This window comes from Trematomus bernacchii, unplaced genomic scaffold (assembly GCF_902827165.1).
Source record: "Trematomus bernacchii unplaced genomic scaffold, fTreBer1.1, whole genome shotgun sequence".
In the NCBI taxonomy this organism is placed as follows: Eukaryota; Metazoa; Chordata; class Actinopteri; order Perciformes; family Nototheniidae; genus Trematomus; species Trematomus bernacchii.
In genome coordinates, this window is record NW_022988098.1 from 7,270,040 (window position 1) to 7,342,128 (window position 72,089).

The following is a 72,089-nucleotide window of genomic DNA, read 5'->3' on the forward strand; positions in this document are numbered from 1 at the left end:
AGCGCCCGGGGAGCAATGGGAGTGAGGGGGGAAGGGGGTTGTCCGGTGCCTTGCTCAAGGGCACCACGGCATGGCCCAGGAGGTGAACTGGGACCTTTCCAAGTAGCAGTCCACACTCCATATTTAGGTCTGTTCGGGGACTTGAACCAGCGACCCTACGGCTCACAGTCCAAGCCCCTACTGACTGAGCCACTTATGCAAAGTGTTTGAATTTTGACATGATGAAGACCAATGCTGATGACATGGTGAAGATCTCAGAGCAATCCTTGTCCGCCCACACTGACCTGAAGGCATCAATTGAAACAGTGTTAATGAAAACGTTGCCCGAACAATTGTTCTTATTAAGAGTGGGGTTTTCTCCCTATATTTCAATATAAAAAGGTATGTCACATATGATTCTATGAGCATTTTGACCGTTTGAGATTTCCTTTCACTACCTCTTTCTAGACAAATGGAGTGAATGTTGAACAAGGTTGTGTTGGAGGACTCTATTTTTAGATATTGGCTTTACAACAAATGTCAAAACACTTTTGAATAATTTGCTCATACAATACTCACAAGGTTCAGGTTCATTCCCACTCGATGGTCATCAATCCAATCTTTTAAATGTGACTTCTACAGTCAAATGATCAACTTGGATGTCGACTAAATGGTATTTATTGTAGCTCCCCAAAGGCTGAAAAGCACAGAAGGATCCACATTTTAATATTATTCCATGGTTTTCAAGAAAGGTGCTTTGTCTCCTAGGCTTGTTTTAAAAGTACATGTTTGAATAAAGCGTTAATATTCATCAGCACAAATAAAAGCTTTCCAGCTTGATCCCTACTGCACAACTAAAGAGAAAAAACAACGTGTGCACTTATTTCCATACCAATGCAGCAGTTGTTACTTTCTGTTCTTTTTCAGTTCTCAAGTCTTGGGAAGTTTGATTTTATAACCCGCCCCCTCACCTCACAGTCTCTGAAAACAGACACACACACATACACAAAGCCCAGAGGGAAACAATAGGATGCTGGAGAACACCGCATTTGCAGTTGAAGCAGACACAGTTCACCCGACAGGATTTTCTCCAAATCCTTCAATTGAATTTCTCCCTCCCGCGAGGCGGAGATGCTGCTCGGTTTCCAGCCCAATATCCCCGAGCAAACACTTGCGTCAGCTGTTTGTTTTTGCCAATACATTATGAGTGAATATTTTAAAGGCTAAAATGAAGTTTACTTTCTGTAACACTCGTCACTTTGAGGAGGAACTGGTATTCAGAATTAATTTCAACCTGCTTCGTTTATAATCACGTAATAACACGGATTCAATATTGCATGAGCAGGTAAATTATTGACTCAGAAATCTCTCTTTTGATTTCTTCTGGCTCAATAGGGGTTTCGAATAGAGGTGGAAGAAGGACTAAGACAACCCGGTATCACAGCAAGACGTGAACATGTGACGATCTACCATGCTGGGAGACGTGAATATGTCACGGTTTCGTCTCTTCAAACGTGACAGTTACACGGTATTGTTAACATGGCCGTGTCACATAACGTGACGTGGATCATAAATATATCAGCAATTAAACAACATCTTACATTTGTTTTTATACAATACGTCTCCTTGCAGTATCAATACTAATTCGGCTGACTTTTATATTTGATCCAATTGGTAGATAGGCTGTATTTACACCATAACGGTGCACAGCTGATAGAAAGGCACATCTAGTGGTTAAAGCACGTTATTTAATTTTATTATTTTATTATTTTTCACAAAAATGAAACCATCAATAGCAGAAACAGAATTAACTGAATTAACTGTAAACCACTCAAATAAAAAGATCATAAGTGGTTTTGTTTTATATATATTTTAAGGATAATAATAGCAATGTAACACTGTCTATGACACTTACTGTATAACACTGATTTGAAAAACATACAGATTAATGTACAGACTAATTCACTGCCCTTAATAAAGTATTTAAATATACATTTCAGGTGTGCTGTTTTGTTTAGATCATTAACATCTGGAGCTCTTTTAATGTCCTTTTTGATTATTGTTACACCAGGTCTTGTCAAAACCTTTATTCCATGTTCAATATCCATTACTAAACAAAACAGCAATTCTACTCCACTACAATTCAGAGGTTAACCTGGTATTTTTATTCCACTACATTTATTTTAGTTACTTTGCAGATTCTGATTAATGATGTGAAATATAAACAACCCTTAAATCAGGCTTTAGTTACACCTGAGTAAAATTCAGGGAAAGGTGATTGTCAAGTGCCAACAATCAGGAGAGATATTTGATAGTTGCTGCTTGAGAAGACATTTATCTGCAGATCCCTATAAAGTATATTCATTACTCGTTATTCTCTACTAATAGTTAATTAAAGACTGTATATAATGGCTATTTTGCATATCCCTTTCAAGATTTTCTAAGGTTCATTGACATATCATATACACAACTAATTCAATAGCGTGCTTTAACCACTAGGCGGTGCACACAAGGTACACACAGCCATAATAACTTTGTATTATTAGTGTAGGACACTTGTGTATGTATAACATCTGAAGATGTGTAGTTTTATTCATGTTTTCACATAATTGTACAGGATATTGCTATATTATTTCACATGTTTTACTTCTAATATCTGATTTGTAAAACATCACAGACAGAAAGGTATATCCGTCATTTAACAGTAAGCTATTGAAATTCTGAATCCATAGTGTCTCCCATCACCCAAAACCCCTGACTATTCTCTCAACTCAGTATGTACATTCTTATATTCAAAGAAAATCAGTAATATCTTTAAAAACGACAAGTCCTTTTATATCAGCTGTGCACCGTTATGGTGTAAATCAGTGGTTCTCAACTGGTTAGGCCTCGGGACCCACTTTTTACTTGGTCAATAAATCACGACCCAACATTTTGAAGCACTCAAATCTATTCAACAAAAAATCGTGCTGTAATATATACGCTTTTGAGAATACAATATTAATAAAAGTGAAGTACAGTGCATATATCCCTTATATCCCTTCACAGAACTAAAGTATGCTTTTAAACAAGGTTTAATGAGATGATGGAATCAAAGCTGAACTATATAAAAAGGCACACATGCTGAAAACCCAACCCCAGCAGGGGGGTCTGGGGGGATTCTCCCCCAGGAGATTTTTAGAAATACTAACATAAACTACGCATTCTGGTACACTCTGAGAAGAAAATAAATAAATCTATTACTACCCGACATATTAATAATATTTTATGCCATTGTTTGTTTTTCACTTAGTTCTGACATCTTGCTGCGAGAAGAGGAGATAGTCTGTGTGATTTACTTTAAATTGTGGGTAAGGGTAGATAGCTCCCATTGTTCTGTGACCTGTCAATCATCAAACCGGGGGTCATATTTCATTATGTGTTCATTTTTATCTGAAGTTGTACCCATGGATGTATAAAGAAGAGTTCTACCGCAGTTATTCTCCGTGGGGACTTCCGGCAACAATCTTGATTCTGATTGGCCAGAAGACTCGAAAAAACATCAGCAGAGATGTTTTATTGAGAAGATGATCACTACGTGACAGACGTTTTCAAAACCATTTATGGTCTCCAGTACTTCCAGTCCAACGCCTACTGCATGCACAGCGTTAGAAAATCGGTCCTTCAAAATAAAAGTTTGCATTTTTCCCCCCAAAAAAAAAAAAAAATTGCAATTTTTTTTTTCAACTTTTTTTTCTTCACTCACACATCCGCGACCCACTTGAAACGGGTCCGCGACCCACTTTTGGGTCGCGACCCACCAGTTGAGAACCACTGGTGTAAATAACCTATCTACCAATTGGATCAAATATAAAAGTCAGCCGAAATAGTATTGATACTGCAAGGAGACGTATTGTGTGAAAATAAATGTAAGATGTTGTTTAATTGCTGATATATTTATGATCCACGTCACGTTTTCAGTTTTGGCGGCAGTGCTTCCTGTTTGTCTAGAAGTCTTCTCATCAGGGCTCTATACATACAGAACTACGGCAGATATGTAATATTTAATGCAGCCGAACCGTGTATTACAATGCCGTTATGTGATGACCTCCAAAGAGAAAAGCAAGCAAACTCGGAATAAAGGATTATTTTATTTTTACATTTTCTTTCGGATTTCACATCAACAGTAAGTCCGGTTAACTAAAATGTCCGTGCGGAACAATACCCCCAACCCATAGATCCGTGGGTGAATAATGTCAATCACCACATACAGTACACACATCCCTTCACATTTACATTTTAATTTACATTAAAGTATTTCGTGAGGCCTTCTAAAATGTTTTTAAATATAATTAGGGTTGTAGTTGAAGAGTTTGTAAATTGCATTGCCTGGCAACGCAATCGCACAACGTCACGTCCGTTAATTCCACATCCACACCAGTCTATGATCCACACACATGGATTAACATCGATTTAATACATTAATGTAGCCTTTGTTTCTGCTAAAAGAGGTGTCGACCAGCTAGGGCAACAAGAAAATCGGCTAAATCGAGTGTGACAATTAAAAAATAAATTAAAAACATCTAATTTTGACAATAAAAACCGACCAATAGGCGCGGTAGACCATTTGCTTGGCACTTCCGGGTATTTCTCCACTGGTTGGGCCATGTTAACAATACCGTGTAACTGTCACGTTTGAAGAGACGAAACCGTGACATATTCACGTCTCCCAGCATGGTAGATCGTCACATGTTCACGTCTTGCCGTGATACCGGGTTGGACTAAGATCCTGTATGTTTACTTCTGCAACATAGTGACATCACTATGTTACACTCGCGCTTCTATTGGCTATCGCTGCAACACATTGTATGTGATATGCTAAGGGGCGGGACATCTCTAAGCGGTTGACCAATCACAACAGAGCCGGCCAGCTTTTTGAATATTAAAGCATCGAGACATGTCCCAGTAGAGACACTACATAATGATATGAATCTTAAAATAAGCATAAGTCTTATTTTTGTGTTGATTATATTTCATATCATTAATCCAAAACCTGCAAAGCAACTTGTACTAAAATAAATGTTGAAGAGAAAAAAGTACGATACTTACCTATGATTGTAGTGGGGTAGAAGAACAAGGTAGCAAGACATTAAAATGCTCAAGATAATTACAAGTTAGTTACCTTACAAAACTGGTCTTGAAAAACCAATATAAACCGGCCATAAATTGACCAAACTGTTTATGAGAAAATACCCTAATTCCCTTTTTTACAAAAGTGGCTTTTTAAAACTAATGCAAAATCATTTACTTTGATATCTCCCAGAAGCCTCATTAAAATAAAATCTAGCTTTTGTTTGATGTCAAGGCAATTATTCTCCACGTTCAAATACATTCACATTGAGTCTGAATTCTCCCTTGTAAGCTGTTTATTTTCTCTTTACAGTGTATCACATGGTTTGAATGATGCTGTCACTGCAGTTCACTTATAGGACAGCAGCTGCTACGAGAGAAAGTGATGGGACACATAATGGTCTGATTTGAATTGCCTCATTGCTGTTCGGGAAAATGGAGCATATTGTTATCTGTGATTCAACCGTAATGTTTATTTTCTGTGCCCTTACATTGTACTTGATGTCTATCAGTCGTGTTATTGATGAGCGTTGTGTTGTCGCTGTTTGGACTGGGGAGAGTCGTGCACGTCCCTCCATTTCATTCGGCCCTGTTGACTTGAGCTGATATAAATTGAGTGAATGCAATTGATTTTGGGCATGGAAGGAGGAAGAGACAGCAACACCTCTGTGCAGCGGAGAGAAGGAGATGGAAATGTGTGTGAGAGCGATAGAGGCAGACAGATGGTGTTTTACACAGGAGCCCTAATGGAGTTCAGTTCAGCCCTTATCACCGCTGGCAGCATTTTGGCACAATTTAAACAGATAGAGGGAATAGTTAACGCAGCTTGCTTTATAATGTGTGTTATAAATCTCACAACAAATAGTGCAACATTGCAATATTTTAGAGAGATTGTAACAGTTTTACCAAACAAGACAGACTTCGGGAGCAAAGGATTGCGTGTAACGAGATGACATAATTAGGATACAAAAATAAACTGTATTCACTCTGTTACATGAAAAATATGTAATCAGATTACTGTGGAGTTTCTGAAAGTGGGGATTACTAGCAGGATTACATGTTAGTAAAAACCAAAGAGCATATAGTGTTTGATGTAAAGCATCAGATGTTATCTCTTCTCTGGAAGCTGTACTGTTCTGTAGGATAATACTTTCAGTGTGAATCTCTACTTCTACTGCCTGAATCTGCTTTATGGTTTTCACTTTCTTTGCTTCATTTGTTCTGTTTTTAATTCAGCAGGTGAACCTATATGTTCATGAAATAGTGTGTGTGAGCTTAACTGTGTGTGTTAAACTAAAACTGAGTTTTTTCTGTCAGCTCAGATTTTATTTCTGCTTTTTTACACTGTAGTATGTGCTCATGAGTTTCATTATTGTTGTATAGGCTGCTGCCTGAATATGCTGAATGAAAGGCACATTTTCATATAAATAAAATAATTTTAGACCTTTAATATCTTGGTTTCTTATTTTTAAGGTTACATTGTTCTGTTTGGACACAAAAGTTGTCAGATTTATGGAAAGATTGTATTTTAACTTCATAATACTGAGAGCATACTACTAATGGTGTGAAGAGGTGAAAGATAGTGAGCAGTCAACATGACAACATGTCATTACCTTGTCCCTGTTTCACAGATAACCTTTCATGGCTGTGAACTTCTCCTCAGTTTGATACATAAACACTCAACATGTCATTTTTAGCCTGCAGTAAAATATAAAATGTCGACACATTGAGCACATTTTGATGGAGCCAGGTCATGTTTTATCACGCACATTGAATGAGATAATTTCCTGCAGTGAAAACAAATGCTGCTGTAACGTCTGCACAGATTGAGCCTGTAGGTTTTTTAGAGGCATGGTTTGCTATCAACAGCAAGAATTAAAACTGTCATACAAGCTCAATTTCCTTGCCTTCGATTACAGTGGGCGGTAAATCCTATAAAGCATATGCTATGTCCTCAGTTTTAAATATGTTCAATTTAATACAGAACAACTAGAAGGCGTCAGCAAAACACTCACATCCTCCCCTCTGTTGCTTAAGGAGAATCCATGAACTAAAGAAAGACTTTGATGAATGTGCCGTTGATCATTTCCTTATACTAAATACGCTTCAACAGTGACAACCCTGAAGTCAAGTCGAGTCCTCAGTGCAGTTCAATCAGGAGAGACTCGTTTTGATGTAATAATATACATTTATTGCAGAGACTACACAGATGAATGTAATGGTGTTTGGCGATTAGACCCCGTTGTGCGGGAGTATCATCAGGGAGGGAAATACCGAGCCGATAGACCCCCCCCCCCCCCCCCTGAGGTCTAGACACTGGTGGTGGTGGAGGCATGAAGGGATTGATGGAAGACGGTCTGAAGAGGAGCGGTTTAAGCTTGACTTGGACCCTGGTTTGGGAGGAACGGGAGGTGGAAGGGGTGGAGGAGGGCTGTGTTGAGTCACCTGAAATGAAAGCTGTCAGGAGGGGAGAGAGCCGATTTAAAGGTTTGACGATGTGCTGTGATTGGCTTGTGGGAATAGAGACGAAAGTGATAGGTTTAGCTGGGGAGTGAACGCCCCCGATCACTGATTGGAGGGGTGAGCGTATTAAGAAGGACATATGTGAATGACAGATTATAAAGACGGTCTTCCTATAGTTGAACTTGCGCTGAGCTTCATATATCTTAACTTAATAAGAGGGCTGCAGAACATGCTCCAGCTCTCTCTTTGTCACCATGCACAATGCAGGGGACAGTCCAGATTGACACTTTTTTGGTTCTTGATGTTTATGTTAAGTTTTCAGTTTGGGTGAACTTCCGCATTTGTGTTACAGGTCAATCTGTATAAATTGGGGGCTCGTCCGAGATTACAGGCCGGATCAACGGCTGCAAACAAAAATGGGAGACAAGTAACGAGTTGATGGTAACAAAAAGCATATTCATTTACAATATTGCTTTGACATATCACAGTAGAGACACAAAATATCACAGTAGAGACACAAAATATCACAGTAGAGACACAAAATATCACAGTAGAGACACAAAATACTAATATGAACCTGAACATCAGCATAATATGTCGTCTTTTAACATAGTAAACTTTTAACTCTGCTGTTAACTTCAAAATTACTAAATACTTTTTCCATGACATTATTAAAATGTGGGCAAACTAGGTCTACTGGACACTGCCAAAAGGAGCAAACCAAAGTAGGTTAATAAGTGGGTCACATCCAAGTCTTTCCAACTGAACTATTGGGTTGTCGCACTACTACAGTTATGATAATGGCAGGTTAGGGTTTTAAAAGTGCATGTAATAGTGACTGCAATATTGGCCAAAAGATAAGCTTTATTGATCCCCTTAGGGAAATGCAGGTGTCTGAGCCGCAACAACAATAAGGGTGAAACACAGGATAGGACGGATATGAATTCACACAATTATTAAAGTAGAAATAAAGAAATGTAAGAATAAGAAAGGATCAAAATATGTGAAATGAGTGACAGTTTCAGTTAAAATTATAAGTGTTTGCATATATACAGATATTAATACATGTGGGTGTGTTAAATATATATATACACATGTCAATTTGGAAGTGTTAATGATGAGTCGAAGACCTAAGATAAGATAAGATTTACATTATTGATCACAAATTGGGACATGTTTGCATTGCAGCATCAAAAACAAGGCATTACACATAAATAGACATTAAAACAGCAGAAATAAACAATTCTAAAAACATGAAATCAGGTGCTGGTAGACGTTTCTCCTGATACTGAAGAGTTAGAGTTTCAGCTTTTTTACCAAGGTAATACATAAATATGTCAGTTTAGGTGCTCGATTCCATCAACAGCTCACAACAACAAAAACAAGTTTGTTTTTTCCGCAGCTGATCTGACAGCTCGGCTGGATCCTCAAACCCCTGCTGTCTCTCAGAGGGGGGGCAGGGACAAAATGATTCTTCCTCATGGCACTGAGTAATTGGCTATATTCAGTTTATATTCATATGACACAAGTTTTGCATTTTATTTCTGAATATGGCACACTTTTTAATAATGTGTGTGACAGCAGACACTGCTATGTGATTGTTTATTAGATTTACATGTCATACAGTATGACAGGAGTTTATTGTGAGAACCCGCTTTTTGATTCCAGGTATTTTTACGGACAGTGAACATTGGTTTCTTGGAGTTTCTCTCTCACACACTCCCCCCCTGCCTGAAATACCTCCATTGGACTCCTTTGTTTACCTCCATAACATCGTGACATCACTACACTCGTGCTTCTATTGGTTAGAGCTCCAACACATTGTACGTGATAGGCTAAGGGGCGGGACATCTCTAAGCGGTTGACCAATCACAACAGAGCCGGCCAGCTGACCAATCAGAGCAGACTGGGCTCTGGTTTCAGACAGAGGGTGAAAAGAGGTGAAAACAGGCAGTATGAATAAAAAAAAATTGCTTTTTGAACATTAAAGCATGGAGACATGTCCCAGTAGAGACAAAAGAGACTAATATGTTCCTGAAATTTAGCATAATATGTCCTTTTTTTAACTTCATAGCTTATACAGAGCTTATTAAGAAAATTCAAGTTGGATACAATACAAGTTTTTGCCTTACCACATTGTAAGCATTCCCTCTGCATTGGATCTCCACAGATATTTAACTTGTTTATTCCCACACATGTCTTTACTTTGTATTTCCCTCCTGCAGTGTTCACCACTGAGCTTATCTCTGAAGTTTAAAAACTGAAATGAAGTGTCGAGGGGGAGATCCCGGCTTTGATAAACCACAGCGCAGTGTAAAATTGGATGCTCACCATGCACCATTAGCTATTATTCTCCTATCATTTCCATCCAGACTGATAAAAATCTCATCTACTGGGTACAATAGTTTGAGTGCCCTCGTAAGGCTGATGAGTTGGCCGATGCACTATCTCCAGCTGAATCCATTAGAGTAACTGTGCCATTTAACAACATCTCTCAAATGCTCACACTGCGGAGTGCTGAAGATACACTTTGTAATACCAGGTGGACAGATCAGACGCTAAATGGTTGGGAATTATTTTAAACGAACCACCAAACCAAATTTACATGTGTATCAGACTAGCTGGAGGCAATTAACACGTGGGTTTATTCATACAAATGGGGGCCATTCGGGCGTTATCATTTTAGACGGGAAGACAAGTTTATAATTCAATTTCAGATCTGATAAAGGAACTTGTTTGTTGGGCGGAGTAAACACACCTGAAACACACAACACATCTTCTCCCACCTGAAGCATAAAGTCGCAATCATTATCAGGCATGCTCCCTGACAAGGACACCGTTTGAGTTCAACCCTGTCACGGACAACATGGAGCCTGTCTGATTATGATTAGGAAAGTAATCAGAGGTAATTGCAGTTCTGTCAAACGATTCATGCTGCACATCTCTCTTGGTCATGACTTTCTGGGAGAAATTAATCTAAAACCATAAAACCATTTATCCTCCTTGGCTTGTCACGACACTGAGTGAGTTGTCTTGACATGAAAAGGAGGCACTAATGACAGCACAATGGAAGGTGCTTCTTTGTTATCCTTCAATATGAATAACCAAAATTAATAATTGGTTTCTTTTAAAGCAAAGGATTGACAACTTGGCAGGCACACAGATAGGTGGTCACCAAAGTGTGTAGTTGTATCAGATGTTAATTTAAATATAACCTATACATGTGGCCAGGGAAAGAGGAGTTTGGGGCCTTCTGGAGAGAATCAGCAGCTTCAGGTTCCTCGGTGTCCACATCACTGAGGACCTGACATGGACTCTTCACACCACCACCATCACCAAAAAAGCTCGACAGCGGCTCTTCTTCCTCCGCAGGCTGAGGAGGTTCAACATGGACTCCAGGATACTCTGCAACTTCTACAGGTGCACCATAGAGAGTATCCTGACTGGCTGCATCACGGCCTGGTACGGCAGCTGCACCGACCTCAATCGTAAAGCTTTACAGAGGGTGGTGAAAACTGCACAGCACATCACCAGGACGGAGCTGCCATCCATGGAGGACCTTTACTCCCAGCGGCTCAGGAAGAAATCCCTCCGGATTATAAAAGACCCCCATTACCCCAGCCACAAACTGGCAATCGTTACCGCAGCATCCGGACTAAAACCACCAGATTCAGAGACAGTTTCATCCCACAGGCAAAAGACTGTTAAACACCTGAACTGTTGAAACAACATCCATAACATTCATCTGCTACTTAGTAATTATTTATCTATTTATCTAATATATCATTCCAATAGCTTGCATATAGACTCTTATTTCACTATTTCACTTTTTTTTAAAACTATTTTTCTTTTTGTATTTACTTTTTAATATTTACTTGCACTATATTTGCACTATATTTTTCTGTTTATCTGTATTATTGTGTTGCACTGTTGGAGAAGTGACCTAAGATTTCGTATGACAAATAAAGAACATTGAACCTTGAACCTTCTGCTGAAACTGCTACCTCCTCTACGATGGATGGATAATCCACAACAAAATAGTAGAGTCTAAAGAAATCTCTTCACTATAAATCCCAATCGCTCCATGGTGTGATTGACACTTTGTCAATTCTGATTGGCCACATCCTTCATTCAAGCGTTCTACTTTAGGGGGTCACGTCTTTACCTTCGGTCTGACAAGAGGTCCCTCTAACAGCGGCACCCTCAGCACTCATATCTCATGGAAACAGAAACTGCAATGACTTAAGGAAAACTTATCTGAAGAAAACAACAAAGGGTAAGATAACCAAGGTGTTCACAGGAGGGTTGCCAACTTTGAAATCAAAGGACTGCATGTAATGTGAAAGGGGAAACTGGAAATGATGAACACACTGATAATTATTTCTCAAAACAGCCATTGGCCTCAAAGCCTCTTGTTGCTCATTATTTTGATTGCTAAGGTTCCTTGAAGCAATCAAATAAGTAAACAGTTATTAGCATTTCACTGTACTCAAGATTTAAAAGGGTCAGTTTTTAGTGGTCTGCAGGTCAGAAAACATGTGGTTCAAAAAGTTATTCAGAGGTACCCCATATTATTTTTCCCAACCCAATCAGAGCAGACTGGGATTTAATTTTGGGAAGTGGGCTTGAAGAGACAAGTGTGTAAACAGACAGGCAGAGGGTGAGAAAAATAATGAGTTGTTTGTACGTTAAAGGTCCCATGACATGCTTTTCCGGTTATTACCCGTCCCCTTGTGTGTTATGTAGCTTTTTCTGCATGTAAACGGTCTGCAGAGTCACAAACCCTCAAAGTATACCCTGTAGCGAGTAAAACTCTAACACAGAAAAGACCTGTCTATGCTGCCCCAGAACGCCTCGTTGGGGATTTCTCTTTTTCATTTTGTTCTTCCTGAGTATAGTGACGTAACGAGTATAGTGACGTAACGGCGCTCCTCACACACACACACTCAGCCTTATCTTTTCTCAGCCGCGGCTCTGCGGTGTCTCGCTGTCTCGCAGACCCCACTCAGCAACCAGGAAACGACACCAGTAATCCAGCTCACACTGTCCGCTCCTCGAGCCTCAAAGGGCGGAGCAGCGAGCCCCGCAACGTCCCGCCAACACGGCACCCAGACCCCACGCAGCATTCTCATCTGTTTGTCATTACTGGTGTCATTTTCTGGTTGCTAACAAACGCCATTGTAACACATAATCACTGATGTTCCGCTGTAACGGTGGTGGACTCATCAGAACAGAGTGGGCGAGCTGACCAATCAGAGCACATTGGGCTCACAGGGAGGGGGGGGCAGGAGCTCCAACAAGCCGTTTAGGACAGAGAGTGAATACACATACTATACAGAGATGCTGTATGAGAAACCAATGTGAGTTTGGAACATTGAACAATGGAAATCTATTCTAGTAGACCTCAACAATGGAATTATGATCAGTAGAAATGGCCATGTCATGGGACCTTTAAAGCATTATGAAATGTTGTAGAAGAACTATAGAAAGTAGCATGAATTTCACATAAACATGGAGAAAAAATATAATGTTTTTCTATGAGGAGACTACTGGTTTATGGGAGCCTAAATGTTGAATTGCTTCTCATTTGTTATAAGTGATCTCAGCACACTGATGGTCCTTGTATCATTTTCATCCCCTTTCTTCCTGTGAAATGTGATGTCTGTCGGGAGTGACTATTCCATATGTGATGGCAGATGGAGAGTTCAAGTCATATAACCTTCTTCTATATGTATGGATTAATCACCGTCTATTTAGAGGTGTTTTATTTCTGCTGGGGACACAGTGACAATGTCAAGTGTTCCCTGTAGGAGGATTAGACCATAAAGGACACATATTAACAGATTATTATTCTTACCTTTGTTACCTCAGCTTGAAGGAAACGTAACCACAGATTTAAAGGCCCAACAGAGAATCAATTGGCTCATCAAATGTCAACATGTCTTGACTCTCACTGACTTTTAGTTGAGCAGGGGTGTCAAACTCAATTTCATCTCGGGCCACATTAGCATCATGGTTGCACTCAAAGGGCCAGTTTTATATATAAGACTATATCAAAATACATATATAAATATTTAATATATATAAAATAATGTATTATATTACATTAATGCCTCTGCATTGGATTATTATCGGATAGGGTAATAACTTCATAATTAACTACGTCTGAAAGCAGAAGCCTAGGACAAATAATTGCGAGTCTCTTCAGTGAGAATGTCACAAAATGATTTAAAAAGTCAAAAAAGATAAGTGATATTTTGAAAAAAAAGTAACATTTTGAAAAAAAAGTCAGATTCTGAGAAACAAGTCAAATTTGAGATGCATTGTGGGACATGTAGTTTATGGGCAACGTGCTTCTGTAAATCGGCATGTAACCGTATAATAAACATATTATATTCTTTGCAAGCTCTTGCGGGGCCACATGAAATGAAGTCACGGGCAGAGATGGGGTCGTTACTAAAAAAAAGTAATATATTACACTACTTCGTTACTCTCTACATAAAGTAACTCGTTACTTTACTCGTTACTTTACTCGCAGGGCCGGCCCGCCCCGCCCCTCCCCGCCCCTCCCTACAGGCAGATCACGCAGACTGCTAAAGTTTCAAATGTTCTCTTTAGTTCAGTTTCCATTGTCGCATAAGACTGATCCAGATAGCTCTGACCATGGCTGTCCTCTGTCTCCTGCTATCTGTATTTTGCGCAGTATATCTCTGAACGATGCGATGGTGATTCCACTGTGCAAATGGGCAACATTACCTCTACTATGAAGGATGCTACAAGCCTGTCCATCTCTGCTTTGGTTACCGGTCCTCCAAATTCAAATTTTTGCTTTTTCGGAGTCGGCGGCGGCGCACTCACAACATCCTCACTCTGGGTTCGGGGGTCCTTAGCTATTAGCTTCACCTTAGCATGTCTATTCTTCGGACGAACTCAAAATAATGGGCATACCTCCACCCCTCGAAAGTTATCGCTGACTCAGTCATGTTTATGCAGCACTGCACGGGGAGATGTGGACGCGCAAGTCGCGCAGATTACGTACATATAAACCTGCGGCGGAAACCCCTCTTGTCTGTCAGTGTGATTATGACTGATTTTATAAAAGTAACAAAGTAACGCGTGTCGGGGCAATGTTAGTAACTGTAGTGTGATTACTGAATTATAAAAGTAACGCGTTACACTACTCCGTTACCGACAAAAGTAATATTATTACCCAACTCTGGTCACGGGCCGGATTTGGCCCCCGGGCCTTGAGTTTGACACCCCTGAACTACAGCATTGCTTTTGATTAAACATTGTAAAACAACTACCGTCAAATATCTATATTATATTATTATTACGATAACTATAGTTAGAGAAGCAAATAGTTTGAACGGCTGATTTGAATACAATTACTTTTGAATTGTAGAATTACTGAAAATGATGCAATCAGGAATCTCTATGTTTTCATAGTCCCACATGTTGCATAAAGATATGAAGACTGAATAAAATGGAGTTTCGTTTATATGTTAGTCTGTGTGGGCACGCTTGTATAAAGACTCGGTCGGTTGGTGACATATTGCCTCCTTTCCTCAGTGGCAAAAATCATCAGCAATGGAAACAAAAAACCCACAATGGATGACACACGTTGTGGTTAGAAAGCATTCAGCAATTCAACAAACAATCTTGGTGATCCTTCTTAATAAATTGCAATAAAATCTAGATAATTTGTAGAGTAACTTAACTCCATCTTAAAAAAACAATGTTTCACTGATCATGCCATCATCATGAATCCAAATGTTCGTGCTATCCGAAAATACAAAAAATAATATTCAAAAAGTATTCCATGGTGTTTTCTGATAGAGAAACACATTTTTGTTGTCCACAGCTGACGTTAAATGTACTTCTTTCTGCGGATTGATACGACTGCACATAGTCCCTTGATCCTGCTTAGCAACGGCCTGTTCTCCTTAGCAACGGTCTGTTAGCAAAAATGTGCAGAATTTGACCAATCAAAATCGAGTTTTCAACTAAGCCTTATAAAACTTATTTTGAAATGTGTATTATACATGTGGTCTTCAAAGAATAGTATTCCCGCTTTTGGTCAATTTATTTGGTAATAATTAACTGAACTCTGGAGTTCCGTTAAATGCAGTCGATTGTAAGCTCACAATAAAGCCAAACAACATGTGTGTTTACAGAAAGTGCAGAAATGACTTTATGTCAGCGTCCTTGTGTCTGTGGGAGGATGATTGATGATTAGCGTGATGATAAAAGTAGTAATCACCCTGCCAGGGAACTGACGGCAGAGTGTTTGCTGCTTTTAAAAATTCCTTTGTGTGTGGGTTTGTAAACAGATGACATTTGTGCGTTTCTCATCAACACCCCCTCGCCCAACTGCCTATCCATCAAGATGTTCTATGGCACAGTGTGGTTATATATGTGTGTGTGTGTGTGGCCTTTGGACCACCGTGTGTTGCCTGCTACTACAGCAAGAGTGAGTGTGTGTGAAAAGCGTGCATACATGAGCTAGCAAGCATGTGTGACATCTTAAATTAGACAACGTTCCTGGCCGCAAAACTGCTCAACCCTGCCAAACACAACGTAGACAGCACCATTCATGTGTGGCAGACTATGATGACAACACACACTCACACACACACACACACGCAGACATGGTGACTCATACATCTTAATTAGAAGCTAAGCAGCAGCGTGTTAGCATTAGCGAGGAGAAGCGAGCCTGTCACTGCAGGCGAAATGAGAAAGGGCACGGATATGCGCGCGGGCACACACATTTATGCATATGAAGCAAAGGCATGGCTTAAAGTCCAATTAGGCTGGTTCAATACCAGAGGAATGCAGGTGTGTGTGTGTGGGGGTGGGTTTTTGTGTGTGTGTGTGTGTGTGTGTGTGTGTGTGTGTGTGTGTGTGTGTGTGTGTGTGTGTGTGTGTGTGTGTGTGTGTGTGTGTGTGTGTGTGTGTGTGTGTGTGTGTGTGTGTGTGTGTGTGTGTGTGTGTGTGTACATACATGCATGTCTGTGTGCCCAAGTAAACTCTCAGGTAAACGTACCGGGATAAACTTTTGGTCGAAGTGAAAAAGGACTATGAAAGAACAGAGAACCTGGCTGTTGTGTGTGTGTGTGTGTGTGTGTGTGTGTGTGTGTGTGTGTGTGTGTGTGTGTGTGTGTGTGTGTGTGTGTGTGTGTGTGTGTGTGTGTGTATGTGTGTCCTCTTTGCTGCAAAGCGGGCACTCTAACACGAACTGAAAGCCATACCAAGACCCTGTTGTTTGGTTTGATGGTGTCTCTGGTCAGTGGCATTTAATCGAAACACACATGTACACGCAGGCACACACACGCACACACACACACACACACACACACACACACACACACACACACACACACACACACACACACACACACACACACACACACACACACACTGATGGTGGCATTTGGTCAGAGTCATGCGGGGGAAGAGGTGGTTGAGGGATGGGGTGTTCACTGACGTTCCTGTTGCTACGGGGACAAAGTGACCTTAAACAGCCCAGAGTGAAGAAGGTACGGGGGAGTTTCGGACGACTGATCAGCTCACCTTAATGTCAAACACACACACACACACACACACACACAAATATGTGCACCATTGTTTAGTGAGGTTATCTAACCATGAGATACCTTACTCTATCCATTACACGTCAAGTCAAGTTATCTTCCTTTCCTCCTTTGATCTCTCTTCAGTACTCCGATTCCCTCCATCTTTGTTCTCTACTTCACCCACACTCCTCCATCCCTCCTTCAATCCTATATCCATCCTAGCGTTCATCCTCTACCTCAGTCTTACTCTGTCTTTACTTTTTTTCCCTTTGTCTATTATACAACCTCCATCTATCCATCCATCCTCAGGCCGAATACCAAACCAACCCCTACATTACATTACATTGCTTTTATCCAAAGCGACTTACAATAAGTGCATTCGACCAGGAAGATACAAACTTGAAGAAAACAGAATCATATCAGTACATCAGGTTTCATAGAGCCAAAACATTTCAAGTGCTACTCAACTGGCTTTAGATAAGCCAGTCCTTAGTTAGTATATAAGTGCTTTGTTAGTACTTTGTTAGTACATCCCCACTCTCCCCATTTCAACCACATTTGCGTGGAATTGCATTTATTTATTTATAGTTTTTTAGATCGAGAGATGCTGATTTGATTCTCCTCCCTTACGAAAAGTTGTCACAGTTCCTGTTTCTGATGGAGAGATGGGCGTTTGTCCCAAGGCTTGCCCCCGCATTTACACCCTATACCTGAAAGAAGGAGCGTCATTCAGCTGAGAGTGAGACAACAGACAAAGTTATCTCGTCTGTGGTCTTGGGTGTACAGTAGGGGTTGGATTGGAGTTAGGCCTCAGTGTCCCTCCTCATCTCCCACCCTCCCTGATCTAAAGATCCCTTCCTAATTGTTCCTGTCTCTGTCCACCCCTTACCTCCTTTCCACTTAATCTCATGTCTTTAAAATGCTGCCACTGAGCTTTATTTAAAAAAAACAATGGCATTTATGTTCATGCTAAAGCAGACGTACACAAGCGTTCCCCTTAAACCTTGTGACTTTGCAAATGTACTCCAATTCCTTGGCTAAAAACATCTCTGCGCTGATGTTTCCGTTGTGTTTCTGTCGCTCAACTAGGCAGAACCTTGGCTTTACGTAGCGCTCAAAATTGTTGCAGAGCGCTACACTCAAAGGTCAAATTGTTACATCTCTGACCTTGTGTCTGCTGACCTTTTGACACACAACCAATCAGATCACAGCAGTGTGAATTGGTGCACTATAGCAGGGGGAGGTTACCATAGAAATTAAACTAAACTGGCTGTTTTCACCGCAAGGGTCTGCACCCTATGGCGTTGAGCAAAGAGCAAATTGCGAATCATGTGAATGCAGCTTTGAGTGTTACAGCAATTTTGTGCAACAGAACAACTCCTTCCATTACAGTTTCTCTGCAATCCAAATATAAAATGGTGTTCAACCGAGTGTTCAGGGTCAAAAATCTTTACTTGCTAAATGCATTTTGAAAAGTCCATTCTTTTAGTTCATTGGACCTTTTTTTTACTTTACTAGCGTAGGCCATTAAGTTATACCTCGAAAAGTCACTTGACTTTTAACAAAAATGAAGGAAATGGATCACGATGTTCCTATTCTTTATCTTTGTGCTTTGGTTCTCTGTGAATAACTTCTGTGGCTTTTTCACAGCCCGTCTCCTGGGATGAATTGAATTTGAAAATGACCAGAAAATGCAAAACTTGTTCTATTTCGTATGCCCTTTAACTACCCCTCCATTCTGTAGCCATCTTACTGTATATCTCTTTCCCCCCCGGTTCCTTCCTTTTCCCTGAACATTTGCTTCATTGGCTCTCCTCCCTCATCCCTCCTTCGTCCTACATCCCTCCATCCCATTTTTGTTCCCAGCAGATGAGATGAGCTGCGGCTCCACTCATCAGATTGCCTGTCTCTCCCTCCCTGTTTTCTTTAACACTTGTAGAAATGACCTGACACATCCAATCCCAGGTTATTACACAGATGTGCCAACTCTCTCTCTTTCTCCCACTCTCTCTCTTACTCACACACACACACCCACACACACACACACACACACACACACACACACACACACACACACACACACACACACACACACACACACACACACACATCCTATTACAGGAGCCCAAATGAAAATGAATTATGCATTTTACCCTGCCACTCGTAACAAGTATATGATACATCCTCTGTTTCCACACAATTGGGCACAGAGAAACACATGCAAAATGGGAAAAGTGGTTGGCGTGTGGAGACACAGACGCACATCCAGCCACATATATACACATAGAAAACACAAAAAGTAAAAAAAAAAAAACAGAAAGGCATGAATGTATTTGTGTTGCCTATCTTGAACTAGCAGGGGTCGGCCACGTTTACTATAAAGAGTACATTTGCCCTCTCTTCCGTCAAAAAAGATGTGTCTGGACACACAAAACATATTTCACAGCATAGCTTGTAAAGTTTATGTATATGTTTTTATACTATACGTGCAAAAAGTATACATTTTTTGTTATAGAACAACAATAAAAATAACTATAAATTCCCAAAGATGCCAACAGTTCAAATCACTAAACTCTTATGAAAAGAAGAACAAATACATTTGCTTGTGCAGGACTACTTTAAAATAAATATAACAGAACTATTTGAGTCCTCTGCACATTTGTGGATAACTATTAAGATAACATTTAGACCACTTTGAAATATATAAAACCTTTAGCTGCAGCCTTAAAAATGTAAAGAAAAGGCCAGTTCGTATTTAAAATCTGTTTCGGGCTGCTGTCAACCTCTGCTCTTTTGTTCTTCCATTGTCTTTCAACGTCTTTCACATTTCTTGCCACATAGGAAGCCGTTTTGTATGTATCTATTGTATGCTAACTGGGACTGAGATATGCAGGGAACGCAGCGCTGTACACGGATGTGTTGCATACTTTAGTTTTCGTAGCCCTGCCATTGAACTAGACTCACACCACAGACTCATTATTACCATGTTTCACATCACTGTGGGCTGCCAAAAGTGTTTGATGACGCCGACACACAAGGTTATCAATGTGTTCAGCTCTCATGTTTAACCACATTTTTGAATGACGTGCCGCTCACACTCCCTCCTCACCCCTCCCCTCTTCCTCTTCCTTCCCCTCCCCTTCGAGTCCATACCAAGGTCGTTGGCCTCCTTCCTGGGCGTTAGCATTCTCCTCGTATCCCCCATAATCCTCGCTGTTTAAGCCTGAGGTACAAATACATTCTATTCAACCCGTACCAAGGGGTCTGGTAATACCAAGCAGAGTGTGTGTTTGTGTGTGCGTGATTACGTGCCGCCGAGTAATGTGTGCTCATATACACCTCTGTGTGTGTGTTAGTGTGTGTTAGTGTGTGCGTACGCCAGCGTCTGTGCAGGGGCTTTGTGTTTAACACCCATCGGTGCTTAGTATTCTCTCCGCCACGCGTCCTTGCATCCCCATACTTATTCTTTCCCTCTCTGTTCTCCTCTTTCAGATGGGAATACCAACGGTTGATGGAGAGCGGGTTAGCAAAAGAAAAGGTGGAGACAGAAGGAGACAGGAGAGCGGAGCGACAAAATGCAGGTGGATAAAGTTTATACAGCATGACTAATGGAACCACGGCTTTGTAGTGTGCATCCTTTAATAGGAGAATAAAGCAGATGCAGCTGTTGGAGTGCTGAATAGGAGACTGTTGTGTTGTCCAATGGGTGTGGGTACACAGTAAAGGCTGTGTTAATCTCGCATCTTGACATATACAGTACATACTTGGGATTTAACAGAAGGTTAAAGGCTATGTTTATCCATGTTATTGGTTTTATTGTTCATATAAACCAAAATGACTTCTGGTTCATATCACAGAGAAGATACAAGATGTTCAAAACTCTGTCTTGCTCTTAGCCTACAGTATGCTTAGTAATCACAGGTGATTATCCCAACAGTGAGAAAAATGGCAGCTTGTAGCAGCACGAGCAGAAGTTTAATCCAAACAAAATCTAATTTGGTGCGTTGTCAGGCTGCTGCCGAAATGTGTCCCGCCAGATGGTGAGGCTTGGTAGTCATAGAGAGAGCAGACATGCCTTCCAATGTCCTTAAAGCCAAAATTACAAGAGTTTAAATACAAAGATATGAAGCTCACGATCAAAAATGTGGCTATAGCATTGGCCAGTGAAGAAAAATGGTAAATGAACTGCCGATAGCACTTCTTCACTGTAACAGACAAAGTGATGTATTAAAAAAACATGGATTAGTGTATATTTTCCTGTTTACAATTCACTCATTTCATTCAATAGGCTTCGATAGGTTGGAAGTTTTTATTAAGATTAGCAGTAGGGAACAAATTGGCTTGAAGCATATTGAATAACCGTGAAGTTGTTAATGAAGTGCGGGGGATGTGCTGTTTAGGATGTACTTTTCCTGCAAACAATATTTTAAAGTGAATAAATAGAAACATAAATAAGACTTGTTTGTACCTTTGCTACCTTGGTTACAATCACATTGTATTATCCATAAATTCAATATAAAAGCCTCCTTCTGGTAGAGACCTTTGCAAATCTGTTTGACCTAATCAGTGGCTTTTATTCGTGGAGCTTCTTACTGGTGACTAAGAGAGAAGTAAAAGAGAGAGGAAACCAGAATCTCAAAAGTATGCCGCGTAAGGCTGCTGAGCTTTTCCCATTATGCACACATTGTGTATTGACCATTGTACTGATCTAAACACGATAGCTTGGACTAGAAACAGACTTAACGTACTGATGAAGATATTATTAGCACTGGCAGCCATAGGAACAGTGATGCGTTCCTTTAACATTGGAAACATTGGGTTAAAGGAGGTGACTATGGATCTTATAACTGAACAAATAAAGTGGTTAAACCCCCCGCTACCTGGTAGTTAGGTGGTGGAACATTTTTAAACAACAGCAGGAAATGCTCGGTTTGCATCAGCAGCAACTTAACACATTTCCAGTTAGGCTAAAAATATCTAGTAAACAGCAAAGACACACACACGTGGTACTAAAACCCAAAACCACAGAGATCTAGTTTGAAGCCACAAAAGCACTGAGAGCTGAACCAACATCAGTTGAATCTCCTAAACGTTCATGGTCCTGGTGATGGCTTGTGCAAAAGTATCTCTTCAAATAATAACTTTAGGATCGCAATATTGTTTAGAGGAACAGCACCAAACGCCGAATTTGCCCATGTTCACAAATGATGGCACCATAATCGTGAATGTAGAGGAAAGTGATGGAAAAGATTCAAACAGGCAGAACAGATTTCCCTTATTAAACTTTTCCTGATGCCTCATTATGAAGTTCAATGTTGGAATGGGTCACATACTCATGGTTGCTAACTTTCCCATTATGTGTGATCTCACCAATTTACATTTCATTACTAGCATAGATTGAAGTGGTTTGTGCAATCAATGGGGTCACATGGCCTTAAGGATAGTTTTTGGTATATAAATATGAGTAGAAGCACTACATTTGTTCATGATTGGGCCATCACGTAGAACTCTGAATCTAATTAAACGCTTGTAAAGGTAATTTGTAATTACGTTGATTGCTGTGCAGAAATGAGGTGATTCTAATGTCAAGTGTTAGCTGCAATTTGAATATTGGAAAACACACTTGTAGAGAGCTGGCAAACAGTAAACATTCATTAAAAAAAATCTTGAGATGAAAGACAGAGAAAAATCCATCCTCTACTCTTTTCATTTACTGGATGAATGTCATTGTGGTTAATTGATACACGACATCTATGATCTTTCTTATGACCTGATGGAGAGATGGATTGAACCCAAGCAGAGGTGTGAAATCACTTTTGATTGATCTTTGAATGAGCCTTTTCTGAGGTCCTGACCCTAAGATGGGAACCGTCGATCTAACGGCTCCACAGTGGATTAAGATGATTAACACCACAAAGCTTCCACACATACAGTTCTTCTTGACCACACATTCAACCTCAGAAACACAACATTTTAAACTATGATTAAAGAATTAAATGTTCCAATGCAACAAGCAGTGTTGGGAACTTACCAGTTACATGTTCCAGGACAACACAATCGAGGGTAAAATACCTTACAAAGAGACGTCTCTCCACCCAGACAGGCTCCAGTTGTTTAGGACTAAGTAATCAATGTTTCTGGCTGGTTCACGTCAGCTCATCAAATCAATTGCTCAAGCAACCTGCGACCAGTCGATTACGCCAAGGCGGTCACGTCGTTTATATTTATTGTAAGAAAAGCAAGCAAATGTCATACAGTATGTGAAGAGTCAACGTTTCCATCGATGGCTTCAAGACTGTTCGGACAACTTTTTCATCAATGTTTCCTTTGATGGCTTCTGGACTTTTTGGACAAGGATCGCTTCAAGAGCTTCACCATGTCTTCTGTTTTCTTGTATTTTTAACAGGGCAACGGTCAACTGTGACCTTTTACATTTCAAAAGTAACATTCCCAAAACGTACCATGCGCCTATGATGTAAAGAACACCAGCTACAGCTATCTTCTGTTTTCATCATCATTTACTTCCAATTTAAACGGCACAAAGAGAAGCCTTCGTTATGTCATTGTACACGAGTATAATGACGATAAAGGTATTCCTATTCTGATATCTATTTATTTCAAAGCCCAGTGTGAGCTGTGTTAACAAGGTCCAGAATGAAGACAAAGCGTAAGGTACCACACCACCCAAAAAGTCTATATGTATACACGTTGCAATGATACCTAACAATGATCCCCAACTGCAGCATTACACGCTATATCAGATCTGAATGTTGGTGTGTTGTGTGTGTGGAGGTAGTAACAGCTTTTATGAAGCATGTTATGAGCCACGTAAGTGGTTGGAGGGATGGCTCGGAGCTGATTGATGCTGGCTGGAGCGTCTAATGCTGTCTGGCTTGTAGCATACAGAATGTGACATTGGTTTGGTCTGAGGAATATTGATCTAAAATGGTTCTTGCCTAGCGTAGATATGGAGGGCTGTATTGATGTTTGCCATGGTTCTCATTTCAAGCTCATCTCACCCTGCCTCTGTGTGTGTGCGGGAGTGTTGTGTGTGTGTGTGTGTGTGTGTGTGTGTGTGTGTGTGTGGGGGGGGGGCTGCAGTGCCGGAGGCTACTCAAGTGTGAAATCGTGTGACGGTTTCTCCATTGCGCTTCATTTAGCCACACATCGCCCATCTCTCATTCCTGACAAGTTGCTTAACTGCTCCAAAATGCGAGCGCCTCGGGGTTGGGTGGCAATGTAGCCCTGTCAGTGTACAATGAGGTGTGTGTGTGTGTGTGTGTGTTTGTGTGTTTGTGGGGGCTAAAGTGAGAGTCTAATAAAGCCAGCAGCTGCCATGGAAACCAGGGCAGGGGGTAACTCATCCTCAGTGTCTAGGGACCCATCAGGGCCTCGGCCATGGCACAAACGTATGCGTACAGGCAGACACACACACACACACACACGTTTACTAAAGGCATGGCAAATGACTCTTAGAGGGAGGTCTCTCATACACACTTTTATACGAATAGCGGACGAAGGGCCGTGAAATATGTCGTGGCACCACAAGAAATAGGGAAGCAAGCTGCGTGTTCAATAGCCACTGAGGCACTGTTTACACAAACACACACACACACACACACACACACACACACACACACACACACACACACACACACACACACACACACACACACACACACACACACACACACATTAAATATGCATTCATGGAAATAGTCCCCAAAAAGCACTCTTTACTTCCTGTTTGAGCAGTGTTGGATAGGTTCTCAACCTTTTAGGGACCTTTGCTAAGCATTAAACTATATTGATACCATAGACAATTTAGTAAAAACAAGTTATTTTTATCTTTAAAGAATACACACCAATAGCAAAGAATGACATATGCAATACACATTGAGCTCCAGGTGTGTGTGTGCGTGTGTGTGTGTGTGTGTGTGTGTGTGTGTGTGTGTGTGTGTGTGTGTGTGTGTGTGTGTGTGTGTGTGTGTGTGTGTGTGTGTGTGTGTGTGGACGGCGAAAACGAGTAGGAGTGGCAGAAGGCTCATGTTGATGCCATGACAGCGGCATTCTCCATGTGACAGGTTTATTGCATTTCTAATCTCCGTTTACATAAACCCTCAACATTCAGCTCACACACACACACAGACACACACCTATATTAATATATATATATACATCCACACAAACAACCACACACACACACTGTAGCATTCCTCCCCTCCCTGTCACTCAGACAATGAAAAGGGCAGAGGAAGCCAATCAAAATGATCTCTAATAAGTATATTACCCATCAGGCTATGGGGTGAGACGGCTTGCCAAGCGTTCGCCTGACATTTATAAAATGAATTGCAGGGCGTGCACTGAGGAAATAGCGGGCATCGAGGCATTACGTGACGCAGGTTCATCCCCCGGTGCCGTACACTTGACAGATCTCATATCTCCACTCTGGAGCCACATGCCAACAGAAAATTAGACGATCTGCAATGGAGAGCGTGATTGAAAGGGAGATCGCCATGGTGTCACTAAGGTGTCATGAGATGAGGACAGATGACAACAGTTAAGGTGGGCGAATGACTTGTTTCCTGGACTGGGCTGCAGATTGAGTTAGGTAAGACAAGATGAGATTTAAATGACCCCTGGAGGATACCTTAAAACAAATGTTGAGTAGATTAAAAAATAACTGAAGCTGGCCGAGAAGAAAATGTTATTATTTCTGCTAATCACATAATGAACACACTAAAGAGGCCCAATATGCTTGTGGGGGTTGTACCTTTCCTGTAGTGTGGTTTGTAGGTTTTAATGCATGTAAATGGTCTGCAAAAGCTAAGTTTCTCTCACCCCCCCCCTGCCTGAAACGCCTCCATTGGACTCCTTTGTTTACTGTAACACTCGCAGTTCAGTGCTAGCACTCCAACACATCGTTTGTGACATCTCTGAGCGGTTGACCAATCACAACAGAGCTGGCCAGCTAACCAGTCAGAGCAGACTGGGCTCTGGTTTCAGACAGAGGGTGAAAAGAGGTGCTGCAGCACAGGAAGTATGATACAAAATAAAGAGCTTTTTGAACATTAAAGCATGGAGACATGTAGAGACACTACATACTGATATACACCTGAAAATAAGCAAAATATAATGAAAGTGTTTCAAAGGGTCTTTAAGTCCACCATCACCTTAGTGAGAAACTGAAAGCTGTCTGCAGTGGAGGAAGTGAAGCATTATCGTATAGCTCTTACCAACTGGTGTACTCTCAGGGGGCTTTGTAACGCCTACATGATGAAACAGTAAATGAAAACGGCCCCCCGCTGCCCTAAACCCACACTAAGCACAAGGGAAACCACCCACCAAAGCCTCATTAAGAAAAGAACAAACTTTACAACAGGAGTTCAGAAAAGTACAAAATGTAAAAGTGCAAAGACTGGGAAAACAATGGTAAGTGGGAAAAAGGAACAATCACAGAATAAATGTCAGCTCCATTTTGGTTCATTACCTTGGACAACTATAAGGTTCACCTCTATTTGTTTCCCTTTTTATAGGCAGTAACATAAACTATGACTTACAAATAAACTCCTAACTGCAGTCTAAAAGTGTACAATCATTTATTATAAGAGCTATTTTTGTTCTGGGGATTTTGCACTGTAATACTTATTGTGTATATACTAATATGTGACGGCAGCAAAACCTTTGTTTTTTCATGGTTTTTGCACCTCTCTTGCATCATGTTTTTCTTGCTGTTTTTTTGAAAGTGTTGAAAGCTGAAATACTCTTTTCATCACAATGTTACTGTCTGGATGTTGGCCTTTGCAGACCATTTACATGCACTAAAAACGTATACAACACACTACAGAAAAGGAAAAACCTTGACGATGGCCTCTTTAAACTCAGCTGAAATGAGTGAAAGGGCTGATCAAACAGACACAGCTCCCGATGGAGATTGTAGTGTTCGGCATACTTAATACCCTTTTTAATGATTAAAACCTTCTTTTGGGGCTCCTTTCGTTCCTATCCGAAAGCACAGCAACTTCCTCTGCCTGAATACATTTTTCTCCACCGTTCATCACATTTGTTTGCCCCCACTCCACAGCGTTTTTGAAGCAGCCGCGCCTGCAGCGACATGTATGATTATGCTAATCTTATGAACGTGCACCTACTCATAAACAGTATTCATTAGGGTTGAATCCACACCCGACATGGAACATTCTCATGTGCAAACTTTATCTAAAAAACTAAGAGAAGTTCAGGACAAGAACACAATTTGTTGCCCACGGTCTCACTGGGCTTTGAACCACAACAGCAACATTTCCTGATCTGGCGCAAGCTCTTCAAGAAGACCTGGAGAGTCTTTCCAAAAACCTTAGTTAATCACGGAAAGTGATCAAATGCCTGAGAGAGGATCCATCTTGAGATCCCCCTCCTCATATGGCTGAACGTTCAGTAAAAATAATGCAGGATGTTAGGAAAATCTCCCACTCTTATCGATAGACCGTAGGCCAAAACCTCCTATGATAATCCAACAAAAGGAATGAAATGTAAAGACAAAGGAATAGTTTAGGGTAGACAAGTCCAATTACGTCCAATACGTTATGGGGTTAGGAGGATTTGGCTGCCTTATGGACCAGGGTAGGGAACTTGGTGGAATAGGGACTAAGTTACGTAGAAAAATGTATTTTAACTTGATATCTGATGCCAGATTACTCAATTCCTCTGAGCAGGAATAGCCATCAGGGCACGTGGCTGACATTGGACAATAGCAAGGTTTTTTTACTCATTGCTGTTCTGGATTTATCACTTGAGATGACTTGGCAAATGCACAGTGTGCACAGTATTGTTGGCATGTTTGTGAATGACCTTTGAGTGACAGTAAATACTAATTTATCTCACTACAACTCTTCTAGACACGGACGCTACTACCACAATCATAAATCAGTGACATGCGTAGAGGTCAATGGATCAGGAAGCACTGGTTGATATCAGAGCAGATTCACACACATATGAACCCCATAGAGATAGCTTATTGGGTAAAGGTTCGGATGTTACATATTTCATATCAGCATTCTTTAAAACACGCATGAAATAAACATTTATATTGCATGGTCTTACTTTTACTTGTAGATTAAGTCCTATCGCCTATCCTTCTCGACAAAGATATCAGTGACAATAGGCGCATTCACACCAAGTACTTTGCCGTATTTAGTGCCGGCACTCAGTGCCCCGGCACTTATTACCCCAGGGCACTTAGTACAGATCGCGTTCACACCGGAGTACTTTTCCCTGAGGGAAGATTACGCAAATGAGCCGCTGACGTCACTTCTTCTTCTTCTGCTTTGGGTTTACTGGCAGGCCGCAAACAACTTCACGGCGTATACTGCCACCCGGAGTCCCCGGCCGGAAGTCCCCGGCCGGAAGTCCCCGGAGCTGGGGACTGGCTTCAGTAAAAGCTGCTGGGACTCCCAGCAGCTTTTACTGAAGCCTTCCGAGTAAATCACCAGAACGCCGACACCTCCTCATCTCCACCGCTCCCATGTTTTATTTTGTGTTGCCATAAGTTAGTCTCTCTGCGTTTGTGCGCTGGGCGAATGCTAATGCTAATAATGCTAATGCCAGGATAATAAAATGGCGGCTCTACAAAACATTTCAGAGTTGTACGGGGCGTGGTTTGCAATTCGCCCAGCCAATCAGAACTGGGGCACTTTTTCCCCCCAGGAAAGTACCATCTCTCAGCAGGCACTAAAAATGGGGGTAAAAGTTCCCGAGATTAAGTGCTCTCTTTGGTGTGAACGAGACATAAGGGGTACTAACGGAACTAAACGCGAAAAGTATGGTGAAAAGTACTCCGGTGTGAACGCGGCTATTGTTGTAAAAGTTATTTTGTCTTGCTGCTTCTTATTTTGTGGAGATTTGATGGTATAAACATTGCAATTACTGTTTGTTAAACTAAGTCAATTTTTTTGCACATAAAACACATGCTTCAAGAGTTTTTGGTTTGTTGAAGTAAATGGTAAATGGACTGTACTTATTTAGCGCTTTTTCCAGTCTTTAAGACCCCTCAAAGCGCTTTACATAATACATGTCGTTCACCCAATCACACCCATTCATTCATACCTTACTCTAGGAACTAACATTCATACACATTCACACACCGTTGGCCATGCCATCGGGAGCAACTCAGGGTTAAGTATCTTGCCCAAGGATACATCGACATGTTGACTGCATGGGCTGGGATCGAACCCACAACCTTCTGGTTGAAAGACGACCACACTCCCTCGCAGCCACAAGTAGACCTGCTTACTTTATATTTTCATTTATTTAAAGTGTTATAAAGACACTAAACACTTTGCACTCTGTTTTGCAATTATGAAAGTACAATTTATAACAAAAAGCCTGTTTTGTAGTGGTTGATCCATGAGTATTTCTGACCCAGCTCTAACATGAATGTGAATAATATTTTTGATTTACTTGAATTACCTGACTCACTCAACCTTGGCACATCATTTGTCTAACCTCCTCTATATCTGGTTACTCATTGATTTAATAGTACACCTCAACTATGAATACCACTATTATGACTTAACATATTACATCTTGGACTTGTATATATTGTATGCTGCTAGTTAGGTGAACAATGTAGCTGGCTCCACACTTCACTTCACTTGGATTTGACCTTAATGACTCATTAGCTCGAGGAGACTTGAAATCCTTTAAAAGGAACACATTTTAATTTCCCTGATTACATGTTAAAGTTAAATTAGTCTCTAATGATCGGTGTGTGGGCAAACGTAATTGTTGCAGCAGCAGAGTTCACGGCAAGTATGAACAACACGAAAAACTAAACACTGTTTAATTAAAACAAATAACATTTACTGAGATTACAGCCTCGCTTTGCTTTGAATTACTCATTTAATCACTCTGAATTGTTGTACAACCACAAAGGAATCAATGCAGAGCTAATACAATGTCCTTTGAATGCCAGTTGTTTGTGGAGCTATGAACACATCTTGAGGAATTTCATCAGTATGTGAGCAGATTTGTTAAAGCTGTACTGTAATTTACGAGTGACATTTAAAATAAGTCGTAACCTCCCAAGGTGTACGAACACGAAGACCCCAGGAAGTGCGCCGAATGTAGAAGCACATATATGTAGTGGCCAAACGGTGGTACTACATCTTCTATGTCAGTCCATTACATAATTTGGCCAAAAAAAAACGTTTACTCCATTGACTTATATTGGGAAATTAAGCTTTTACCTTTGTTTGAACTAAATCAGCTACCAAACCATTTGTATTGTCCTTATTTATATCGATAGGGTCCAAATGTTGTAAAAGTCAAATCCAGAGTCATTTTCCCATTTATTTGACTGAGCCAAGATCGGATGTGACGCCAGGATTGGAGGCGGGGCTTAAGGAAAACTCGAGTGTGCATTCTCTTAGGGCCCAGATATTTTAAAGCCTTTTTGGCTTCATGCAACACTGAGCAACTTTCATGAAAAAAAGAAAAAGAAAATTGTGTTTGTATGCCATACGGTGGAGTTGCAGGTTTACATCCCTGTCTGTCCAAGATGTCTTCATTTTTTAACATTGTCATCATGAGCATATGCACTATTGAGATATCTGCAATCATGTGTTATGTGTGGTCATCGTGACCTTGACATGGCGACTTTGACAAACTGGTAAGGAGTGTGTGGGAAAGGGCGGGTCGTTAATAGTAGGGCTGCTGAGGGAAAGTGTAATTGTTGGGGTTTAGATGGATAGGACTGTCAGGAGATGGAGGAAAGGATGGAAAGTCAGAGGACATTAGGTGGATGAACGGAAAACGGCATTGAATGTGCCTTGGAAACTTTGGACGGTCCCAGGCAAGCTGTATTATTTTGTTTCAAACCTAACAAAGATAGGCCAATCATCTCCTCGGTGTACTTCTGTATTTGTGACTTGCTCTATCAAAATCTGTCACTTTGACTCTAAAACATATTGTGAGTTGTATACCCTGTTGGAAAGAGGCAATTCGTAGCTTTCTATTGATATGCTTATTGTTTTTGTTCTAACAAACACAGCAAAATGTGTCACATAACATGATGACTGTTATCAGGAGACAATTAAGGTCTTTAAAGTTTGCAGTGGATTTCTTAGCCAAAGTTATTCAAAGAGTGTGATCCAGGCTTAATATTTTGGGGACACTGTACCCCTTGCCCCAACTTAGGACCACCATTGCCATTGGACAACATAGCTACGACGACGAGGAAAAAAGTTCAAAGGAAAAAAAGAAAAAAGTCAATGTCCACAACAAGTTATTGAGACAAATCCGCGAATGAATTATTTGTGTCGGATGTGTGTCACATGTGTCATAACTATCTAAACTCTATTCCAGACACTTGAACTACTTCTGAAGAGGAGTCTTTCAGGGAAAACTGAATCATTGCGAGACCTCGTCTTTTCCATTTATTTGTAGTTTGAGTCTTAATATAGAAACGGAGCTTTATTTAGAAACAGACGCATTTGTTTCATTTACTTTACCACCAGAAAAAAACTCACATGCTCGTATTTGTGTGTACGTGCGCACGCTGGAAAGACCCAAACACACTCAGTTTTAGACACACACATTGGACGGGGAACAACAGATGTAGACACCTGCTACACCCTCCTCCTCCTCCTCCTCCTCCTCTCCTCCATTAGGATTCAGTTCAGGGTCCGTCTCCGTGAGTAGGTTAGCCATGCGTGTCATGGAGAAATCCAGTGAATGATAATGAATGATGGTGTGTGTGTGTGTGTGTGTGTGTGTGTGTGTGTGTGTGTGTGTGTGTGTGTGTGTGTGTGTGTGTGTGTGTGTGTGTGTGTGTGTGTGTGTGTGTGTGGTGTGTGTGTGTGTGTGTGTGTGTGTGTGTGTGTGTGTGTGTGTGTGTGTGTGTGTGTGTGTGTGTGTGTGTGTGTGTGTGTGTGTGTGTGTGTGTGTGTGTGTGTGTAAGCCAGGGATGAGGAGGCATGCTTTTGCTCTATCTACTCCCCTCATCCATTCCTCCTCCACCTCTTCCTCGTTGGTGGTGTGTCGGCTGGAAGGACGGCCCCCGTGCTCTGACACACTCACACACACTCACACACACACCTCCGCGATGTGTCACTACCCATACATCCACCTGCCTCTTCCCGTCATTTCCCGCTCTCCTCTCCATCTACCTACGCTTGTTCTTTTCCCTCCTTTTTTTTGTTGCTCACCCTAAGTCTTCCTCTCCATCCCCCCTACGCTCTGTGTCACCGCTACCGGGAAGAAAAGAAAGAAAAATGCTCCGACCGACAAAAGTAAGAAGAGAAAACGGAGGGAAAAGAGTTGAAAGCTGGAGTGTGTTTGCAGCTCAGCGATGCCTCCATCCACCTTGACTCTCCTTTGATGGAATATCCCGGACGGCGAAGGGAAAGCGGAGGAAGAAAGGACGACTGACAGAAGAATCAAAAGGAGAAGGAAGGACAACCAGCGCTCGCCTCAGGAGGGTACGGAGACACAACACTAAAAGAAAAAAACATACATAACAATCATTTTCTAACAACTTCAGCTCTTCTGTCTCTTTTGATCTCCTTCTCTCTGCTGAGTTGTGTCCACAGGCTCTGTTTTGGGGATTTTGGACAAATTGTGAAACTGTTCTCCGGACTCGGAGCGGAGAAGAGACTATTCTCTCTCCGGGTTCTTTTCATTCTAATTCATTCCCCCCAAAGCAGACCCTCAAAGAGCCTCTTCTCTGCAACTCTGTCTCTCTCTACGTCGCTCTGTTTCTTCCCCTCTCTCCGTCTGTCTGCCTTTGAGAAGCAAATAATTGGATGTGGAGATTGGCTTCTCTGTGGCTGAGCCGGAGGATTGAGTCTCACACACACACACACACACACACACACACACACACACACACACACACACACACACACACACACACACACACACACACACACACACACACACACACACACACACACACACACACACACACACACCTGGAGCTCAATGTGTATTGTGCTGTTTTGTATATGTCATTCTTTGCTGTTGGTGTGTATTCTTTAAAAGATAAAAAATAACTTGATTTTACTACATTGTCACCAAACCTAGTGTTATAAGGTATAGTTTAATGCTTAGCAAAGGCTCCCTAAAAGGTTGAGAACCTATCCAACATTGCTCAAACAGGAAGTAAAGAGTGCTTTTTGGGGACTATTTCCAGCGGCGGATGAATGCACATTTAATGATCTGATGAGTTTTTACAGGTACTGTACAGAGGTGTATCGGTCTTTTGGTTGTTGGCAAAAAATGTAAATTCAAAAAGCATGTCATTGGTATTTAGCCAAGAATGAAGCTCTAAGAGACAGACATGAAATCCCTTAGTTACAAATGTATAGTTTTAGGTCTTATGTTTGGTCACAAACTGCGAGACGTTTCATTTCTATTGCAAACATATAGAAATGAAATGTCTCAAATGTCCCTACAGTTGTGGCAGAGTCTTGAGGTTTTAGGGTTCAATCATAGACAAAAAAAGGTTTGATAATACACAACCGGTTTTTTTACGGTGCAAGGCTTCGTGAGAAGAAACTAAAAGAAAGAGAAATAGCCAGATTGGTTGAGAGATAAGTGGCAGAGGTATTTCCCCAGGGAGAGAGAGAGAGATGAAGAGGACGAAGAGGAGGCTTGAGGAGCCTCTGAGACAAGGAGACGTGAGATGTGTAACACTGGCGAGCTGATTGAGTGGAGGACACACACACACACACACACACACACACACACACACACACACACACACACACACACATTGAGACACTCAGAAAAGGTGTAAGGCTGCTCTCACTACACTTTCTGCTTTTGAGGCAGGGCGCCAAGTCTCAAGAGACGAACAGGAGACCCACACACACACACACACCACACACACACACACACCTCAACATGCACACATAAATGGAACAAGAGGGACTCCGCTATAGTTGGACCCTTTTCCCGTTATTTTTTTCAGTCTTTTCTTCTTCTGCTGTATTCATCTCTCTCTCTCCTTCCCTCCCTCTCTTTCCTCTTTACCTTCCCGCCCAACCACACATCTCCCTCCTCCCTCTCCTCCCTCCTCCCTCCTCCCTCCTCCCTCCTTCTCCTCCTCCTCCTACTACTACCACCGCTCAGCTCCATCCAGACCAAGTCTCATTGTCCTCACACACACCTCGTCCTCCGAGTGTGAGCGTGCACCTGTGTGTGTGTGCGAGGGTGGAGGTTCCAGTCCGGTCTTTTCTACATCAGCAGCGGCAGCAGAAGCGGAGCACCGGGATCCACTCTGAGGTGAGTGTGTGTCACCTTTTTATCTAAAAAAAAAGACACTTTTAAGATGTGATTTAGTTTCTTTTTAAAGTGGGAGACTGTTGTGTCTTTTTTTCAATTATGGGGACATTAAGGTAGGATGTGCGTGTGTGGGAATCTCTGTGTGTGTTCGTGCGGTGACGGGGTCAAAGGTGCTGCCGGTGACATTGGAATGGATGGAGGATGGATATGGAGCTGAAAATGTGGCTAGTGTGTGTGTGTGTGTGTGTGTGTGTGTGTGTGTGTGTGTGTGTGTGTGTGTGTGTGTGTGTGTGTGTGTGTGTGTGTGTGTGTGTGTGTGTGTGTGTGTGTGTGTGTGTGTGTGTGTGTGTGTGTGTGTGTGTGTGTGTGTGTGTGTGTAGCCAGAGGGTAAGCTTGGCTCAGTCCGTACGTGCTCTGCTTATGAATTACTGACCACGGCTTGAGTCTTTACTCCCCGCGGGTTCACGTTGAGCCTGCAAACACTTCCCCCTTTGTTTTATTTTTCCTCTTCTCCATCTTTCTATTTCTTACTCTATCTTCCTCCTTTCACATTCTGTTTGATTTGACTTCAGTGACTTATAATTGGCATGCCTGCAGAAGAGAAAACCCCCGCTACCAAAAGCCGTGTGCCAAATGCAAATTCTCACACAGCCAGGCAACAAAATATATAGAGACACATGAGTTAGCTCTGCTTTTCTCTCTCTCTCTGTTGTCACACACACATTCACACACATTCCGTGGCAGATTTAAATATTTCCCGGCGGGGTTGGAGGATGAACAGAAATAGATCTAATTCTAAATCAGGATGGAGAACTCGGCTCACGCAGCGTCGCCAACCTCGCTCCGAAACCCCCTCCCCCCCCAACTCTGTTTCAGCCAGCAGCGACAACACTGGCACTCGAAAAAAAAAGTTAAAAGATTAGCTGCAAATGTACCAGTGGGTATATATTGAGTTCTGTCAAAGTATGAACATTGACACATTGCCATACCCCACACAATTAATGTATGCCAAGACAAGCAAGCCAATAAAGTTCCCTGTTAGCAAGGACAACATTAACAAAGCCGTGATTTCAACAAACTTAAGCCTTATTAATCTATTATGATTAGAAAGCTGGGTGTAGGAGTCGTCGGGACAAAAGGGCGTCACAGTTTCGAAGATTTGCAAACAATGCATCTTGCCGTAATCAGGTTTAGAGAGTAATGGATTACATGTAACGGGATTACGTAATCAGGATATAAAACATTTAATTGATTCCCTTACAGTTACATAAAAAAGACGTAATTATTTGACTGTTACATTTCTAAATATTGGCGATAACAAGCAGGATTACCATGTTAGGAAACACCAAAGAGCAGATAGTGTTTGTTGTAAAAGGATCAGATGTTCTCTCTTCTCTGTGAGCTGTTCTGTTCTGTAGGATAATACTTTCAGTGTGAATCTCTACTTCTACTGCCTGAATCTGCTTTATGGTTTCCACTTTCTTTGCTTCATTTGCTCTGTTTTTAATTCAGCAGGTGAACCTATATGTTCATAAAATAGTGTGTGTGAGCTTAACTGTGTGTGTTAAACTAAAACGGAGCATTTTCTGTCATCTCAGATTTTATTTCAGATTTTTTAAACTGTAGTATGTGCTCATGAGTTTCATTGTTGGTGTATAGGCTGCTGCCTGAATATGCTGAATGAAAGGCAGGTTTTTCTTTATAGTCGCCCAAAAAATACAACTCAAAATGGACAGGGGAGGTCATAAAGTGCCGGATAAGCTTCGTAGAAACTTGGCTTTTTTTTTAGAAGATTTCAGGGAGTTTAAGCTGAATTGATCCGTCTGTTGCGCCTCTCGGCTGCTACAGTAGCATCCGGATTAAGCCTTGGAGTTGAGATAGAGATCTGGAGTTGATGAGCTCCTCGCTTCACTGTCTATCTGTCTGTCTGTCTGTCTGTCTGCCTGCCTGCCGTGTCAGGGCTGACTCCAGATCAGTGATAGGATAGGTCACGGCCCGCCAGCTGGCTCCAGCGGTCCCGCAGAGGAAGGGAAAGATGGAGATGTGGAGGCACCAGGAGGAAGAGAAGGAGGAGGGGGGAAGAGGAGGGGGAAGACAGGGGAGCAGGTTGAAGGAATGTGTGTGTTCATGTGTCAAAGTGTGAGTTTGTGGTGGCAGTGTGAGAGATAAGCAGGATCGGGGGGTGGGGGAAAGATAAGATGCGCTGAAGGCTGGATATAAGCACCTGGCTTGAGAGAGAAAATAAAAGATAACAATGCACAAAGAGGAAGGTGGGGGTGTCAGGGTATTAGAGGTGGGTGAAGCCTCCAATATCTACCTCCAGTCAGGACGGATGTCATATCAGGACCCTCTCATCCTCTACCTTCCCACGGCCCCCCCCACTAAGCGCCCACTTCCTCTTTTCTTTTTTTTTTGACAATGAGCCGACAGCAAAGAACAAAAGGAGACATAATACATGCAAACCCTCCTCTCTCTGCAGTCAGGAAGCAGAGGAGGAGGAGGAGGAGGGGGAGGAGGAAGAGCAGATAGGGATGAGTAAGGCATGACATGTAAGCTTGCGATTGCGGTAATCAATTATATAAAAAATAAAATTAGCTGCGGCGGGGTTGCTCCAGAAAAGTCAAACTGGTCTACTTTTGAAAAGACGGCAAGTATGTGGGTGCACTTTGAGATGCAAGATGCAGTTTAATACAAGTTTAAGTAGGAAGAGATGCCATTGCTTCAGTCTTCTCTCCTAAAAATAGGGCTCTCATATGAATGTGCTGTCAAGTTCATTAAGTTTCTAATGAAAGTCAGCATTAAAAAGCCCTGACAGAGTAAAAACTCTGCGTTGACGTTGTTTCTATGCGCTCAAAGTTTTAATTACTTCAACTTTGATCTTGTTTACCAACCAATCAGATGACAGCTGTGCTGATAGGCGCAAGCTAGCATGGAAGATAACCATAGAAACAAAACTAGACTATCTATTTTCACTGTAGAGCGTCAATCACTGGCAATGACATTTAAAACGGAGATGCAGAATCATAAATAATACTATCGCTTAATTAATCTTAGGCTATTAAGAAATCGCTTAAAATATCTGAGGTCAATTAAGTGATGTGACATCACCATGTCTCAAAATCTGTCCACTTTTAAAACCAGGCGCAAACACCTACTGGTGCCACATTTCTGCTCTCACCTGGTCAAGAAGGAGGGGTCATGACCGAACAAACAAGATCTCGAATACAAGAAGCCAAAATGGGTTTTCTCCGGAGAGTGGCTGGTAACTCTCTTAGGGATAAGGTGAGAAGTTCAGTCATCCGGGAGAGATTCGGAGAAGAAAGCAACCAGTCGAGGTGGTTCGGGGAGGTTAGGATGCCACCTGGTAGGGGTGGGGGAAATAATCGATACAGCATAGTATCGCGATACTTTGCAATATTGTATCGATACACGGACGCCACGTATCGATATTTTATTATATAAACTATTCATATTGCAAATCCAAATTAAAGTTTTTTGGTAACAATTGCTTTTTCAAACCACTATGGTGCTGAGCTTTTTCTTGTGCGGTCATGGCTATGGGTAAAGTCAGTGGGATTGGCAGGAAGTTAGTCAAAACAAAGATGTAAATATATATATATATATATATCGATATATGTCGCAATATATCGTATCGCAATACTTAGCATATCGTAGAATCGCAATACTATGGTATTGTGGCTTAAGTATCGCGATAGTATCATATCGTGGGGAGCCTGGTGATTCCAACACCTTCCACCTGGGCGACATTTTCTTCCTGTTTTGAGCACTTATATTGCACCTATGCTATCCTTCCATCTTCAACCGCTTACCAGAAGTCGGGTCGCGGAGGAAACAGTTCCAGCAGAGGGCCACAAACTTCACATTTCGTGGCCTAGAGACGTTTTTCAGGGATGTCAATCTGGAAGGAGACTGTGGTGCAAACTCAGAACCAGGTGGAGGGATTATATCTCCACCTGTGTCAGGGTGAGTGAAGCAGGCAGGACCCAAATGCAGGACAGATAGAGGGTCTAACCGAAAATACCTTTATTTCAAGACTACAAGCCTTTAACATACAGCGCAGAACTCACTCCCTAGTGAACACATTCAACTAAGATAAGAGATGGAAGGATAGCAGAGGTGCAATATAAGTGCACACAACAGAAAGAAAATGTGCGTGGCAAATGCTCAACAGCCGCTAGCAACTCGACTTTGGAGGCAGGAATGGAATAAACAGTAGCTGACGTACGTCTCCGCTCCAACTGGGGCGCCATTGACCGTTATTATTACGCACTCGCATAACATGTTAACTCCGAAAAATGATGCATATGCATTTTGGTCTGGAGCGCAACTTAGATGAGTACAAAGTAATCATAAAAGATAGACCCAATGGCTGAGTCTGCAAATATAAAACCAAAGTACGGTTATGTCGTTGTAAATGATGATATGGGTCAATACAAATACATATGACCTATTTAGTAGTGTTTACATTTAGAGGAGAGATTTTAACTTAGTATTCAGTGATAACATTAGTTTATAGGCCAACACTATCATTATGTAAATGTTAATTAAAAGCCAGAAGTGGATTTTAAAAAAAGGGACAAATTATTATGTCCATATACAATTGTAATTTGTTATTGATGGATGCTGGTATTACAGTATATGGCCTCTACACAGTGCTTCGTCTCATCCCTTTGGCCTCACTTCTTCAGCCTGCTTGATGATTAATGGTTTCTGTATTACACATATTAGAGAACCCCCCCCCCCCATACACACATACGTACACACGCAGTGATCAGACTGGCAATGATTTCAGCTGCGGTAATTAAAGAAGTGTTAGCAGTGAGTGAATTTCCTCTGGTGTCTCCTCTGGTGTCTCCTCTGGTGTCTCCTCTGGTGTCTCCTCTGGTGTCTCCTCTGGTGTTTCCTCCCTCTTCTTCTCTCTCCTATCTATTTTTATTCTTTTCATCGTTCTTCTCTCATCACCTCTTTTCTCATGTTGTTCTGATCTTTTCCCTTTTTCATCTGCTTCCTATTCATTCCTCTGTTTCCTTGTCCCCGCTATTCCCTTCTTACCCTCTCTTTTACCCCCTTTATCATTATCTTCCTCCTCCTCCTCCTTTCTCCTCTTCATTTCCCAGAGGTGAACCAATGTGTGCAAGCTGTTGCAGCAAGGGCAACGCTGGCGTGCACACACTTAGTCTGGCAGGATATACAGCGTGTGTGTGTGTGTGTGTGTGTGTGTGTGTGTGTGTGTGTGTGTGTGTGTGTGTGTGTGTGTGTGTGTGTGTGTGTGTGTGTGTGTGTGTGTGTGTGTGTGTGTGTGTGTGTGTGTGTGTGTGTGTGTGTGTGCACTAGACACTGCAGGTGCTGCATGAAGATAAATGAGCTGTCATTAGCCAATCAGGTCAGCCGGTGGGAGGGCGAAGGAATACGGAGGAGCGAGTTCAGCGAGTGGAGGTCAAGCCTCTGACAGGGGAGATGTGTGTATTTATGTGTGTGTCTTTACACGGGGATATTGAGAAGGAGGATTCCCTGATTAGATGTGAGCTCTTAATAATAATAATACTAATAATAATAATAATAACTTACATTTATAGAGCGCCTTTCAGGGGACCCAAGGTCGCTTTACAGAAAAACAGGAATAAAAGAAACAAAGAAAAAACAGTCAGACAAAGACTCTTGCAAAGTTCTCTTCTTCTCCTCCTTGCAGCAAAAGCTTCCCCTTCCTTCCTTCCTTACTCCCTTCCTTCCTTTCTTCCTTCCTTCCTTCCTTCCTCCATTGCTGTTTCTTCTTCTCCCCCCACCGGCGCTCCTCCTGCCGTATGAAAGTCTAATTGGTATCTCCGGCACGTTGTTTATCTCCTCATGGACGACTCGTCTGAGAGGGAGAGACAGGAGGTTGAGAAGGAATTAAAAAGCATTTCAGAAGTCTAGTTTCTACCTTGGACATTTCTGCAGCAGGAAGATGTAGATGTCATATAGTGTTTTTTAACTTCCCCCGAAACGCTTCTCCATGGAAAAGGCTATAAAACCAATTTGAAAGTTAGACTGGCGTATATTCTCATTACAGCGTTGTAATAAATCAATGTATGTGCGAGTGTGTTTGCCCTCTTAACATTTACACTACGGCTAATGCAAATGGATTTATGCATAAAGTGCTCGTTCTCACAGCCAAGGTGCTGCTGGGAAGGAGGAAGGTAAATGATTAACCCCATGGAAAGAAACTCTAATCTCCCCCCCCTCTCTCTCTCTATGAATGTGTTTGTGTGTGTCGGGCGCTTTCAGGATGGCCGGTGGCTGTCTTTGATCACTAATCCTTTCTCTGGCCTGACTTTCTGTCCCTCATTCTTTTTTTCCTCTGCCCATCTCTCAGCTCCTCTCTCATCTCCTCTCTCTCGCACGGCCAGTTGCCATGTTTGCATTTTGAGCAGCTTACAGGCGAATATCTAGGGCAGGGTGCCCCCCTCTTCTTCTTCTCTCTCTCCCTCCCTATGTCTAACTCTACGGTACTCCCTCTGTGTCTTGAGTGCTTCGAAAATAGGCTAAGATTAAACTATTTTTTTGTCACTTTTGTTGTAATTCTTCCCTTCTTCCGTACTGGCAGTGAAGCACGTCTTTACTTGTTCGCCTTCACTGCCAATATGTATCACCAAGTGCAAAGTGTAATTCATATTTGCTTGTGTTGTTGTATACAAAATCCACGGGAAAAGAGAGTGGGCGAAAATAGACTTAAACTCAGATTCTGGGTCAGGAAAACTGCAAAACATAGTTTCAAATGCTGTAACTTGAGCAACAATCAGATCACACGTATGCAGACGATACTTTATACACATACAGAGGAAAAGGGATACTGGAGGAACATATTACAAAAGACAAAGTTGTAGTGAAATCCTGGCTGTCACACAAACACAACACACCGTCGACACGTAGCTGAAGCTAACATCTGTAGCTAAAGCTAACATCTGTAGCTTACGGTCGATACAATCGGACAGAACAAGCTATTTGAAGACTGTTGACTCATAACTTGTGTGCGTACCTTGCTAGATAGTTGCTAGCTACGCCTGTCAGCTACTGGATTTTTTTGTTTTTGGGGTGAATAAACTGGGTCTGCAACAACAACCCAAAAATGAACTTGAGGCAAAAGACTTCAGGTTCAGTCTGATTTAGGGCTGGGCGATATGGCATCAAAAATGCTCAACTGGCCAACATGAGGCAACTCAAACACAACCCACCTCCACTTCCCCCTATGAGCTTTAGCTTAATATTGCACTTTTTAAACAAAGGAAAGAAACTGTCCTCAATATGTTACAACGAGCTAAGAAGAGACATCTTTAGGTCTGATTACGCAACCCAGTCTCACGGCATTTCGTGTTATTAGTCACGAAATTAATTTAATAAATAAAAACATGTTCTTACTCAATATCTTACCCTAAGCCTAACCCTATCCCTTTTATTTTAAATTGTATAATGTCTGAGTTTTTTTGCCGTCAGTGAGGAAAAGAAATGGCTCAGAGCCTCAGAATACTGACATCTGTATTTTATGTCATCTTTTTTTCCTTCTAATTTGTTATTATTTGGTGCAGGCACGAAACATACTACCAATAGAAATACATTGCTTCTAAAATCGTTCTGTGTCAGAATACTTAAATCTGTATTTTTTTAAATGTCTTTTTCCTTCTAATTTGTTATTATTTACATTGCTTTTAAAATCGTTCTGTGTGACACGAAAAAAATGGCGAAATCATGTTGGTGAACACGAATCAATAGATTAATTTCGTGACTATAACACGAAATGCCGTGAGACTGTATTGGATTACAGTAAGACAAACACAAGTGTACAACCTGCTTAAGTAGCCTAGTACCAATATTATAATAAGATAGACTTGAACCACACTTCTGTTGGCTGAAGACATTTCTAACTTTCTCTCTTCCGATGTCCTTCCTCTCTTTGCCTATTTCCATCTGTCTTCCTCCCTCCCTCCGTATCACTGTGACCTTTATGTCCTCGTTTCTCTTACTCTCCCTCTCACTTGCTCTACTTCTTCACTCCTCTCAGTTTCAGGTTATATGTTCAATCGCATCGAGGCAAGACTCTTGACTGAAGCACCCTCGCTCAAACAGTCCTTCTCTCTCTTCCCGTCCGTCATTCTCTGGTGCAAATACCTTACAGCATTATTATTCAGCCAGTTCATAACTTCACGGGAGCTCCATGGTTGGCGGTTGTAGTGTTAGTGAAACCTCGTAATCCCCTGCTCTCAGACGGACCTTTTTAAGCCTAATTCCCCGTGGAACCTGGAGGTTATAATTAATGTACCTCCAGCAGTCCTCACCGGCTCTCTGTAGCCCCGGTGTTACTCCACAAGGAGGCAAGAGAGATAATAATAGACACCAACAGACAACACAAAGTTCATGAGTTCGCATTCTCGACAAAGTTGTTTTTTGTCTGCAGCCTCAGGGACGTCGTTAGACAAAGTAAGGTCTAACCAAGAAACTAAAGCGGCATCTAAAAATCTACATTTCTAGACTATTTTTGTACGTATTTCAAATGGCGGTTGAGTTGCCTCTCTTTGTTAAATAGATCAACAGATTATGAGAGTTACATCTACACAACAAAGACATCTTACCAAGTATATGAGCACCTGAAGGCGGGGATTACAATTGCTGTCACATCAGAAAGGTGAGAAGCAATGCATTTTAGAAATTAGGATAAATGTGCACACTTCTGTACTCTCGTAGGGTGTAAGTGATAAGTGTCTAAAGGATTTTTCACTCAGAAAGAGGCCTTTTCCCCAAGCGATTCGGATCCAAAATACTTGGTCCAGCCCAACAACTGGTCTTCTTTCTATTTTGAATAATATTGAAATGAATCTTTTTTGGTTTGTCAGACAAAACAAGCCATTGGGTGGCGTCAAACAGGAATCTGGCAACCTTTCATTGACATTTGTCATGACTTTTTGATAGTTGAACTATTAATCACATGTTTTTAATATTCAGTTCTTAGATCGCAATGATATTTCAGTCTAAAGCTTAGTCTTAGAGTACTGCTTTAAATAAGCAAACTACTTTTACTCTGATATTATCAAATGTATAACATTAACTCAAGGTGAGTGCACACAGAGTGAAGGGAATGCCTTTTTCGCACACTTAGCGACGTTGAATATCGAGCAGTCCTGCAAAGAGGGCAGGTACACCGAGGCACAGGTGGAGGGGTGTGTTGCTGCATGTGTGTGTGTGTGTGTGTGTGTGTGTGTGTGTGTGTGTGTTGGGGGGATTTGGAAATGTGTGTGTTGAGAGGGTGAAGCACAAAGCACTGGCCTGTAGAGGAGATAGAAAGCTCCTGTGTGTTACTGAGTCAATAGGCTCTTTGTTCACTGGGACTGGGAGACAGTTAGCCATGAGACTGCTACGCACCATAGTGTACCTGAACCTGCTCACACACAAACACACACACACACACACACACACACACACACACACACACACACACACACACACACACACACACACACACACACACACACACACACACACACACACACTATTGAAATACCTCAGCCTGACAGGACGTCATTTAATCTCTGTCCACTGTTCCTGTTTTACCTTCCGAATAACCTTATCAGACTTTCTCCTTTTTGCTGCTCACGTTCTCTTTTCATATATTATCCATCTTTCCCGACCTCTTCATCCCACCCACCGTTGGCGTCTTTGTGTTCAGACAACAGAAACTGTTTCAGCCCCTCTCGGTTATCTAGATCGGGGGGTTGGTGGGTGGGAGTTTTTACCTGAGAGCAGGACAGAGGGCATTTTGTGTCGGACAAGGGGGAAAGAGAAGGAGATTTGGGAGGGCGGGTAGAACAGGGGGGAGACAAGAATGCCACAGATACAGGTAAAGGCTTTGTGTGAGAACCAGTAACGAGTGCAGGGATCCAGGACACACACCGTCTGTGAGGTATATGTGACGGTAAAGAAAGAGTGGCTTAGAGAACGACAGGAAAAAAGAAGACACTCTCTTTGTGTTCGATTTGATAAGTTAGGAGGCAATGAAATGGTTCATACGAGGCCACACAAAGACAGAGTGAACGGATCTACGGAAACGAGATGTAAGTAAAAGCAAATCTTTAGGCATTTCTTACATTTTTTTGAGGTTTTCTGATGTTTAAAAGTGAATTCTGTGAGCAGTTATGTGTCGTTTAAGTGTACCCCCTGCATTTAATGACCTAAAAAAAGCTCTACATGAAAGCCAGTTTCTTGGGAATATCGGAATATTTGAGGTAATCGCAGAGTCTCTCTTTTTATTCTGTTAGGGCGTCTCGTTGCCTGCTAGATGAAGGTTTCTCATCGGCTGCTTATATTCCATGAGTAGATGTCAGGCACACGTCAGCACGAATCACTCTCACATACGGGCGTTCTGCTTTGTATGTGTGTGAGTGTCCGAAGGCAGGCATGGTATAAATAATGGATAAAGTTTAATAGGCTTTCTGTGGAACGTCTATGGGCTGTTGACCATTGGGATCAGCATTAGGATTCTGTCGCTCAAACTCAGGCACAACACTGAGCTTATCTTTTTCTCTACGCACACACACACAGACACACATGAACAGACATAAGTCAAAGTGCACACACACACACACACACACACACACACACACACACACACACACACACACACACACACACACACACACACACACACACACACACACACACACACACACACACACACACACACACACACACACACACACACACACACACATTAAGGCATGCGTTCTTGCACACTCGCCCCTACGCTGATCGCCTTATCTCGCCGTCGAAACAAGAAGATAACAAATAAACCACAATTGTCTGTTTCCACAGTGGATCTCGATAAGACACAAATCAGCTTACTTGAGCAAACATGGACAAAAACACACAACATACAAGCACATACAAGGAAGCTATGAGAGTTTTCACAGGGATGAGTAGGACAAAGACTCAAAGAAAGATGGGTGACACTGGCATTAATCCTGCCTGTTTTCAAATTCTCCGCATGGCCGACTTTGTCTTTTCTAAAGCAATGCTTCTTGATCTTATTTCTTCTTATCTCTGAATGTTTCTCCAGCCCTCTGACTTCTCATCCCAATGCTTGCTGTCAGAGCAGTCTCCTGAAAGCAAAGGGATTCCCTTACAAACTGTAAAGCAGCTCTTTGTTCATCAGATACAAGGGAAATATAGTGTGCAGGTATTTGTGAATATCTCTCTGGTTATTAGCATTCATGCAGGTGGGTTTAAACTTTATGCTTTACTTTATTGCTATCGATCTTGAAGGAATGGTTTTGGGAAAATACTTACTTTCTAGCTGGAAGTTGGATAAAAAAGTCGATACCACTCATAAATATGTACAGATTCAGCCAGCGGGCAGTTATCTTAGCTTTGCACAGAGAGTAACTCCAGGGGAAAACAGCTAGCGTGGCTCTGTTTAAAAGTAAAAAAATCCACTTACCTGCACCTGTAAAACTCTCCTCAGTCAGTAAGTGCACTTCCCAAACTGTCGAACTATTCCTGTAAGTGAAATGCGTTTTTAGAGGCCATTTCCCAATACCAAGAGACACATTTTCTGACGGCTGTCATGGATATGTAGTACATCATACTTGCCAACCCTCCCGATTTTCGCGGGAGACTCCCGATTTCATTGCCCTCTCCCGGTTTCCTCCTGGGGTCATATTTCTCCCGCATTTCTCCCGATTTCTGACTAAATCAGATTTACTCAGGACTGTTTCCACTCGGACTTTAATACAGCTACACCATTGTTTGGTTTCCATGGTAGCGTAGCGCGCAACTGAAAGTCTGAGAGGGTGAGGAAGATAGTCACAGCAACCAGAACAAGAATCGACAATTCTACCCTCTGCTCACTCCTTGCATCCGGCGATCCACTAGCACCCCCCCCCTCCCGCGGTGGTTTTGGAAAAGCTCCGATTTCTGAGGTCTCAAGGTTGGCAAGTATGATGTACATGCATGTGACAATTTACCTGTGGGAGCATATCAATCCATAGATCAACAAAAGACAAATGTAAGACTTGTCAAAAAAACTATATTAAAGCAAAATGAACGGTATGAATTCTTAGAGTGGAGTATATTTAGAAATATCAAAATCATCCAGTACTTGTCAGACACGTATACTGGATGATTACCACAACTGTGAGATGTTTAATTTAACAGGTTATTATTCATCATGTTTCACATATCAATCAAGTCTTTTCTCATAAAAGCAACTTTCACTACCGACTCTGGGAAGGGCGTTTTTTTTTATCACTTAACATCCACAAGTTAACGGTTAGTGGTTACTTTACCCCAGAGAGGACACCAAGGCTCTATTTTTTATAAACTCAGCACAAGGTGGAAACAGAAAAAGTGGAGTTATGTGCAGAGTTCAACATTTTTGTGGAAATGCTTTTGATGTGCAGAGGTAGAACAATGATTCAGAATGACAGGTTTGATGTGCTCCAAGTAACGAGGGGTTTTGTTGTACAACGGTTTAATGATGGTTGGAAATAAACCAGCAGATCTATCGTGCAAATAAGGGCAGTTACAGACAACAGGCTGTAAACTGCCTTTTGCCATTGTGACATAACTGCATGCTGAAAAGAATAACCTTAAAAACCATGCTATAAAATAAAGTTGTTTCTGCTGTAACAACATTGGACTAAATTACACATATCACCAAACTAATTATGGGTTGCTAATTATGGGTTGCTAATTCATGTTGCGGTTCGTAGAGCTATAACATTAGGATGTTTTCACAGCTGGCGTGTCGGTACGGTTTAGGTTAACTCAGGGTAATCAGCATCATTCAATTGTAAATGAAGGTGCTGAACATATTAAACAAAACTCCTGAGGGTGAATACATACTAAATCTCAATTTAAACCAAATCAAAAAGTCTGCAGGCCTGAAAGTGAAGTTACATTTTGCCCCGTGGCAAACTTGGTAGAGCATTACAGTTTTAAACCGATATTATACTGGACGAACACTTTCCCAAAATGCAATAGGTCACATTAAACTTGAAAGACTTTTCTAATGCTACGAATTTTTGTTATGAGATTACTTGAAAGCAGTCGGGATGAAAAGTGAGTTTTTCCCTCGTCCTGATGAATCGGTGTTAGCCTAAAAATCCAATACCAGTCATTTTAAATGCATTGCGTTGCAGCTTGTTAGAGCAGCACCAAGTAATGGGGAACCTTGGGAACAACACCATCTTCAAGTTAATCTTTTATCAAAGTATTAAATCATTCAGATTCGTTGCCAGTTTCCTTGGCTAAATCACTAACTAAAAATCTGTGTTTGGATCCTCCATGGTTCATGCATGGTGCCACGCTTCACTCGGACCTATTGCTGTTCATTTATCTGTTTATTTGTGGAAGCACGTGGGCTGCTTCGCCTCCCTCTCCTTCTTCTGTTAACGTTGACTCATCCATTTTCAGCCAGTTAATAATTCAGAGGGTCTGCAGGCTGTGTTTTCATCTGTCTCATCCCTGTGAAAGAAACCCCTAGTAATTACACACCAACCAAAACAAGACACTGACTCCGATGGCTGGCAGCGTGGTAGGGACGGAGAGTTACAAAGTGGGGAAAGAAGAAGAAGAAGAAGAAGAAGAAGAAGAAGAAGAAGAAGAAGGGTGAGGAGGAAGGAGAGATGGGAGGATACACACTGGAGACAAGAAGGATACACAGTGGAGAGAGGTGTCTCTGCACGGTTGTAAATCCTCTGCAGGGCCTTGTAAGCTGTCAGACAAGCTGAGGGTGTTAGAGGCATGGAGTGAGAGCTTCACATACTCCTGGACACCAATCATGCGCAGAGGGAAAAGTTTTCCTCCTGTGACTGGCTCGCTGCTGTGTTTTATGGCTTTCTATTCCTATGTGATTTTTCTCTGGCATGTCACATAGGGTCTTAAGCCATTGGGTACGGAGTGGGAGATCTGCAGACGAGGATTAGATGGATATACGAAAAGACAGGAGGGATAACACAAGTGCACATGGAGAGGTTTTATGGCATACATGGACACACACACACAACCCCGTACACTCTGCATGGCTCGAGGCGTTTTGTCTCAGCCTGCAGTCTGGCTCGGCTAATTGCCCCCATAAGACACAGGTTGAAGCGCACATCAATCCCTAAAGCCACACAAACACGCATGAATACGGACACTTTCTGTTTGGTCTGGGCCTTTGTTATTGTCCCCCACTCTCTCCCACTTGCATTGCACACACACACACACACACACACACACACACACACACACCTACACACACACCTACACACACACACACACACACACACACACACACTCTCACACAGCGAACACTGCTGGTGCTGCTGACTCAGGTTGGTATTTAATGAAGCTCTCAGTTTCACCTCGAGTCTCCTAATCTCAGCGCTCGTTTGTGATTGGCTTCCAGCGTGCTTCTGAAAAATGTTAACGTTGGGAGTTTAGTGAGCCTTAAGACTACTTCTGGCTATAATTGTGTGTGTGTGTGTGTGTGTGTGTGTGTGTGTGTGTGTGTGTGTGTGTGTGTGTGTGTGTGTGTGTGTGTGTGTGTGTGTGTGTGTGTGTGTGTGTGTGTGTGTGTGTGTGTGTGTGTGTGTGTGTGTGTGTGTGTGTGTGTGTGAGAGTAAAGGAAGTAGAGAGAGTGGGTGAGTAATTGAGGCGCATATGGGGATGGGAAGAAGAAATGTGAGAGGTAGCATAATGGTAATGTGTCTCCTCTCTGAGTGACAGCGCTCAATAGACCACCATCTTTACCGCAGTGTATGTTTGACTGACCTATTAACGAAGTAGCTTCCTCTGCATTGACTTTCTTGCTGGGACCGCGGCAAAAACGTGAAAGGCAAACTCACACGGCCTTGAGCATTATCGACAGCTGTCTCCTATCTATTTACTCGATTACAACACCAGCTGTAGGTTGTGTGAGTGATGGGAAATCCTAGCTTTTTAGGCTAGAAAGTGAAGAAAATATGGAAGTGCCTCAATCTTGCATTTGTATTATTCAGCAGAGACGGGCAACTTCACTAGGGTTAGGGTTAGGGATTTCAAAAAAAAGTCTGGTTGTATAGAAGTCTACAAGAAAAAGTCACTACTTCTCACTTGATTTAGTACATCAGTAAAAAAGATTCTGGCAATTTTATGATCGCATCTCGTCATTTTGTAAATTATCTTCCCATTTAGTGTAAAATAGACAATAATGCAGGATGCTTAAGGGCTGGGCTTTCTTGAGATTGACAGGTCTCTGCTAGTGATATCCGGTCTGGAGGCCACCCGTGTTTTCATCTTACAACTTCAACCCTTTTTACAGACTGTTTTCTGTTCATGAAAGTTGATTGTAACTTTCTGGTTATCCAAGAAATTGGCAACCAATTCCAAGACGATTAAGATTTGAAGCTTTTTGGTTGCGTATAGGAGGATACGTTCCTGACAGGCGGTTTCCTAGCATTTGGTTGTACCAATTCACTATTGGTCGCAAAGAACACGATGTATGAGTTAATGTAGGTGTCAAGGGATCCAGAAGTAAATGTCATGTTAATTCAAAGTAAGGTGACTTCCAAAATGGACATTTTGAAAACAAAGATCCATTTATCGAGCTTAAAGATAATTAGTAGATAAGAGGTTTGCACTGGGTTTTTTTCAGGCTGATCCTCAGAGCAGCCGGTATGCACAGCACAGCATGACGTGGCAACTTTCTTACTTGTTCATATTTTTGACTTTCGGCAAGTCTTTTAGGCAAGCTTGAAGTGAATCCAATGATGCCAAAAAAAGTCTTAATCTCTTCATGACTTCAGTTAAAAGTTCAACTCAAAACTTTGCCTCAATATGAAAAAGCAAAGAGAGAACATTAAAAGATTCTGCTCTTTCTTGTTCTTTGATACTGGATATCTTTTTAGAGTTCAAAAGCATCGTGAGCAGTGTGATATCTAGGCAGATTGCCGGAAGAAAGAGACACATTTTAACGCCTCCCCTCCTCTCTTCCCTGCCCCTCCCTCTCTATCTTTCCGCAGGTTTACGTGGATGCGGTGCGTCCGATAGATAATGCCCTTCACCTGGGCCTGCTTCTGCGGCCTGAACGGATCCTGCTGCCGACGAGAGAAGAAGAAAAAGCAGCAAGAGGAAGTGGAGGGTGAGGAGGCAGAGCAATGCAGGGATCGTGAGACTGAGGTGTGGTAGTGCTGCAGCCTCTCCTCACCTTCACCACGGTCTTATCCTTTAACAGACTGAATATATAACGCCTTTACGTGTAACTGCTGCCTAGCAAAGACTGTCTGATATTATATATGTTGATACTATAGAGTGGTGCAGTCCACTAAAAGTCCTACAATCTGGAAATTAGTTTGCATTTAACCACTTCCAGTTGGCTTGTCTCGAAGTCAACCATTTTTTTAACGTGTTTGTGGTGGTAAGAAGCGTGAAATAAGGTTTGTGGTTACCACAAGCTGAAGAGATGTTGACAATGTTGCTCTACGATATATATAAAATACATCAGTCAATACCCCACTCGTGAATATCTGAAGCTTCTGTCCTGAAAAAGGCGTTAGCTAACAAGTGGTTGAATGAGACACCAACATTAGCCGCCTTTAGCTTAGCCGTCTTTAGCTGAGCCGTCTTTAGCTTAGCCGCCTTCAAACCATGATGTAATTTGTTTGTTAGCCTAGCATTAGCTCTTTACTTATGGCGATTGCATTTACGTCTAAAAAACACAAATACAAATATGTGGAGATTATCCTGCTGAACAAAAAGAGTAAGTATTAAAAAATGTATGTTTGCCAAATATCTTATTTTCTGCAATATTGAGAAATCCAATGGAAAAATCCCATTCCTTTTTGTCGAGGGACTCGATGGTAACTTCCAGGTCGGCATACATTATACCTAATCACTGCACCACTCTATAACAGGGACGGTAAAGGGGCTTCAGAAGTCACAGGCTTTTATTGTGAATATGTACTAAAATGTAACAGAAACTGCATTGTTTCCAATTGTATCTGTGACTTCTATGTTCTTTCCACTTTTTAATCTGTAGAACTGTAATAAATATAAAAAATAAAAACCTGTGACCTTGGAGTTGATCCCCATTCATGCTCACTCTTTTCCCCTGGCAGCTGACAAAAAAACTAAAGTTTCTTATCTGTTTGATTCATTTCTCACTATACCCGTACTGTATAAGGTGTGAAGAGCGAACCATTATATCTCTCGGTCACACTTCTCAGCCGGCCCCCCGTTTCTCCCCTTCTTGCCGTTAATCACACCTCCACGTCAGATCAACTTAGCGAGAACTTCAGCCAAGTGAGAAAGTGTACAGTAATTTCCAAAGTCACCCATGGAGGGCTGGAGTCCATCTCGCTTTTCACGCTGAGCTGGGCCCAATATACAGCCGAGCAGCTGTCCAATCAGCAGCTTAGCTGGAGTGTGAAGATGGGAGTCAGGGGTCAGGATGAGCAACAGGGTTTGTGAGAAGTCCCTCCTCTGATGCCGTAGCATCTCCGTCTCATTAATCGGCAGACGAGTAATTACAAACACGCACACACCGATGCAGACCCATCCATTAATGTCCTCCTGTGGGAGTGGAGAGTCTGTCCGTAAATGCCACTGCGGCGCTTCCAGCTGTCACCTGTGTGAGTGTGTGACTCCCAAAGTGTGTGTGTGTGTGCTTGTGTTTCATCTTGGCTGCAACAAAAGACTTTCAAAATGTGAAACAAGAGGTTAAGAGATCTTTTCAGCAGCTATAAAACTCTGCTTAGAATGCATGTCGAGCAACACACACACACACACACACACACACACACACACACACACACACACACACACACACACACACACACACACACACACACACACACACACACACACACACACAGGTCTCATTAGCGTATGTGATTATGCATGGCACGTCCAGTCAGGCAGTGGAGATGTAATTAACCTTTTCCAGCAGGAAACAGATGCCTGGATGTCACACGCAAACACACAATGACATACATACACACACACGTCTGCTGTCAGGGAAACAAAGCCAACGTCACGGTGTCACGGAAACAAAGACCCAAAAAGCGCCGCCTGGCACTGTGATAATCCCCTCACGCATATTTACATTCAGGGCTTAGAAAACGCCTCAGTGCCGCCGCCTCCACCCCCCGCCTCCACCCATCCATCTTCTATCTCTTCTCCCTTCTACCTTTCGCCCTCTCGCCACCTTTTCCCTTCCGATATCACCCCCTCCGTCTTTTACATCCCTCCAAAGACTCCCTTCTTCATGGGGTTTTCATTATCAGGGGATAGTGCATGGCCTTGCATGGCGTCTCCCATAGATTAGCCCCCGCGCTCTCTCTTTCTCTCACTCTGTATATCATGGATTTCTTCAGGCGGGGCAAAAAAAAGCTGCTTTACAACAGATCAATGGACAGCCCTGATTGTGTGTGTTGGTGTGTGTCTGTGCCGGCGTGGAATAGATTGTCTGTTTACTCATTCTTCCGCTACGAGCGGCGAAATGAGACAAAGCTAAAGCCATTTCACAGTGTAGAGCACCTATTATGATTCACTGTGTTACGACGCAGCCTTAATGAGAAGAGAGAGAATGAGGAGATGGGTTGGACGAGGATCGGGGAGGAAGAGTAGAAAACAGACGGTAATGAGAGTTAAAGTTGGATACGGAAGAGGGGGGCTAATGCTAGACAGAGCAGTCATGCTAATTGGCTACAGTGGATAACTTTCTGAGGCGGGGGGTGTGTGTGTGAGGGGGAGGGGGGCAGAGAAAAAGAACAGCCTGATCCATCGGCATTACACTCGTTTATCGCTCCCTCCAATTCACCCCTTTAATGAGAGGAATATTCGCTCCAGAAAGACTTGAAATTGGTAACGATTTGTTGCTCTAACACACTTTGAGGTGGAAGGTGGGGCGGAGGAGGGGGGGGGGGGGTGGGAGGTTAGAGGGTGGATAGTGTTGGTGAGGATGGGTGTGTGTTTTCCCTCAAGCACCACAACCCAGTATTTTATGGATCATGGCAATTTTCAGGGATTGTAACTCAAGGACAAACAGCTAAAAATAGAAAGGTGGTGCACGACTCCTGCGACAGCCGGGAGGGGAGGTGTGTGTGTGTGCGTGTGCATGTGCGTGTGCGTGTGTGTGTGTGTGTGTGTGTGTGTGTGTGGTGTGTGTGTGTGTGTGTGTGTGTGTGTGTGTGTGTGTGTGTGTGTGTGTGTGTGTGTGTGTGTGTGTGTGTGTGTCGCATTAGATTTGGGTCAGAAACGAGGGGAAGAGCCGACGAAGCGGAGAGTGTTGCAGACGGCTTCAACACCTCGCCGCCTAAACCGCTGCAAAGACAAGTGGGAAACAAAAGGGAGACTGAATGATAGCGAGGTTATATACAATTATAATATAAATACAGTATGCTATTCTATCAAACTGCTGTATAATACATACATTCTAACTTTTGAGGATCCAAGAAGGGAACAACCCCTTATGGTAGAGCTTTACTCTCAAAGAAAAACTAAGGCAAAGGAGAGAGAGATGGACATTTTCAGAAACACATCAATATACTAACCTGCTGATCGTTTGAGAAGATGGTCAATTCATGTCTGTACGTGTTTTGAAGTGGAAATCAATTAGGTTAGCTTAGCTTAACAAGACTAGAAAGCATAAATGCAAGTATGCATATTTATGTGTCAAATTATATTTATATCTAAATATCGATATATTCAATCCAGTGTGTATGTGTTGGTTTTCACTCTGTATCACACAAGGTATTGAACCTATAACCTTCCCATGAAAGTGCCTTCCTCAATGAAATGTAACCCCCTCACCACTTCAATCTGTAAGACCTAGTCCAGATTTATTTTTGATAAATGTCCAAACAAAAAAATTAATCTTTGTCCAAATGAAAACGACTCTTTGTATCTTTGTACCTTCATAGGAGTTTTTCAACCAGTTTCGCCATTTGCGTGAAGATAGTCTGAAAGTCTGATACTCATATAAAAGCTACATTTTTAAGACACCTGTGTACATGCGGACTTGACCAAACTTCCACATCATGCAGTAGACGGTGCCTTCAGAAACTACATACCAATACTTCCATTCAATTACATTCATGACAATATCTCCGGGGAACAGAACCCTCAACCCTAGAAGAGTTACTGCAATACCATTGAGCTCCTTTTCCCATTTCTTGTGTCCTTAGACTCCAGTTCCATTCTGTATTCCTAATGAATGAATAGGAAAGTGATGGTCCCACTAAGGCTAATTATGAGGAGTGGGATGCATAGCGCTGGCAGACTGGTGATATCAACGCTGAACACTTAGAGCTCCCTACAGTCCTGGAGGATCAGAGGAAGGGAAAAGATGAAAACTAGCGGAAGATAAGGTGAACAGAGAGATATAGCGTAATTGAATTTGTAATAGGTTTTGTCAGTAGCACCTGTCAGGGTCAAGTTAAAACGACTTTGGTCAGGGTAGAAGAAACTAACTGGATAGAGGAGAAGGGGGCAATTGGAGTCAGGATCCTAGTAGATGCCAACCTCACCTGATTGCCAATTTGTGCCAGTCTACAGACACACAAATGGCAATGTTTTTGGGAAAGTGCTAACCCAACACACATTCACTCACACATATAGGAACTCATGCTGACAACCCACTGATTGGACACATCGAGCCACTTAACAAGGTGTCCACGGCGCAGACCTAAGCCGCGTGATTGGGAGATAAACCTGCCGCCGTTAAATATCTAATTCTCCCCCATGTGTGGATGAAAATAAGGAGCAGCGCTGATTAGATTGCAGCCCGCTGTGCCAACCCTCGGATCAGCGCCATGTTCATTACCCTCACCCATCTCTCCCCCACCAACCCCAACCCCAACCAATCCTGTCTCGGCGCGTGTTCTCCTGCCAACCGCGAATACTCTATTTGCGGTGGAAAAGCAATTCTGACACCCTCGAGAGTTGAGGTCGATGCCTGAGGAGTGATGAAATTAAGTCGAGTGAAATGTATTTAGAAGTCGCTGCTCAAGCTGCACCTGGCAATTCAACATGTTGACAGGCCTGAATGGCAGCGAGACATATAACCTGATTGAAATGTTGGGACCCTCCGAGAAATTCTGTTAAGGTGGTGTCAGAGTCAATGTGATGAAGAGGCTCAACCATCAGCCTGAGGAACGGGTCAAAACTTGATGTTGTTTGGGATTTTACTTTTCTCACACACATAGAAAATGTTTGGTGCCATCAAACTCTTTGACAACCTGATTTCATTCAGGCAAACTCTAACATTTTCGCCTTCGCTGAAAGGAGAGTCATATTTCCAGATATCCATTTTATCGTCAAAATGAACATGAGTACAATCAGCTGGCTCCACGAGGCCAAAGCTGTTCGGAAACGGAGGATATTTCCTTCGTGGTCAGGTGTTTTAGGAACCTGGGTGAAGGTAATGTTCTACTTAGGTGGATTTGAGGTAGGCTTAATCAATATATTTAATCTTTACGTCAGTGGCGTAGGCAGATATCAAAGAGTGGGTGGGCCCAAAAAAAATCAGGTGGGCCCAGCCCGTTCAAGACCACACATACTTAATGTTAGGGAATAATTTGCTAAGGTATTCAACCTTTGACACAGTTCATCATTTTCTCCTCTCACTGTCTCTTTTCCCACGGCATAGTTCTACGGCCTTGGGTATTGCTGCTATCTCTCTTAAGGAGGAGCAGCTTGGGCGCATTGTTGTTGCCAGTCTATGACCGAGCACAAGGTAGTTTACTGTTCAGGGACGAAGGTTCCCTGGCACACATTCTTTTCTATGGACGAGAGCTCTAGGTAGATTCAGGGTCCACAATTGTTTAGTCTCACTGATAAAGAATGTTGATTATTACACTCCGAACTAGTTAAAACATCGAGCTGCGGAAGAGTTCTTCAGAATTGGTTTGGCAACCGCGGTGTCAACTCGTGACACACCACCTGTTTTGTCAATTCTCCGGCCGTAACTCCAAATAAACCGTCAGTGTTTGCCATCAAAGCTCCAGCTCTCCTCGTGCCTCTCTGAGTCCTGTTACCAATTGCTTCAGAAGTTTCCCCCACACTTAATATGTCCTAAAATGCATGTTAACTGAAATAAGCCAGTTAGAATGGACCTCCTTGAGTTCTCCGATTGGTTGGTTTTGTGGCACATTTGTAAGCCTGTGCCAACTTGAGCGAGCACAGGGTGGAGAGGTTGAGCGAGCAAGAGAGAGGGAGAGCGAGCGCGTGCAGCGAGCGCGTGCAGCGAGCGCGTGCAGCGAGCGCGTGCAGCGAGCGCGTGCAGCGGTCTGCTTGCGCACGGAGCAGGAGTTTGTGAGAGGGCTTAGAGTCAATTGTGCTTGCAAAATATATTTTTCTGTGCTCAAAAATGTTAAATTGCGCGCTCAATAACATTTTCTATGCTCAAAATGTTTCATTGCGTGCTCAGAATAGAGGCACACAAATAACGCCATAGACGAGAGCCCGAAGGAGACGATTCATTTGAGGGAAAATGTCAGTGGGACATGAGTCGAGCACCTCCGCGAGTGATGGGAAGGTTATGCCTTTCTCTTTAGCTGCTGTACAAACACTTTGTGTTCTGCATCTTCCACACAGATGGAAAAGTGTGTGCTGACAGGCTGAATGAATTCATTGTCACCAAAGGTGCTAGCTAGACCGAGGCAACAATGCAGCAGCGGCTCTCATAAACCCGTATGTGTCCGCCTTAAAACGAGTGTCCAGTTCCATAATCTGCCTGTCAAGCACCTGATTCAAAATGTTTTTGAGGTCGGAGTTGTCCTTTACAGGGGAGGCTTTGCCCAGGGTAGATTCACTTTGCGAATCGCCAAACTTTCCTGGCTGGCAACCTCCTCTTTCGCGACCCAGTGACGTCCCAGTTAAGGATGTCGTGTTTTTTCATCAAATCATCTGTCAGTGTCACAAGTTTAATGAAGTCAGCTTCTGTTTTCCTCAATGTAGTGTCGTTTTTCTTAAGACCCTCGGTTAGATCGATGCAATCTGTGACTGTTATAGTGGAACATTGCAGGCCTTTTGTTGCGTAGTCGCTCATTTCAAACAGCCTGTTGAACATGACGAGAATAAACACATTCTGGATATCGGGGCTTGTAAGTTTCCCGTTCCCCCGCAGGTCGTCCAGTCGCCGTTTTATTTCTGGGTCATAGTGAGAGATCATAAATCTATCGATTAGATTTATGATTGGAAAATTATAAAAGTAGGGTAGACATGTGGAGATTATCCGGCTGAACAAAACATGCATTTATCTAACAGGTTCGTTTCCCACAGATCTTATTTCGAGCTATTTTCCAAAATCCTATGGAGAAATGATCTCATTGCTCTTTTGTCGAGGGAACCCATGCGCAGCTTACTGACGGGTTTTAGGAAGCGTCACTGTAACACACTATATCTGAATTTGTAAAGAAGTAAGATACAATGATTTTAGAAAAATAAAAAAGTATTGAAAGTCTGACAATTTACAATATGCTACATTCACTGGCTGCTGTGACAGATTTTCCTGATACTTTTTCAGCCTTTTGGTGGGTGGGCCTTGGTCCCACCCACAGCTACCAGGCAGTAAGAGTCATATATCTCCCATTTCTATTAAGGTTTAGGGAAAAACCTAACAATTAAGTGTTTCTTAACAGGGTTATAACAGTGTCCAACGTATCAATTTAAATACTGATCAATGTGAAACTGCGTTGTACTAAAGCTGAAATATTGGTGTTTTTATTGACTTTTTTTTTATGTTGGGAAATGTATAATGGGAAAATGTACAGGCAAGGTATCCCTTAAAATCAAAAAGAATTACAATATTTTGTGACTTTATCTTTCTCAGGGTCTGCATGGATTTCCAACTTCAAGATTGCTAAAATGTTAGCCTTGGTGCCCCACTGCTGAAACACTATAGTAAAACACAAATTTCAGTCATTGGTGAAATACAGTTTTAAGATCATCAAGGTACATTAAATATGTTCTGCAGGTAGAAATCAGCAAACAAAGCACCAAAAATGAACTCTTCTGTGACAATGAAAAAAGCTCTTTCAGCCTTCAGTTGCCTTGGGGGTATCTGCTATTAACACTTGGTTTCGGAGATCTTTTCCTAAATACCGTCAGTGAACTCCTTATTGCTTTTTCTCTGTGAATGCTCATCAGGAGAATTACTTGGAAATTAGTGGAATGTCATTAAAGAGACAGCTTGTTTTAAGAGCAGTTTTGCTTAATGGTCCTCGAAACGTAATGATAACTTTTCTTTAACAACCAGCAGCAGAGTCAGCAGCGACTCTGCCAGGAAAAAAAAAAAACCCAATTGAAGTCTAAATTATATATATTTGGATGCTTGAAAATCCCCAGGAGTCTTCTGGTGGGCTGAAGGCTAGAGGAGATGGACGCTATATTTTTCTCATCACCTTTAACACAATCCTCTACAACTTTTACAAACTTTCTGCAGCTGCTCCAGGCGATCTGAGACACACTTTCAACACTATTTTATATTAACCATCTCAAAAATGGAAAGCAATGTATATTGAGCTGCACTGCGAAAAACTTTTCTAATTGGCCGGGGGCTGTAAACAGGTCATATCTGAAGCCATATCACCATCATCAATGGTGGATAAATCAATTTCTCTCCCCTTTTTTATACTCAGCCCTTTCTCTTAATCCTGCCTCTTTCTCACACTCTTCCTCCACACACACTTCCACTTCCACCGGTCGATTCCAAAGCAAGTATCGAGCAGTGGCTGTGGTCTAAATGAGAGATTGATTTCTCAGGGGAGGGGGTATTAGCCCCTGTAACCATGGTGTTGAGGAGACCTCTTCACCAAATGGTCATTGATGAAGTGCATGTGTGTGTGTGTGTGTGTGTGTGTGTGGTGTGTGTGTGTGTTGTGTGTGTGTGTGTGTGTGTGTGTGTGTGTGTGTGTGTGTGTGTGTGTGTGTGTGTGTGTGTGTGTGTGTGTGTGTGTGTGTGTCAGTAGCGCTTGCTGTAAACACCTTTTGATTTAGTTGTGCTGAAGAAGAATACTTTTCATTAGCGGGCTGATAGCATTCATTAAGAGCTATTCAGCGGGGCCCCTAATGAGCTGATCCACTCACTTCATTCTCCTCGAAAAACAATGAAGCGCGGCATCGCACGAACACTCACACACGGAAAGACAACACTTGTCCTGATTGCCGCTTGAGTCGATTCTTGAAACTGTCAGTTTTATCGGAGCTCAAAATAAGAAAACTAGCTCTACTGCAAAACACTATCTGTCGTTTTCTGAACATTTACTAAGCCACCGCTATTGTGTAAACCAGGGTTGTTAGACTTGTTTATCTTAACTTTTGCTGTAACAATGTCAATGTCCCCCATGTGGGATGAATAAAGACATTTGGGTTTAAGTTCAGGGCCCCACATTCAGCCACATTTGATCTCAAGTGGGCCGGACCAGTGAAATCCTAGCATAATAAACTACAAATAACTCCAAATTGTAAACTGCAAAAAAGTACATTCTGAAAATGTTCACATTCAAAGGTAGGATAGGTAAGTTTGAGAAACCGACTCGAGATACACTTTTTGTTATATTCCATGGAATGTTCTTAACATCCCGATAGCAATGAATATCTTAAGTGCTTTGACAAAAAATCCATAAAGAAATATCATCTGTGGAAGCCGTAGTACTGTAAAAAGCACGACCAATCATTTTAGCCGGCCTGGCTAAAATAACTGGATGGCCTACCTGCCTGTCAGCCTTCCATCTGTGCACAAGCTTATCTCGTGCCCTCATTGGTCATGTGCGCGTTCGTGTGTGTTGGAGGAGGGGCTCTGTAAGGAAGTGGGACATTTTATCCGGCTGTGTATTTTCAAATTCTAGCGCACTCGAGCTGGTTTCTCCAAAATTACCTACCCCACCTTTAAGGAACTATCCTTTAACAAAACATTATGAACGACCTGACATTTAAGGTTTTTAAGTTTTAATGGTTTTGCACAATGTAATAGAACAAACATGACAGATAACAAATGACAAACAGAAGCCTCTACCTCAATGAAGGTATACGTAAGGTTTTAAAGGTTTAAAATCACAAGATCAATATACCAACAATTGCTTAAATTCAATGAAAATGTCAAACTTCAAGAACAACATATAGTATACTTAACATTTTACAAAATAACCCAATGAAAACCAGGCGTCAGACAGTGGTACAATTATATTTTAGGTATTTCTTAAGCAAAATAAGTGCAATTTCAACAGTTTATCATTTACACATGCATTACAACTTACAGATCACAGTTTATCTTCAAAGGCAGAACACATTTAGTCACTTGTATCGTGAACTGAGAAATATAGTATTTTATTTTATGATCAAAACAACTTGTCAAGATCTATAAATGTGTGTAGTAATCCTGACCACCTGTCCTGAACTGACACCATACAAACTACAGTGGGATCTATTATTGAAGAAGGTTACGTTATCCCCCTGCCTTGTAAATGTATCAAATGTATACAGAAAATGGCAGTTAATGTCTAAAGTTTTTTACACTTTGCAAAGTCATCCCGCAGCCTGTATGTTCGACACTTCTGGTCTAAACCAACAAAAAGCGTGTGCCTTCGATCCAATGCGCTGGCAAATCCATTGAGAACATAGCAAAGCAAAATCGCTTTCCAAAATCTGCACGTTTATGCCGCTCGCTCCCCGAGGGGTCCAGACTTTGACGTTGGATTTGTGTTGGTTGTTTTGTAGCATCTTGCAAATTCGTTCACCCCTGTTAGCCCTCTGCGCTTGTGAGTGTGTGTAACGCTATCCTCCCTTTCTACAGAGTTTTATATTATTCATAACTCTGGGCCTTTGCGGCGGGGAACAAGCGAGGGTGAGATAGAAAGAGAAAACAGAGGAAGAAGAGGAGGAGGGACCTTTGACAGAGTAGCATTGATGAACAGCTCGACATAGTGAGATACATAAACATGAGGTCAGAGTATCGCAGTGGGAGAGGGAGACGGAGGAAGGAGAAAGGCCAAGAGAAAGAAAGTGCAGGAGACAGATATTCTGCATCAGAAAGGTTGTCTCTCATTGACAAGCTCTCACTCTGTTCAGGGAAAGCCAGCAATCAATGCTTTGGCACGGCAGGGCACACACTGAGAGGTGTGTGTGTGTCGGTGTGTGTGTGTCGGTGTGTGTGTGTGTGTGTCTGTGTGTGTGTGTGTATGTGTGCTGGAGGAGAGGATGTGTTTTGGCGTGCTGCAGGAGAGTGTGTTTGAAATGCAGAGCACGTCAAGAGTCCTAGGGAGCTCCTTTTGCAGCAAAGCCTCATTAAAGAGACACTTGCCTTAAAGCAAGGATATACTGCCAGACCACACACACACACAACGGCTACACTCACTCAGGCTACGGGAAGCCACACACACACACACACACACACACACACACACACACACACACACACACAAACACACACACACACGCACACACACCCATGTATACATCACTTCAGGGGACATTACATTGACTTACATGCATTTCCTGGAGACTTATTCTAACCTTAACCATAACCAACACATGCCGAACCCTAACCCTAACCCCTTACCCTAACCCTAACCCCCTAACCCTAACCCTAACCCTAACCCTAACCCTAACCCTAACCCTTACATGCATTTCCTGGAGACTTATTCTAACCTTAACCATAACCAACACATGCCGAACCCTAACCCCTTACCCTAACCCTAACCCTAACCCTAACCCTAACCCCCTAACCCTAACCCTAACCCTTACCCTAACCCTAACCCTAACCCTAACCCTAACCCTAACCCTAACCCCCTAACCCTAACCCTAACCCTTACCCTTACCCTAACCCTAACCCCCTAACCCTAACCCTAACCCTAACCCTAACCCTAACCCCCTAACCCTAACCCTAACCCTAACCAAGTCTTCACCCTAAAATTAATGATTCCCCTCATGGGGACCTCCATTTTGTCCCCATAAGGGAGGCGAGTCCCCACACGTGACTGTGCAAACAGATTAGGTCCCCACAAGTATAGTAATGCTAGGCCACACACACACACACACACACACACACACACACACACACACACACACACACACAGAAGCAGCTACAGACAAACAGAATGAGGAGAAACAAACGTGGAGCGAGAAGAGGAATCAGAGCTCTTTATTGGTCCCACAGCTGGGAAATGTTCAGCATAGCAGGTCAAAAAGGCAAGCAAAGATAAAAAGAAAAGGCACACATACGTAATAACAATAAAAGTAAAGACAAATAAGAACACAACCATGGCTACACAATTAGTAGCAGCAGTTTAAAAGAACTGACTGACATAAATAACATATTAATAAATATTGAGACCCTTAATAAACAGTGAACATCCGATCCCTTTTCCTTACCCTCATTCTCCATACGAATACAGTTTAATCTCACACTGATATTATATTCATGTATATTTGATTGTGTCAACTCTATGGAGATTGGCTACGCTGTATCTTGTGTGCCTTTTTAAAAATGCATCTATGAATAACTAATGCCTGTATCCGCTGATTGAAAAAGCCATATTGCCAGAAAGCCATGATGAAATGATAATGTAATATCTGTCCCCGTGTTGAAGAAAGCAAAGAAGCCCTTTATCCTTTTTTTATTTTTATTTTCTATTCTCTCAGTTAATGAAGCACCTTCCACCCACCTGATGACATTCTCCTGTGTGGTTTGCTCTGCTGCTCTGAGTGTGTTTTAATAAAGAGAAATCCTCTTTCTATGCATCGGAGTGCCGTGTGCTTGTTTGGAGATATTAATAACGAGAAGTCCCCGAGAGGCTCCGCTGCTAATTGACAGTGATAGCTGAGACTTGTCTCCTGGGCTGATGTTGGGAGCCTAATAAAGATGCATTAGTATGAGGATGTGGGAATGATGCACATCACGTGTCCTCCCTCCCCCTCCGCTTCCCAACGCAGGGCTGATTAAACTGATAAACTGTGCCGAAAAGAGTGTGGGGGAAGAGAAGCGGATGTAAATAATGAAATAGCAGCGAGAGAAAGGAAGTGGAGGGGAGGTGAGAGGAGAGCAATCCCATTAGGATCAGCTCCATGCCTAATGAATAAAATGCTAAGTTTGATAGCGCCTGCTTAATTTCACAAATTCTTAATTGCCGTGACATTTCAAATTAAAGACTCTGGCCTCCTCCTGACCCCTGTGGTGTCACACTGTAAATACAATCCTACACACACACACACACACACACACACACACACACACACACACACACACAGACACACACACACACACACATGTATTTAACAGGCAGGCTCGTGGCTTTGATATCCTCTCATTAGCATAGCAACAGCGAGCTGACCATCCGCAAGGGATACAGTAACCAGGGCAACCACAGCTGCCCGGTCCAACTATGGGAAACCAGAGAAACCCGTCGACATCCTAATGCATCAACGCTCTCGGGTCCAAACCAGCATTGACACCCTTGGGTGGAAGCAACGGTTTGCAATAGTTACCGTTGGTGAGCAACACATGTATTTCCAGTCCTGCCATTTCACATTTAGATCACATGTTAGCATGCTGGGATTTATGAGCGTCGAAGCAGCGTTTGCAAGAGAAGTCAGTCGGGTAATTCACTTCTGATTCAGTTACAGATTAATAGTAACAGGTAATAGGCATATGTCATTTACGCCACAAAAGTTCTATATTTGATTACTGTTCTTTATTACTGACAGCAGCTCTACCAATTGAAGCTGTACGGCAATATTTGATCACTTTTCCAACAAATCTTTTTAATTGGATTATAATACCCTTAATACAAGGTTGACACAGCATATAAATGTTATAATCGTTGTCCAGAAATATACTAAAAGAAGGGGTTATTGTACATCAGATGCAAAACCACAAAATACATGTCACATTCAACAGCTTTCTACCCCAAGATACATATATTACTCCCTTGTAATCACCAACATTTTAATTATTATCTTTGGTAACACATTTTTTAAAGTTTAATTGGGGATAGATGTGCGCACTTCAAGACGTTGGGTGTCACGGATGTCAAGGAAGGATCTTCGAACGTCTGAATTTCAAGGATGTTACATCATTGAATCCCACCAAATCACTTTCAATGTTAAGGATACTTCAAATCCTACCAACGTCTGAGTCCTTTGTTCACAGTATTTTCAAGGAGGCATGTGTGTGTCCTCCTCAAACACCCACAATGCTATGAGCACAATGTAACGTGTTTCATAACAAATCTGAATTAAGTTGTTTTTTCCGACCATACCTAGATAAGTCATTGCAGAAACAGTTGACACATAATTATCCAAGACTCTTTCAGTATCTTTAAAACAATGTTTTACAATCATCAGCCTGGTCAAATTAAGGCTGTATTGCCAGCCTCGCTGTCTTGAATATATTTATATTGTTTAAAGGGACACAAACTCAGAATGGAGTAGGGCAGGAATAAGTCCTAAAACCGGGAAATGGGTTCGGATTTTACAACTTCCCGTTCCCTTGTCTCGAAGTCTGCGTTTTTTTTTTACATGTTTTCCATTAGGTTAATAACAGCTTAGGAAATGTTCACGGTTTGCTTGTAGTAAACACCCCACTCGTGAATGCCAGAAGCTTTAATATGTCATAAAAACAGAGGTTGCTAACAAGTGACTAAATAAACTACTAAAAGTCATCGTGCCAAACATTAGCTGCTTTTAGCTTAGCGGTGTTGACGTGAAGTCGTGTGACAAGAATGTAGTTTGTTTATAGCATAATGTTACCTTTTCACTTCTGGCGATTGCATTTTAATTTACATATTAAGTGGTGTTAAAGGTGGGGTAGGTAAGTTTGAGAAACCGGCTTGAGATACACTTTTTGTTATATTCCATGGAATGCTCTTAACATCCCGTTAGCAATGAATATCTTGCTTTGACAAAAAATCCATAAAAAATATCATCTGTGGAAGCCGTAGTACTGTAAAAAGCACGTCCAATCATTTTAGCCGGCCCGGCTAAAATAACTGGATGGCCTACCTGCCTGTCAGCCTTCCATCTGTGCACAAACTTATCTCGTGCCCTCATTGGTCATGTGCGCGTTCGTGTGTGTTTTTTCCGGCTCTGTATTTTCAAATTCTAGCTCACTCGAGCTGGTTTCTCCAAAATGACCTACCCCACCTTTAATATATGGAGATTATCCTGCTGAACAGAACCTGTAAGTATCATAAATGTGTGTTAGCCACAAAGCTTAAATACTACAATTCACTGAAATCCAATGGAAACATCCCTTTACTTTTTGACGAAGGCGTCCTTGCGATGTTAACTTCCGAGTTGGCCTACACAAATACGTCATCGCTGCACCACTCGATTCCTCATATATTCGACACTAGCATTACACAAACATCTTCTCTGAATGCTAAGAAGGAGTATTGCTTGGATGACTTTGAGAAAAGCATCTTTCTTATATGTTGCTATGTTGTCTTTGTCAGTCCAGGCTGAAGACTTTTCTTTTTGCCGCTGCTTTTAATTGAACTATTCACATCTTAAACTGCACTGTAACTTTGAACTTTTATCCATGTATTTTTTCTTTTAATGTTTATTTTATTATCTTTTCTTTTTAATGACTGATTTTAAATGCCATTTTCATAATGTCTTCCATTTTTGTAAAGCACTTTGAATTGCCTTGTGTTGAAAGGTGCTATATAAATAAACTTGCCTTGCCTTGCCTTGCCTTACTCACACACAAACAAAATGATGAAATCAATTTTCCTATACACATTTTTACACCATTTTCCTCAATGTCACACTCTTGGTTTCTGCCAAACAGCTCTATAAATTGAGTAATCTATCCACCCCTGTCTATACCCATACAACTCAGAAACAGACTGTGCACTGGCAGATGGAACCGTGTCAATCTCTCCATCATTTGGCATGGAAACCTTGCAGAGTTTTGTGAAATGCATATGGTGGATCCTGCACAGATGGATACCTCGCACCGGCAATTTTATTCCCCCCTGTCAGTGTCTATCCCACCTGGCTTGACACACACACACACACACACACAGACACACACACACACACACACACACACACACACACACACACACACACACACACACACACACACACACACACACACACACACACACACACACACACACACACACACACACACACACACACACATACACACACACGCACTAACTGTAGAGCGGTGGAGGCGGCAGTGCTGTAGTTAATTAGAAGTTAACATATCAAACTGCGTCTCCTCAGTACCTCTGTCTGTGTGTGTGTGGGGGTTAATTGTGTGGGCGGAGTGACTTGCTGCATAGCTGCTTTTGTTAACTTACAGAAACACAGGCTATGTATGGGAGATTCTAATAATAGAGGCACGAACAGATTTTAAAATCCTCTGCACAAGCAGAATAAAAAGTGCTTTAACTACGTGTCTGGGCAAGCATGGAGGCAGTAGAGAAAGGAGGAGGAAAAGTTGAGAAAAAGGAGGTAGAGGGAGAAGAAGAGAGGGATTGTTAGCTCTTTGGGAAAGGTGGTGCTGTTCAGTTATGGACGTTGTGGAGGTGATAAAGCAGGCTTTCTCTGCGCAGCGTTTGCCTCCGTGCTCTTTGTGTGCGGACCCTCTGCAGACCTCCCAAAGACACAACCCTTTAATGAGCATATCGATCAGTGTTTCTCACACCTTCATTTCCCCCACAGAGCGAGAGAGAGGCTGGCAGCGAGGAGAAGAAAAGCAAAGTGGGAAAAAAAAAAAAAAAAACGATGAAGAGACTAAAGCTTTAGAGAAAAGCTTTAGACTCACAAAGTGGGGGCTTTTTTTTCCAAAGACCACAGGGGAGTCGGCTTTGTGCCTGCAAAATTCAATTTACCTTTTCACAGATGGGCTATACTGCGGCTGGTATTGAGGTGCACAACTCATAAGCCGCTCTGAATGTGTGTGTGTGTTTCTACTTGTACTGTATATGTGTGCACAACATGCAAGCTTGTGTGCATTTGACTGTGTGTGAACATGAAGTGCTTGTGCGTTCGTGTGTGTGTGTGTGTGTGTGTGTGTGTGTGTGTGTGTGTGTGTGTGTGTGTGTGTGTGTGTGTGTGTGTGTGTGTGTGTGTGTGTGTGTGTGTGTGTGTGTGTGTGTGTGTGTGTGTGTGTGTGTGTGTGTGTGTGTGTGTGTGTGTGTGATCACAGAGTATAGCAGCAGTGTAAGCCATCCCGGTGTGAACCAGGGTTTTCTCTCGGAGCTCCGTCTCGCTCCACTCGTTCCTCTGCATCACATTACCTCTCCACCTCCACCCACAGCACCACAGACAGAGAGGGGGGGGGACAGAAAAAAACATCAAAGACAACCAATGAGACTGTGGTAGAAACTTAAAATCATCGAAAATCACTTCTTTGTTGACTCGTAGGATAACACTCAATAATGTACCGTTTTTTTGTAGGATAGGACTGTTCAGAGAATCCTCTGTGTGTCTCCTGGATTTGCGGTGGGTTTTCTGATACTGATGATAGCTACTTAAAGAGTGTTGAGTGGTGATGGTAATACGTCGTGTCAGCGGAACATCCAGTTCCACTTGGTATGCCACTGTCGTTCTTTCAAGTGACACTCTGAAGCAGCATTTCCTTGCTGAATCAATTCCTCCCAACACCTGGTAGGCTGCGGGGTTTTGAGAGGGGAAGCAACTGAGATTATAATTATGTGAACTAAATGTTTCCAAGTTTTTGGGTTGGAATTTAAAAAGAAAAGGGGGAACAACTTCTGAGGAAACTAAGACGCGGCGAATTGTTTGAAACCTTTTGAAATGCCAACCTTATTGGAGCAGATGGAAAAATACAGAAAGGTATTTGTGAGCAGGGCTAATTATCTACTGTATTTAGAGCCTGATCTCCTAAACTACTGAACTACATTGGCAGTCATGTTTCAAAGGACATGTTTTGACAGATTCTGTTTGTTACAATGTTGTTCTAATTAAAATCTGAGATAGTTGTCCTGGGGAGTATGTAGAGGCAAATGGTGGCCAAACCCAACACACACTTTCCTCCAGGAGACTTTTCATGTCTTGTGTCAACATGTTGACTTACTCTAGGTTAGGTCCATATCTTAACATTTTCGTACTTTTCGCCTCAACAATACCAAGGAGCTTTAGTAGTGTTTTTGATGAATACCGTGTTCCTGTTAGTGTTTACTTCCTGTCTGTCTTCTTCTGCAGATTTCTCTGACGTCCAGCTCTCTGTCTTTGTACTTCTTTATTTCTCTTGCGCCTATTTTTCTTTCCTTTACTGGGGACAGTTTATCCATCATGAATCAAAAGTTGTGTGCTTTCTACAAATATCAAAAGTATTCCACAGTGTTTTCTGATGGAGAACACGAATGTTTGTTATCCTCAGCTGACGTTGAATTGAACAGACTTCTTTCTGTGGATTGACATGACCTTGATCAGATAACATCCTTAGCAAGGGTCTGTTAGTGAAACATAACAGACCTCTTGAATGTCCAAATTGACCAATCAGAATCAAGTATTCAACTAAGTCTGTAATAAGGTTTGTTAACAATCAATATTTCCATTACTTGAATAGAAATGGAACAGTCCTGGTGTTTTTTTTACTCCACCAACAAGGTTATGTTTTGGGTTTGGTTTGTTTGTCTACAGAAAAACCAATAGTTGATTTCCATGAAACTCAGGTGAAGGGTGCAGCACGGGCCAAGGATGACTCCATTGAACGTTAGAGCTGATTCAAATTAAAGCGCGGTTACATCAATTATTTTCTTTTTCATTAACACTTCAAGATAAGTCGTTTTGTCTTGACGGAGGTCTGCACTCTCCAAATGCTCTTCTAGTTCTGGTGTGTGTCCGTTAAGGAAATAATGTAATAGGCTACAATAGTAATAGGGTAAAAGAGAATAAGAAAAGGATTACGAAGCAGTAGAGGGGCATGCAACAGTGGAAAGATGCGGGAGGGCGGCAGAAAAGGTTAGGATGAAGATGTGAGGAAGATGAAACAGACATGAGATTAAAGAGAGATGCATGTATGTGACTGTGATGCTCTGTCAGAATCCGTTAGCTTGATTGAACCTTCAGTGTAGCTTCGTGTGTGCGTGCGTGCGTGCGTGTGTGTGTGTGTGTGTGTGTGTGTGTGTGTGTGTGTGTGTGCGTGCGTGCGTGTGTGTGTGCGTGTGTGTGTGTCCATATCTGTGTTTATGTGCACCATACGAGACTCTGCTCCTCTTCCAGGGTTTTTAATGAGGAGGAAGATTCTCTACTCGGCATCATGAAGTCTTCTTACTACAAATAGAGTGACTCTGCCTCTTCATGAGTAACAACAGAGCAGCTTGAGATCAGTCACAACAGCTTCTTTGGCATTTTAGACGCAGGAAACGTGGAGGAAATGTAGAGGAAACGTCTCTCACTCACATCAAGAGTTAAAAAGGTGTTACACGAGCGGTAGGGAATCTTTTCCTTCTGTCTCTGTCAGTCTCCGTCTCCCTGTACGACCACCTGTCTTTTCTGTGTGTACACATCTACTGTATGTTGCTATTCCTCAAGTAACTGCATAATATTAATTTCCAGAATCTTTAAAATAAATGACTCATACGGTTGGTTGAGACATTTGTATTTTTTGCATGTTAGCTGGATTTTGGGACTTTTACACATAAATGAATGTCTGTTATACATACAGTCTTTGCTTAACATGTTTACACAATCCTGCTGCCACATTTTTACTATTTTCTACTTGATCTTTCCTATTTCATGTTATATTTATATTAGGAACTTCTACTAGTAACTACGTAAAGCTGCGTCCTTTCTTAACATGAAAGAATAGAGAAAGATTTGTGTTTCTTTTCACTGTTGAGTTGCTGCCGTTATGCATCACAGCCACGGAGCAGCTAATCGCGCTGAAGTCGGTTAGCATAGCGGTTAGCATAGCGGTAAGAACAGCGGCTATCACAAACAAAGAGGATGCAGGGTAAACCGAAGAGACAAAGGAGGAGAGCTGAGTCCAGATTTATGAAGAAAGGAGATATAAGCCGTGTCTCCTTTCTCTCATCATGGTAAAAATCAGTGGCTAATCAAACGGAGGGAGCTAATAGCGTTAGCTAGCATAAATCTGGAGATTACGTTTCCATCGATGACTTCAGGACTGTTTGGGCAGATAGGGATTGCACTGAGAGCTTCACCATCTCTTATTTTACTATATAAGATTATAGATTACAGTTTAAAGTAACAACAAAACAAGGAACACATTAGAAGAGAGTGTTAAAGTTGAAGTTATCAGATATTTTCAGATGCTAGTGTTATGTACCCTCATTAGCTATTCTATATGCAGATACAGAAAACAGGTATTCTAGGGTTGCATTAATCATTGGAAGGTCTACCATTTAGTGGACAGCTATTAATTTAATAGCCTGTGTAAATATTTTTGAAATCTGCCGCAACTATTTTTGACTCACTAACCGGTGTGTGGGGCATTCAGAGGGCTCATTAAAGCAGCATGACTCCTCATGTAAATCACTGCAGGGCGACCTGAGGTTTGTAAATGAGGAACACATAGAGGATAATGAAGTAAATATTGGAGTGATGGACCCACAGTGCGCTCGTTTAGCTGTATAATGTTTGGATTATTTTTATTCTATGTCTGGGTTGGAACAGCGTTAATAGATTCAATCCCTTCAGCTGTCCTATTGGAAAAAGTAGTAGTGATGATACAGAGTTTAAGTAAAAGAATAATTTCTTTAGACTTTTTTAACAGTTTCAATGCCGAAAGAACATGTATTTCCTGACTAGCGACCTCCTGCAGTCTTGTGAATAATGACTGTCCTCAGTGACTACAGCCACTCCACACTGTGGCTCTTGCTTCTTCCTCAAAATGTAAGTCAAATATCCCCTCTCCTTTTAGCCCTGCATCATTTCATTTATTTTAAAATATCTTCTTTCTCATTTCTGTATGAAGCTTCTATTGGTCTTGAAAAATATGGTTGCTAACAAATGGCTGAATGAGACTACTCGATGTCATCAAGCCAAACATTATGCTTGTGCAGCCTTGCCACCGTTATGTTGTTTGTTTATAGCCTTATACGTTAGCTTTTTACGTCTGCCAATTGCATTTACGCTTCAAAAATCCTAAAAGTGTTAATATGTGGAGATTATCCAGATTATACGATAAACTTGCGTTTTATTTTCTACAATATTCCAAAATCCGATGGAAAGAATCCCATTGCTTCTTGTTTAGGGAAACCTTGAAATGATAACCTCTAAGTTGGCCTACAAAAATAACGCAGCCAAATAATATATCTGCTGCACCACTCTATATAGAAAAGTTTTGATGAGAGCAGTGAGACTGGACCAAAACAATTAAGCAAAATCAGAAACACTGCAGTCAGGTGGGAGATCATTCCCTCTCTGAGCGCCTCCTTTCACTTTACACACTCATGTTAATACAAAATAGTGATTATAGCTTTAACCAAGTACTTCCCTATATCTTCATCCTACCCATACGTGTGCCATGGGAGCACTCAGGGTCGTTTAGGATTACAGCAACCTATTTTGTTGTTTACCTATTACTTATGCCGGCATTTTGGCCTATTGGGATATTTGGTACTCATTATGATCGAGGTAGAAAAAAAAACCATACAGAGGATTGGGAAATGAATAGAAAGGACAGCTGCTGGGTTTTATTTAGTCTTCCTGTCCGTCCACCTG

At 42.0% G+C, this 72,089-nt stretch overlaps 1 long non-coding RNA gene across 1 annotated transcript; it reads left to right on the forward strand.

The window, feature by feature from the left end:
• Positions 1 to 32,116: 32,116 nt before the first annotated feature.
• On the forward strand, positions 32,117 to 51,494 carry LOC117475586. The gene is made up of 3 exons (XR_004555186.1): positions 32,117 to 32,605; positions 34,260 to 34,412; positions 50,441 to 51,494. It is a non-coding gene; the product is annotated as an uncharacterized LOC117475586 (long non-coding RNA).
• Positions 51,495 to 72,089: the final 20,595 nt, after the last annotated feature.